Here is a 72,089-nt window from a genome sequence, read left to right as displayed (position 1 = left end):
CCGAAAGGATTGGGTCTGGAGATAAATGATGATATCCCCATACCACGGATCTAAAGTGCTGATTAGAAACAAGGATTCGTCCGCAATGGGCTCCTCCGCCACAGTTTCCGTGTCAGCACGCGGGAAGTCACACATTAACTCCGCAAAAACTAAAGATTTCTTAGACTTAGATTTCTCAAATTCCAAGTCGAACTCTTGCAGGATAACGATCCATTTAGAGTACTTGCCCCCTAGCAATTGCTTGGTTAAAATGTAGATCATAGGGTTGCAATCTGAAATTACCGTAGTTTTACGTAGTAGAATGTAGTGACGAAAACGTTGGACAGCTTGAACGGCTACCAATGCCAATTTCTCCACATGTGAGTATTTTAGCTCAGTTGGATTTAAAGTTCGACTAAGGTAATATATCACATGTTCAGTTCCTGATTCATCTTCCTGAACTAAGACCATTCCAATGGTGGAATGAGAGGCGGCAAGATACAAGAAGTAATCCTAGTTGTAGTTGGGAGGATGCAACAACGGTGCATGGGTCAACGCGTGTTTGAGTGCATCAAAAGATTTCTAAGCTATCTCATCCCAATAGAATTGAGTGTTTTGCTTCAACAACCGGGTAAAACCCTTTGTAACCTCGGCGTAGTTAGGAATGAATCGTCTTAAAAAGTTTGCTTTCCCCTGCAAACTTTGGAGTTGGCGAAGACTCGAAGGAGGAGGCAATTTGATGATAGCTTCGACCTTTGAGGGATCAACGCGAATGCCGGCTTTCGAAACTACAAACCCCAGCAATCGACCCGTTTCTATATAGAAGACACATTTGTGTGGGTTCAACCGAATACGATAATGCCTACACCTCATAAAGATTGCTCGTAAATGGATGAGGTGATCAGCTCGATGTAATGAATGAGCAGGCAAGTCATCGAGATAGGGTTGCACAATGTGCTTGATGTCATGAAACGCATAAGACATCGCCCTTTGAAAAGTTGCTCCGGCATTCTTAAGCCCAAAAGGTAATTTGCAATAAGCAAATGTCCCCCATGGACAAATGAAAGCCGTTTTTGGTTGATCGGCAGGTAGAATGTTGATTTGATTGTATCCGGAAAAACCGTCCATAAAGGAGAATATTTCGCTGCCGGCACAATCATCAATGATTTGATCGATATAGGGAGTTGGGTAATTGTCCTTTGGACAGGCTCGATTAATGTCCCTATAGTCGATGCATATTCTTATTGTTCCATGCTTTTTGTTAACCGGAACAATATTCGATACCCAATCCATTAACAGGATCGGATAAATGAAACCTGCTTTCAATAATTTTTCAACTTCTGCTTTAATTGTAGCAGCTTTTCGTGGGTGAATCTGACGCAAACGTTGCCGGACGGGTTTAGCGTCCGGGTAAGTGATTTCATGAACAACAATCGCGGGATCAATTCCTAGCATTTCCTCATAGGACCAGGCAAACACGTCGCGGAATTCTTGAAATAGGGCCTTATATAATTGAATTTCGTCATCTGTACACGAGGCACCTATATGAATGTTCTCAACAATTCCGAGCTTAACCAAAATGTCAATAGGAATAGTTCAAGAGATGTTTCCCAAATTTAACTCTGAATCAGGATGTTTCATTGGATTCTGAGGTTCCTTGACATATTCAGTTGTAAAAATTGATGAGAAATCATTTTCAAAACGATCATCCTCAGGTAAAAACAAAGATCTGTGATGGAGATCTTCCCATGGTAAATCATCTACACATAGGATTTCACGAATTTGCTCATCAGAGTGAACAAGTTCAGAAAACGTAGTTAAATCCGAGGTTGATGTGAAAAGTGATTCCTCACGGACCACATTCATTAAGTCATTTTCGGTTGAACATGGGTCGGCAAAAGACTGCACGGCTTCATAGGCAATTTCATATGGACTCAAAGGCATGGCATTACCAAACGAGTCTATCTCAGATTCAGAAGGGACGATCCAAGGATCATCATAAATAATGGTGTCTGATGTAATCATATGAATGGTTGCAAATGAAGATGATGCGTTGATTGGAGGAAAAGGAAAAGTTACGAGTAAACCGGCATCTTTAACTAATCCTACTCCAACATCCTTATATGGGATAGTCATTTTACCAACATGCTGAATACTCTACGAAGAGGCTGGGTCGGATGAAAAGTAAGCCAGATGGTCTATTGTTACGATCTTTCCATTGTGTGGAAACTTTATTACTCGAAAGACCGATGAAACGACCGCTGTCATAGCGTAAGACCAACTTCGACCCAAGAGAAGGTTGTAATCTAGAGGGGCATCAACCACCTCCACATCTAGACTAACGGTTTTTCCTTCAACCCCTATAGGCAAATCCTGTAGAATGCCAAAAGGATGAAACCCACGGCCATCAAAGGCCTTTAGAATTGTCGGGGATTGATTTAGCGAAGGAGAACCAAGCGATCTCCAACACTGTATCGACATAATACACGTTGAGGCTCCCTCATCAATTACAGTCCGATGAATAGGCCTGTTTTTTACTATCACTGGAATCTGGAAAGCCATTTGATGAGGCAAACACGGTGTACTATTTTCTAGATCGAAAATTATTAGGTTCGGGTCCTGAACATCAACAGCTCCTATAGCCGACAAAAGTAATTTACGTTGTGCTGGGCATGATTGCAGCACTTCCAAAGCCGACATTGCTGAGGGTGAAACAGCTAAATCCTCAACAATGTTATAATTCTGAGCCGCTCTCACATGTGGATTGAAAGCTGACTTTCAAAGTATACCCTTGGCGAGCGGTTTGATTACCAAGTCTGGATTAGGTTTCTCGATCTGTAGTGGATCGGAACCGGGAGCTGAGGTTGATGGATTAGAATGAGAAGATTCTGCTTCTTTACAATCAACAGGACTCTTACTACCATAATCTTGCGATCAAGTTGCAATCCTAACATGGGACATCATCAGTATGGGTTCTTCATTAGCACTCGAGGATGAACCTATCATCTTACTGTCTTGAGCCGGAAAAGGATCCTTCAAAACAGCAGAAGTTTGGGAACCCTTGACAATTTTCGCAACCTCTGCACGATGAGGGCAGTCTCTTGTAAAATGTTCATCGTCACAAATGAGACAAGGATAACGAGGTTTGCGCTTTTCATCATTGGATTCTGCCTTTTCAGGTTTCTCCTTTGAACTTTTGTCTGTTTTATTATTCTTCTTTCCTTTCTTCTTCCCACCGGATTTTGATTTGGCTGTAGATGACTGTACAACGTGAATATCGGCGGAAATCTCTGCAGAAGAATCTCCTATTGGGGAATCAGGCAAGGTTATAATGGGAGAAGAATTCTTGGAAGACTTCTTCTTACTTTTAGTGTTAACCATGCCAATCATACCATCGGCGGCATGAGATCCCGAAGGAGCTGCAGTGATTTGATTTTGCTTGGGAAGATCAGGAAATTTTTCGTGTAACGTACCCGACTGAGTATAGACCAAGTCAAGGTACTGTTCTTGAGCAATGACTTGCTCCTCAGTAACAACTCCGGCTTTAGCAACATCTTCAGTGATCTTTGGCAACAAAGATTTTACAAACCACTCAGCCAAGATTTGATCCGGAATAAATACCTTCACTAAACGACGTTGACGTCTCCACTCATGAATATGATCTAAAATGTAAGTGGATGTTGATTGTTTTAGCGAAGTTAACAATTCCGTGCCATTTTCATATCGGACTGGCAACTGAAAATGAGTTAAAAACGAGGTAGCTAACTGACTAAAATTATAAAAAGTGCCTCGCGGTAACTCAATGTACCACTTGGCCGCGAGACCAATTAGAGTGCGCTGGAAAAGTCTAAGACGGATTGAATCATCTGTAATGGAGTTAGACGCACACCAAAGGTGGTAACTCATCACATGGTTCGACGGGTCCTCTCCTAATTTACCTTCGAACTTGGGAATGTCACTGGGCAACTTATTCGGCATTGGCGGCCAAAACGGAAGATAATTAATGGGATCGTTCGTTAGGCGCGACAAGTCAAGTAAGTCCAAAGTTGCGATAAACGGTAACTGCCGATTAGGGTCCCTAAAACTTTGGGTCATGAGACTAGCCCCAGGAGGAGGATATCCAGGATAACTAGGAATGGGAATGGCGTTCGGGATATTGTATCCTCCCGGAAAACCAGGATTAACCAGACCGTACTGGGGTTGTTGAGGTTGTTGATAAGTGTACCCAGGGTACGGTTGATACTGATAAACTGGTTGCTGCACAGCAGGATCGAATTGGTACTGTCCCTGGTACAGTTGATAGGTGAATTGTGGTTGACTTGTGACAACCGTACTTAAACCAGGTTGTCCTACAGGCATCTGAACCGAAGTTTGAATCGTAGATCCAGACGGTGGTAAAGATGTCTGAGGAGTAGATACAGGAACAATAGAAACCGGAGCTGTCGATACTCCAGAAGTAGGTGGGGTAGATTGAACAGATGTTGTGGCAGTTGTAGCAGTTGTTTGAGGCGGAGTACGAGGTGTACTAGGCCCAGGCTGAGAAACTACCGAAGGTACAGAAGTTTGAATGTTAGACTGGACTGGTTGCTGGGGTGTACCAGAAACTAAGGGTTGTCCAGTTTGAGATGACAACTGTACACTTGGCTGCAAAACTTGTTGTGTTTGCGATGGATCCCACACTATATTCACTCCGGGATACTGACCCATAACTGGTTGAGAATACTGAGGACCATAACTGGGTTGAGGGTAGGATTGATAATTGAAAGGTACATTTCCTGTTCCTTGAACAAACGTTTGACCTTGGGGTGGTTGGAAACCTTGGTTCGAGTATTGACCTTGGGGTTGATACCCTTGAGGCACATACTGATACTGGGGTTGACCTTGAGGTATAAATTGATACTGGGGTTGACCTTGGGGTACATATTGAGTCTGGGGTTGACCTTGAGGAACGTACTGTCCCATAGGTATGTACTGTCCTTGAGGTTGCCCCCCAGGCGTTAATTGAGGCTGCCCCCCAGGCGTTAATTGAGGCTGCCCCCCAGGCGGTAACTGGCCACCTTGAGGTTGAGGATTGGGAATAGAACCTGACATCATAAGAATGTCTTCTACGCTCAACGGCTTAGTACCATTGTTTCCAGTTAATAACCCTTGCTCAATGGGTTGAGGAGATGCTCCCAAAAAAGTACCAGAAAGTGACTGATACCCAGAGGGAACAGAAGGACCGCCGTACAAAAAAGATTCGGGCGATTGAGTAAACATGGATGACTGTCCTACCATATTGATGGGAGTATAAAAACCTCTAAGTGTTGGGTGATAAGGAGCACGAGGTGGTGAAAAACTTAACCCTGAGTTTTCTAGAAAATTAGTCAAAGAAAGATACCAAGAACTACTCCTAGGTGGACTGTAAAAAATTGATTCACGCTCCCTTAGTTCAATAACAGGTTGATTTTCAGGGATAGGGATGCCTACTTCTTCTTCCGGAGCAAGTTCTTCAATAGCAATAAGTCCAGAAGGAAGATCTTGGGTGATTACTCTTTCTACCCTAGGTGAACCAGGACCACTAAAAGTTGGAGAAACAAACCCCGATGTCGGAGTAGCAGCAAATTCACTTTCAGGCTCGGATATTTCGAGTTCTTCACCTATATCACTAGTAGATGAAAAGCTACCAGCAATTTCAGAAACAGACACTGACTGCGGATTATAATCTGCTACTAACGGTTGAAAATTAGGATGTACTATCAAAGAAGATTCTCCTTCCTCAGGTGACCCAACTCTACTGTCTCTAGGAGTTACGAGGACTTTTAAGCCTTCAAGTTGGCTCGGTATTTCCTCAAGAGGTTGACCCCGAAGTCTACGGGACTTCCTCAGTAACTCATCCACGTTTACAAACTCAGGAGACTGGCCCCGAAGTCTACGGGACTGTCTTGGTAATTCAGCCACAGTTGAAAACTTTTAACTACTTCACAAGCAAACAAAGTAAAATCTCAATGACAAGCACCTAAAGTCTCTAAAGAACCAAACAAATTTGAATCACACGCCTAAAGAATCTAAGAGATCAAACACACACAAACAGTAACTTTCCGGACTGAAAACACTAGTTGGTGATGAAATCCAATGTCGCAGAGTTCAATACAGAAATGGCGGTTGGAACAGTTACCCCGGCAACCTACTTAATGAATAGACTGGCACAAGTTCCTCCACTTAACCGTCTCGAGTGAAGAGAACCCCCCAGAGAATCCAAGTGAGTCTAGCCGACGTCTGCTCCAGGTACAGTGGGATCTTCCCACCATTGTCACCTCAGGAAGAGTCCTAAAGAATATGGCCACTAAGGTTACCAACTGAGACAAATACACCTAGGGGAACAGTCTACGATCTGATACGCACGCAAGGGCAGAGTAGCAAGCTCAATCCCCTTGAAGGCTCCTTGACATAATCCAAGGTTTACCAACAACTGACCCTAGGCTCCTCGACAATGGTTAATCCGAGGTTTACCGTTTTTAATACGTGAATATCTGGCGTCATTCCCAATGAGGAAGGATTGATTCCCACACTGGTTTGGACACGATCTCGTGCTTCTCCTTTAAGAGGAGCTTTCCCAGAGCATAAATGCAACAATTGGATTTCTTCCCTACCACAAGATACAGCTACTTGTTTGTTTTTACTATCTTGGAGAGTTAATTACTCTCCTACTCCAAGACACTAGCCTAAGCTAAGTTGGTGTGTCAGAGCCCTAGAAATAAAAATGTTACTAGGTGAATTTTACTTTAAGCGTTAATTTTAGTGGTTTTTGTTTAATTCCAAAGGTGCAGAGATGAAACTCGTGGTATGAAGACTCAACTCAAAATCACTAAAAATGCACCTAAGATGATCTAAACAATATTTTTCTCTTCGATGAACTTCTAAACTAAGAAAGAGTTTGAGAATGCAAATACTTTGTAAACATAAATCTTTCTCAATTAAACAAATTAAAAGAAGAGCTTTTCCTTTCCAAAGCACTCAAAACGAGACAACTAGTTATTTCACAAAAATTTTCCTTTTTCGTTTCAAAGCACTCAATCACTACAAAAAGCAAACTTTTTTCAAAAGAGATTTTTTATATTTTTTATAAAACACTTAAAACTAATGAAAATGACTAACTTTGAGATCTACAAATTATAAAAACCTATTTGAAGTCAAAGCCTACTAAAAGTCTTTTTTAAGGATGTTTTACTTAGCTAGATGTAAGCTAAGGACCAATTTATGTAGAATCACAAATAAGTCAAGAACAACCAATTTTGTTTTCTTTTTGAAAAAGAAAATCCAAACTCTCAAACACAAGCTTTTCGAAGTTTTGTAAAGAGAAAACTCAAAGCGGATTCCTCAAACAAGGGGAGATTTCATAAATGATCAGACACATAAGAAAGCTAGTAGACACTAAGGTGATCTGAAGTCCCTACAGCTTCTAAGCTCAGAGCCACTACACAACCAAAATGAAAAACAAAACCAACAAGCAAAACTCCTAGGAATTTCACCTAAAACCCTAACACTAACGAAATCAATCCAAGGAAAGCTTTTGACAAGTTATATGCAGGTTTGGGTAGTGGATAACAATTTCTAAAGACAAACTAAGCTGACTAACAAAGGAAATCTTAGGGTTTTCAAAATTTTGACAGGGTCCGCAGGCCCACAGTTGGAACAGGTGTGGTCCCGCTCTATGCTAAAAGCCAAGCTACGGGTAAGTACGCACTGTGTCAAACGGCTAGGGTGCGGTCCTCTCCCAAAGCTATGAAAAACGAAAAATAACCCTGGATCTACAAACTCTACCCACTTTTACACACAACAAGCCAAAAACAAAAACAAAAATAGAGTTTCTCAGGTCAAAGTAAAAACAAGGAAATCAAGTCCCCAGTGGAGTCGCCATTTTGTCACGCGGAATAAGTCGATCTTGCGGACAAGATAGACCTTCCTAGAATCTAAAGAAGACCTAATGACAAGAAAACCAACCAGACACTATCTTTCTCTAAATATGCTTTGATAAACAATAGCAAACAAGTGTTTTTAGGGCCTACCTTAGGTCCAACACAAGCTTGTGGATGCCCTCGCTTCTTTGATCCAAATGAGCTCCTTTCGCGAATCTGCAAACACAAACAAGGCAAACAAATTAAATAGCACCTGAAAAGCCAATTGCATAAAACATATTTAACATGAAAGTCAAGGAGTCCATGAAACAAATAACATAAGATACTTGTTGAGAAAAATGAGTTTGATTGTATTAATTCAAAAGAAGAAGAACTTTACAACCTTTGCCTTGACGCTGTACAAGCTCCTCCCAGGGTCCAGCAAGAAGTCTCCTCTACTTTGACAAGTTTCACTCACTCCCCAATGAAGCCAAAAAGATGTGTGATCTCTCCTCTTAAGCTCAACTAGGAAGTCTTGATTTCACCAGCATTTACCCTCAAAAATGTTCAGCTTCTAACCTCTCCAGCAACCAGCCCAATGCCTGTATTTATAGTGCAATGGAGGGAGGTTACTAGGTCCTCCTTCAAAGGGATAAAGCCCTCCTTCAAAGGGATAGCTCCTCTCATCAAGGGATTAGCTCCTTCTCTTTTGGGATGCATGAACCACCTCAGAGCGAACAATCCACGTCAATATTCCTTCTAGAAACCTCTAGACTTAAACCAAAGTGAGTTTTTAAAGATAAAACTTGCACCTTTTGACTTTCACAGGGGTCCGCACCTACACCGTTAGGGACAGAGTGGGCAGGTCCCCAGTTTTTGTACACAGAAGGTGCGGGACCGCAGGTGACCATGAGAGAAAGTGCGGAACCAGAGTTACATTGATTTTTAATGTCTTTCTCTCATTTCCAAAGCTTGATTTGAAGAACCGAGGTCTGAGACTTGCTTAGGAGGACAGTACAAGTAATGATAGACCCATACTAACTGCAAATAGTCATGGTGACGATATTTTTGTGTAACAGCTATGATGGACAGTAAAGAGAAAAGTACAGAGGAATGATCTTGAGAGGTTATTGAGCTACCAAAAGGGCATATAGAATGCTTGTAATTCAAATGTTTAATTCATAAACTAAACCGGAGATTGACTGAAGCAGCATTCATCTACTATGCAATTGCAAAGCAAGAGCAGTTCAAAGGCTACCTGGTTGACTTCAGGCTCCGTCTATAGTTTATAAAACAAACAACAACAACAAACAAACATCTATATCTCCCCAGTGGAGTCGCCAATTTGTTTTTGGGAAAACTAGTGTCTTTTTGATCGACTAGCCCTCTAGGTTTGGCAGCTATCCTAGAAACAACAGTTTAAAGCAATTCGTGATTTCTTCTATGCATAATAGATAAGAGAAGGATAAAGGAACCAACCTAGATCTTCCACTTAACTCCTTGCTTGATCTTTATCCCCCTTGTCAAAACTTGCAACTCCTCTCCATACTTATCCCGCTTGGAGAGTACATGTAGCAACACAGTAACAAAGAACCGTCAAAGCATATTGATCTATTATATCATAATCATTACGGAATCAGAAATATAATGAACATACAATGGCATTCACAAATAATAGCATTCACAAATTGCACAGTTATATGGAAGAAAAATCGAAGATTTTTATTAAGTAGAAGGGAGAATTACAACCCAGTTGTCTAATCCAGCATCATCCTCCCAGCATCAAAGCCCTCTTCACCTCATGAAATAGCAAGAGGTTATAAGCATGTTGAATTCTTTGCCTGGTTATAAGCATGTTGAATCTAGTGTAAGTGTTCATCCCAAAGCTTAGGATGTTTGCTGCAATATCCACGAAGAAAATGTACTACCGTTATGTTCACCACTTCTATCTGACCATCAATTTGTGGATGGAATGTTGTGCTCTTTTTCAACTTGGTGTCCATGAGTCCCCATAAGCTTGACCAAAATTTCCCAACAAATCAAGAATCTCAATCAGAAATAATGGATTTGAGCAACCCAAAATGCATCCATACATTTTGAAAGAACATTTGTGCAGTCTATTCAGTTGTAACCTACTTCTTACAAGGCATAAAAATACACATCTTGCTGAAATTTTACACCACAACATAAATGTAATCTTGATTCTTTTTAGACATAGGCAGTCCTCCTACAAAGTCCACAAAAACACTTTCCCAAGGAAGGGAAGGAACTGGAAGTGGAGTATACAATCCTAAATTTCTATTGCTACGCTTACTTGTAGCACATAAAGAACATCCTCTTACATATCATGACACACTTTCATTCAAACAAGGCCAATAACAATACCTTTGTAATTATGCTACCATATTGCCTACACCAAAATGGCCAGCAATAAGAGAAGCATGTGCTTCCCTTATGATGTTGACTCTTTCACCCCGTGGAAGGCATAGATTGCCAAGATGATACAAAATTTTATCATGAACATGGTAATCTAATTTATCTACTTGGTTTCCTTGACACAAAGTTACATATACATCTTTAAAATCATCATCTAAAGCATACTGTTCAACATAGCTCTCATGCATGATAGAATTATGCTTAAGAATAATTGAAGCACTAACAATTGGTCTAGAAATCATGTTAGAAAATTTGTTATAGATACCTTTCTTATACCTTATCACCAAGTGGAAGTGCTGCAAGAAACCCATCCATTTGAAATGCCTCGCTTGTTGTAGCTTGGTTTGTGATTGCAAGTATTGCAATGGTTGATGATCAGTGTGAATGATATTTTCCTTTCCCATCAAGTAGTGTTTCCATTTTTTCACACTTTACACCAATGCATACAATTCCTTGTCATATGTAGGATAGTTAACTTCTACACAATTAAATTTTTTAGAATGGTAACATATGGGCTTACCATGTTGCATTAAGACCGCTCCCATGGCATAGTCACTTGCATCTATTTTTGTCTCAAATGTTGTCTTAAATCAGGAAGTGCAAGAATCGGAGTTGTATTGATTCTCTCCTTCAATGCATTGAAGGCTTTTTGTTGCTTGCCTCCCCACTGAAAAACCTTCTTCACACTTGTGAATGCATGTAATGGAGCTTCAATTGAAGAGAAGTTAGAAATGAACTTTCTCCAATATTGGGTTGCTCCCAAAAATCTACTAACTTCTGTTACATTATTGGATTTAGACCAATCTACAATGACTTTGACCATTGAGGGATCTATGTTCAATTCACCCCCTCCAACAAAATGTCCCAAATACACTAATGAGGTCTTTCCAAATTCACATTTAAACATCTTTAAAAACAAATTTTCTCTCTTCAAGAGATCTAATACTTCCCTAACATGTCTGACATGTTCTTCGCGGGTTTTACTAAAAATCAATATGTCATCTAAGTAGACAATCACAAAATCATCAATAAAATTCCTTAAGACATCATTCATAACTTTAATGAATGTTGCAAGAGAATTACAAAGCCCAAATGGCATAACCAACCATTCAAACAAACCTTGCTTTGTTTTGAATGTTGTCTTCCATATATCTCCTTCAATAATCCTAATATGATGATAGCCGCTTCTCAAGTCCAACTTAGTGAAATACACAACATCTTTCAACTGATCAAGTAAATCATAAATTCGATGAAGAGTGTAATGATTCTTTACCATGATCTTGTTCAAGGCTCTGAAATCCACACACATGCGCCATGTACCATATTTCTTTGGTACTAAAATAATTGATGACCTGCATGGTGATGTGCTTGGTCTGATGACCCATTTATCAAGCAACTCTTGGATTTGTCTCTTGATTTCTGCATTCTCCATGACTAACATCCTATACATGCCAATGTTTGGAAGAGGACAATCTTGTTGCAATTGGATCTCATGTTGGATTCCTATTTTAGGAGGCAATCCTTTGGGTTCCTGAAACATCTCATCATAGGTGTTAACAACCTCAAACAAATCATATTTTAATCTTGCATCACATCCTTGGAAGGCTTCATTTTCAACATTCTCTTTTGGTTTGATCATCAATAGTAAAAAATTATTTCTAGCATTAACAAGCCTCTTCATTTGTCCAGCATTCACAAGTGATAAATTCAACTTATTTCTATGTGCTCTAACAGTGTACTCAGTCCCATATTTAAATAAATGATATTTGTTCTCATGGTGATGAAATATGGCTCTCCCATCATATAGATATGGGATTCCCAAAACAATACCACAAATGTTAAGTGGAATAACATCAATCTCTACCTCATCTATAAAGTTTGCAGTGATGGGAAATCTTACTTTACATATTTTTGTCACATGCATTTTTTCATTGTCACATATCCAACCTAAAGGATAATGTTTAGGATGAGTGGTTTCCAAATTCAATTTCTTAACAATTTCTTTTGAAATAAGGTTTTCTTGTGATCCACTACCAAACAATGTATCTATATCAATATGTTTTGAAATGACTCTAATGTGGAAAATCTCTATTCTTTCTTTTGCATGTTGACTTTCATTGAGGTTACTTGAAGAACTAGTACTTGCAATAGAGACCTTACCTTTAAATCCCATGGTTGTGATCTTTGTTTCATCCCCGGAATCAGATCCTAAATCATGTTGTGTAGTTGAAGCATTCTTTTGTTTCCCTTTGTTGTTAAACTTGTTGGGTCTCATTTCAGGATGAAATTTCAGACAGTGGTCTTCATCATGGCCTTCTTTTGAGCAGTGCTTACATGTGAGTTTTTACCCCTCTTTCTTTATTGAAGCGTTCTTCTTCATTTTCCTTTGAATTTTCCCTTTCCTTTGTCTTCATTCTTGAATGGATTTTTTCTTCCCCCTTGAGGAACATTCTTCCCTCTTGCTTCTAAATGAGTTACATGTACACAAACTTCATCTAGTTTTGTAGGGTTAAACATGAGAATTGTGTGTCTCAAATCTAATGTATTTGAGTATTGTGTCTTGAACGGATAAATCTATACCCAAAATCAAAGCTATTTTCCTAAATTCTTGAGTACATATTTGCACATTTTGACCCTTAGCTTGCCTAAAGTTTTTCCAATCCATTATAATGTTTTTCATGTATGCTAATGGATAAAATTGTCTTCGTATTGCAACAACAAAATAATTCCAAGACGATAAAATCTTATCACTTTTCTTCATGTCCTCTTGAGTTTTGGCCTCCCACCAAATAAGTGCTGCATTTTCCAACCTAAGAGAAGCAAGTCTAATATTGGTCTCATCATCCTTGAGTCTTTGTATCGTGCAATACACTTCAATTTGAAGAACCCAATTACCCAATTTCTCGACATTTACCTCTCCATTGTACATAGGCAATTCAAAATTTATGTTAAGCTTTAACAAAGAATTTTTACCATGCCCCTTTGGAGAATTTGGAGGTGTTTGTGAAAGGGTATAAGAAGTCGAAGAATATGAGGATGAAGATGAGGATGACGGAGGTGAAGGTGGTGGTTTGTCACCATTCCTTCCATTCCCTTGTGGAGGTTTGTCTCCTTTCCCTCCATCTCCCTGTGGAGCTTCTAAGCTCTCTCCTTGCAAACTTGAATTACTCTCCTGATAAAGAACTTTTACCATTTCATACATTTCAAAGAAAGCGTTTCTAAAAGTTATTTCATCTTCAGACATCCCTTCAGGACCCTCTTCATGTGTTGTAGTGTTCTCCTTGAAACAATGTGAGGCCTTGGCTCCACAAGTTATCCTTATCCTCTATTAATCTTCAATCTTATAAGCATCAGAAAACACTTGAAAACAAAATCAAACCTTCAAAATAACCTTGAGATTTGATACCAAACTAATCTATAATGCAACTTGAAGGTGATGGGAAAATTGGAAGTAAAAGTTTATGTATTTTGGGTAATGGATCACTTTACAAAAAAAATAAAATAATGATTTTAAAACTTAGTTAATAGAAATAACAGAGAAAATATACCATATCAAAAAGACATAACAACAAAAATGATAAAGGAGTTCACCCTCTCTTGGGATACATCTCCTGGTCTAGCTTCCAATGTTGGGCCTCTTTCATTAAGTGTCCAAATTTGAATTTACATGTATTTATTTTTCTTAGAATGTAAATATTATGTCTCCAATGGCTTAAGAACAATCAAAAACCCCTATCTAGGCTCTTGTTAGGCTCAATTTGGCCAAAACTAAAGAATTTATGCTCTCTCCAAGTTTTCCCTGCTAAATGATCTACAAACTGCACTAAAATGCTAACCATCCTACAGATTCCACCTTTCCAGGGTGCACTGAGTGATAATTTCACTCGTCATCAACAAGATTCATGTCAAATTTGGTGCATAATACTACTTACTTTACTTTCCCAATAAGGCCTGTGGCGGAAAACCAGGGCCACATGGGGCCATGCGCCCAGGGGCTGGGGTTAACTGCTTGCCCCCGTTGGCATAGCCTCTTGGCTCTTTGGAAATGGTCCCATGAGTACTGTAAAACTGGGTTCATTCCCCTAAACTTCATGCCTGATTTACGAGCCCTCCACTGTGGTGGCATGTGGTTACATGCACTCTGTGGTGACCAGGTTGGTCCCAAAACTCTACCCTACTATGACTGTTGTCGTTGTTGCCATATGGTCTGGTGGCTAGTAACTGTGAGTGCTGGAATCATGGGTCACCGCTGAGCCCTAGGCCTCAACTCCCCTAATTTCCATCTCGTGGGCATGGGGTGACCGAGGGCCAGGGCTTATTCCCAGCCCCATCCCACAACAACAATTCACATACATTTTAAATATAACTTTTCCATTATACCTGTTACATACTACCATGTTTCCTACCGGTAAGGCGTTGCATTGGAACTCCATAGGTCAGGCGTTCAATTTCAGTAGGCTGTTATTTAGACATAACCAAATTTTATTGAACACCCAAGTGCCACATGGCAACCCATGACTAGGCCATGTGACATCCCACCATTAGTCCAACTCAAAAACTCAACCACCAATCAAAATTGCCCAAATTCAAACCAATCACAATAGGACACTTTTCAACCTGCCATTGGACCAAATTGTACAGTTAGCCTACCTAGTCACCTTGCCCAGTCATCGTATAGACTGCCTAGTCAATAGTCCTGAATCCAACCTGCAATTGTTTTACATGTTTAAGAAAATGATCAGAACGTGATATCAGGAGCATATGATATCGGTTTTGATCGATTCAAGTTGCGCTAGATTGGGGTCTTCAATATCTTCGCTCTGGTATAGGTTTTGAGAACTTTTGAACACTTTGAATTTTTAGCACTTTACTAATCCCTTAGATCAAGGAAGCAGGAACCTAAATGGATTTTTCTCAGTAATTTCTAGTGTCCAAGAGATAAGAAGAGGAGGTTGAATTCATCTTTAGAGGATACCACTACAACTATTGCAAGTAGACATATTTCCTAGTATGAATGGTCGAAGGATCCATAGTTGAGTTTCCAATTGTTGGATTAATGTCCTGGAGGTAGAGCAAGTGGGTCTCAGAGGTAAAGGGGGGTAGGATGACTTTCAAGAATGTAATTCCCAGGGTTGTACAATTTTTTTGGATGTATCCCTTCTCATTTCCAGTGAGGCGATGCAAATAGCGAGGAAGTGTGAGTTGCCATGAGAGAGGGCCAGATCGAATTACAAAAGTGTTACACAGCATTTTTTCATTGTCCCTATACTCCTCATTCCTTTATACTGGAGGACCTCTATAATGAACCCTACATGCTTTCCCTTCATGAAGAAACTCCCATTGTGCCCCTCTTAATGAGCAGAACAATTCACTTTTGCACCATTTCCCCAAAATCTTTTGTTTTCCCCAATTTACAAGACTGGCGCTAATGACCCTTGTCCTCCTCATGCCACTATGCAGGCATTAACATTGTGTCTAGTGCCTACTGGAGCGATTGAGCTTTGTTTCAGTCGTGTCGATCCTCTTTTGGAAGGTTTTTTAAATAAGGAGCTGAAGCTTCCAACTCTAGAAGATTTGTAACAAAAGTCTGGTAAATGGTTGAGTTGGATGGAGTCGAGGATGTCAGTTTGGGCTCCTTTCCCCTATAAGGATGGAACTAAATCAAGAGATAAGACCTTCTCCCATTAGAAGAGGAACCATCTCCCATCCATTCATGCTGTATAAACCTTCATTTTTCCCAAGCACATGCCAGTGTTAATGTTAGTGTTGAAGTGTTAATGTTGGTGTGCTAGTGCTAATTAAGTTTGGAGTGAACAGCGAGCTATCCATAGTTGTAGCTCTCTAGTTGTGTGTGAGGGAGAAGTGTGAATTTGGTTTAGTGTGAAGCCTAAAGGGAAGATCCTTAAAAATATCATTGTTAAGGCCATCATGGAATGCTAACACAAGTGTGTGGGAACCTGGTTTTGTTGGAGGAGAACAGCAATGTCAAGACAATGGTTGTAATCTCTTCTTGATTCAATATATATGCAACTATTGATTGATTTCCTACATAATGTGTCATATCACTTGTTTATGGCTTAATGTTTCTTGAATTGTTAAGTAGGTTGAATTACAATTTCTCTATTATCATGGTTGTTGTTTGATGTTGTTTACTTATTGCAGGCATTTGAAGAAGGAAACGGGAAATAGCTGGAGTGAGCAAGCAAGGCCATCACCAAATGGGATAAGTGTACTAAGAGGTAGGCCTTCTTAATTGGTTCTAACCTAAGGAAATTTTCCATAAAATGTATCGATTGTGGCTAGACCCATTATCGGGCTAGAGGAATTGTTTTTGTCCGCACTCATAATTTTACTTCACCACAAATTGGTGACCATACTGGGGAACCAATCCTTCTGTTTGTTTGCTTGGAATTCCATGGTTTTGTGTGAAATTTTCTAGTTTCTCCATTTCCCTTTAGTTTTGTTTGTTTTCCTTTGCTTATTGCTCTGGGTTTGAAATTCATAATAGCAAGTTTGGTCTCAACTTTTGATTTTTTTTTCTTAGCATCCTCGCTCAGCGCACTTAATTCACTGACAGTCATGCCGATCAACACTATATGCTGAGAAACAGTCACATCTACCCCCTTCTGGCACTTCTTGTCAGTTAGGCAGTCGCGCTGATGCTTGTAAGTGAAGATTAGGGTTTGCCCCAAATCTTGGCCAGTGTGTTTTGCTCTCATGATTTCGACCCTGTAAGATTTTTAGACCGTCTTCTCCCTGACTAGAAAGTTGATTTTCATTTGGTTTGTTTGCTTGTTGATTTGTCATCTTTTCACTTGATTTATTGGGTCATTGGATGGTTAGTGGCACTATGGCATCTATATTGTCATCCATTTGGCTGATTGTGAACTCAGTGAGTCAAGTTGTTGGTGCATTTACTCCTTACATTTTGTTTATGGTCCTTCTACGGCTTTGACCTCCATTACACAAGTTCGAAAAGTTTTCTTTTGTATGTCTAAACATTTCTTTTCCGGCATAGATCACATTGCTTGTCTTGTTTTTGGTAAAGTCATTGTGCCATTAGTTTGAAAGAGATTCTCTTTTTGTGTTTTTCATTTGCTTGAGAATTGATTGTCTCGGAAACTTTTTCGTTGAAGTGTTTTATGAGAAATTCATTTTGTCATTTCATGAAAAGTACAAAATCCTAGTGTGTTGCATCAATATGCTACGGTAGTTAGCATCATTGAAGGCTAGGATTGCATTGGAATTTGAAAAGAAAAAGAATTATCTTTGCTTTTGAAGGGACTGTTAGGGTGTACTTGTTAGGAAATTAGGAATTGGAATGTATTTTTCATTAGTTTATTTTCTCGAAAAATTGAAGTAGTGAAAAATAATTTTTGTTTCAATTGCTTGGTTGTTTGCATTTGATTGTGTTTTCTACTCTCTCTAGTGTAGACAATTCATCTAATTGAAAGGGTCTTGTCTCATTTAGTTGCATTTAGGGTTTTTCGCATCACATCGCTAAGCCCTGAAAACTGAGAAATAACTCAAGATAAACTTTAAAATGAACTCAATTAACCTAAGGTGCATTTGAAACCTAACGATCACATCTAAAAGGTCTAGGCTAGAGACGTGTTCCGACGTCTTTAAACCTATAAGTTGTCATTAACTTCAACACTAGACAACATTAGTACGGATTTATGCTCCCTGTACCATCAAGTATATAACAGGAGACCCCTCTAGGCTGCAATCCTTTATCCATAGCAAGTCGAGTTAGTTGCCTTGCAAACGTGATACACCAAACACAGCATTCGGGGAGATGCATGCCCATACTTCTTGGTTCGCCAAGAGGCATTCTGCAGTTCACGGTTGCATGGTAATCCTTTTTACCTAGATAATCCTAAGTAATCATTTGAACTTTTTGACTCATTAAACCTAAAAGATCATCCGAGCGCTTGTCCTTTCGAGCTCGTTTCCAATCGAAAGTGATAGAGTCATCTTTGCTTCTTTCTCGACTCTTAAAACATGAAAGAGCACCAGTTTATTTATGTGTCTTAAAAAATTGATTGCCCATGATCTTATAACATCCTGTTAGTCTTTTCTAGACCAAATCATGAGTTTTCCCTAAAGAACATTTTAAAGCCTTGAAGTTTATCTCTCTTTTCCTGTTAACTAAGACAAGGTCATCGTGGCTGAACCATCTGGTTCACCTAGTTCCTCTTCCTCTCCTCCGTCTGAAAGATTGTCTGAGGAGCCTTTTCCTGAATTACCAGAGTCACTTGAGGACCAAGGTGTTGAACTTAGAATTGTTCTGAGCATTCAACCTTTGTCATCTCGCCTTCCTCCTACTTTAGATACTAGGTCACCTGTTGATACTGGCCTAGAATCTCCAAACAATCTCATCCAAACTCCTGAGAGTTCGTCAACTACTGAAAGTCATCTTGGACCGGTTATATTTCCTTTGAATCCTTTGTTCGACTCTGTTGGGATATCACCACAATGTCCATACAATCTTTATGATCAGCTAGGTGTTCCTTTGGAATTATCCCCTCCTACCTCTTTAGTCGTTCGTCGTCGTTTGTTCCCAGCTATGGAACCCGAATGCGATGCTCCAGTTACCTCTCCAGATGTGTCAGAAGTTCTACTCCACACATTGTCGAGGAGGAAGAACATCCATTTCCTCTTGAAGGTTTCCCCTATACAAGGAGCATTCCCATTAGTGTGTATCGGGAATTTCTGCTTAATTATGTGTCTTTGGCATAATTGATCTCAGGTACACCTAGTGCCTCATCACTTTACCATAACCCTTTTTGGGCATCTGAAGCTATGCCTACTACAGGTCCATTCATTGTGAACCCGACCTCCCAACAGGCCGTTACTTCAGTCCCGGTGCAACCCACCATTCTAAACCTTCTTGTATTGTCTGTCTCAGTCACCCGTCTAGTTTAGCCGATGGTCTCGAAGGATGTTGTTGCCAATTCTTCGATCCCTCCAGTAATTGGCCAAATTGTGCCACCGCCTGGGGGGGTAGAATCTGAGTGTCAGGCACCACCAATGTGAGTAGCTTACAGACTCACATGGTTGGCATGAACCAGCCTTCTTTTGGTGCTATTCAAAACCCTGTTGGTCCTGCTAGACCAATTAATGTCTAGTACCAATAGGTTCAAAATCCCGTTGGTCCGCCTGGGTCAAGAAATTTCTAGTATCAGCAGCCTTATGAGGCTCAGGTTCAATACCAAACTCCTTATGTTCCATATGGTTCTCAAGGGATGGTCAATCTGCCTTACGCCCTTCAGTCTGGGTAGTATGTTCAGCTTGGCTCATCCACTTTTCAGGGTGACTATGGCTAGATTTGGTTCGGAAATTTTCTGGGAATTGTTCAAGTGCCCTTACAATAGCAAGGCCAGCCTCTACAGCAACAAGGGAAACCTTTTTTGCAGCAAGGGTTGTCCACGCAACAGCAAGGGCAGATGATACCGCAGCAAGGCCAACTGCAACAACCACAGGGGAAATCCTCACAACCGTTGCAGCGAACCATGCAGCAGGAGATGCAGTATGGCTCCACAAACCTCCCAGCCTATGTCTTCATAGGGCCAACCTTGGTAGCCGTAGGGGCAGCCTTTGCAGCCGCAAGGTCAACCCTTGCAACAGTCGAGCCAACCTGGGCAGCAGCAACCCTTATATACATATCAACAGGGTCAAGTCCTACAGCAGCAGGCTCAAAATCATAATGTTCTAGGTCAACAGGTACATAATCCTTTTGCCCAAGGGTAGTAGGTACAGAATCCCTATGTCCAAGGGCAACAAGTGTACAATCCTTGTGTCCAAGGACAGCAGGTCCAAAATCCTCTTGTTCAAGGACAACAGTTTCAATATCCATATGTTCAGGGAGAATAGGTACAATATCTGTATGTTCAAGGACAACAGGTACAATATCCATATGTCCAAGTTCAATAGGCTCAACAGCCTCTTAACCCGTATGTTGCTTATCAGCAACCTATGACCAGATAGTTTCAAGGTGTTCAAGGTCAAAATCCTCCCTATGGCCAAGGTAACCTACAATGGGGGCAGAATCAAATGCCATATGGCCAAAATCCCCCACTATGGGGCCAAAATCCTTACCAGCAGGGATGGGCTCCTCTAGTTGGACCCGCTTATCGACCTCCAATGCCTTTTAATACTCAATTTCCATTCTTGGCCACACTAGAGTTTCCATATGTGTCTCGCCTTACGAATGATCCAATTCTTCATTTGCCATACTGGCCTCTGGTTCCGTCCAAGATCCCGAGCGATTGTCCTAAGTTCAATGGGAAAGCAAAAGAAGATCCTCAAGCCCATGTGATGACATATCACCTCTGGTGCTCTTTGAATTCTTACATTTATGATTTTATTCGTCTCCATATTTTCCAACGAACCCTCACAGGTGCTACAGCCAAGTGGTACATCGAGCTTCCTCAAAGTACTTACCATGACTTCAACTCTTTAGCCATGGCTTTCCTCACGCATTTCCAGTTTCTGGTTCACTATGAAATTGGCACCTATTTTCTCACATTGCTTAAGCAAGATACTATGACACACATCTCCAATCACATCCATGAATGGAGATGTAGATGTCGCCTGATCAAATTCGAGATTGTTGATCAGTTGCTTACCAAATGGTTTACTAAGTCATTCGTCACTCCAATTGCTGACAATATAGCTATGGGCAGATGCGTTACCGAAGAGCAAGCCATTGCTTGTGCCCAGTACTTAGATCTTGTTTATTCTCAGTTTGGCACTTTGTATGAGTTATTACCCGATGCTTCACAGCCATCATCCGATCCCACAGCATCAAAGTCACAGGCTACACCTCCTGTTGATGGAGTCATTGGTTCAGTGTCCCAGACCCTTGCTAAATCTTCTTCCAAACAGAAGTTGGTCTCAAACACTGCTTCCAATAGTTCCTCCCAGAATCCACCTGGCCCTAGTAAAACCTCAGAGGTCCACGTTGTCCAGTCTACCACAATGAAAAAATCCTCGAAAGGTAAGAAGAAAGGCAAAGGCAAGGGTAAAGTTGATGCCCCAAAACAGGGTCCTCCTAAGTCGTCTGCTGGTGATTCTTCACAATAGAAGCCTAAGTATCTATGCCTCATTTGTGAGGAGGATCACTATACCAAGGATTTTCCCCGACAATCTGAAGTTAGTCATTTGCTCAAAGGGACCCCAGTTGTCCTGAAAGAGCCATTTCCATCTCAGCAGACTCAAATGGTAGACCAACCTCAATCATCTGCTTCCTCAGGATCTCAAGTGTTCATGATGAGTATGCCTATTAATGTGGCTACTAGATCAAAATATTACCAAACTCCTACTCCGACAGCCGGGAAAGAGAAAGAGGCCACCCCTTCTTCTTTTGCCCCAAGTTCTAGCCCTCTTCCTATTGAGCGCCCTAACCCAAATTCCACTATTCGGCCACCCTCTCAAGGTGTGCTAAGGAAAGCCTCGTACAATCCCAACGCTCAAGCCGGTCAGCACTATAATATTGTTGAGGATTTGGCTCAGGCACCATTAGCCATGTCGGCTTTCTAGGTGCTCCAAAGCTGTCTGTCTCAGCAAAAATATTTGTTGTCAGTTATTGGGGGTATTGATCCTACTGGTTCAAATTTGATATGTTTTGATCTAGAGAATCATGTTCCATGCCTGCCTCATCATATTTCCTTTCTCATTCAGGTAATCATCAATGAGAAAACCATTCACAGGACTATCATCGATGAAGGTGCTTCTACCTACATCATGTCAATCGCCTACTGGAAGGAAATTGGTTCTCCTACTTTGAACCAATCCCTGAACACTTTGGAAGCTTTTGATGTGCGCGATTCGTGACCCTTCAGTGTCTTACCTAACCTTGCCATTACTTTGTAGGGAAAGACAATACAATTCGAGGTAAAGATTTTTGATGCTAATCTCAATTATAATCTTCTACTCAGACGGAGCCGAACCAATGCCATGCATGTTGTAGCCTCCTCCCTATTCCGCGTGATTCATTTTCCCCATCAAGGGAAGATCATCACTATCGACTAGATGTCCTTCTTTGCGTCTTCCTCATCAGATGGCAATGTTCTATATGTCAAGCACAGTGGTGCTCCTTATGAGAGTGTGGGGGCAAATCTTTTTAAAGATTCTACCTTGATGGGAATTTTTCCACTCCCACCTCCTCATGTCGCCTCTGTTAACATGATCTTAGTCAAATATGATCCTTGGGTCATACCTTCACCAAATCTTGTTGATACCTGGGGCGAGGTTATGCCACTTAGTCTGGCCAAAATCAATTACATGGAGATTGTTTCGACCTCAAGTTTCGTATCCTCTGATTCTTCTATTTTGAGGACTTCTCTCGATACGTATTCTCATTCCCCATGACTTGGTGCTTCGGAATCTCCTGATTCCTTAGCCGAGACTTTTCTTATTGACGAGAGTATAATGGAAGTAATGTCTCTTGAGGAACCACCCAAGAACGATACTCATCATCGTTCCTCATTCCTGCCTCCCCCGGCGGTCATGTCTACCAGTCTCGAAGAGTTCTCTTCTTAGTTTCCTTCCCTCTCACTTCCAACACTGATCCTAACTCATGAAGTATGGTCGAAAGGAAATTTGGGTAGTATTACCCAAATGATGCCAATTGATATTTCTATCAAGCCTGGTATCATTGAACATGTCCATATCACGGTAACTTTTTCTCTGAATGAGATCAAGACCTATACTCGTTTGTTTCAAAAATTCCATGATGTGTTCGCGTGGTCATACAAAGAAATGCCTGGCATTGATCCTAGCATCATTGTGCATGAAATCCCAACTTATCCTCACACGAAGCCCATTCGCCGATGGCTCCGCCCAATGCATCCTAGGAAAGTCGCCGCTATCAAGGGTGAAGTTTAAAAGCTTCTCAAAGTTGGATTCATCTATTCGATCCCTCTTATAGATTGGGTGTCTAATATTGTCCCGATGATAAAGTAACAAGGCGCGATCCTTGTTTGCGTTGATTACCGTGATCTCAATCATGCCTGTCCTAAGGATAACTACCCTACTCCCTTCATTGATCAGATCATTGATGAATGTGCTCGGAGTGAATTTTGTTCCTTTATGGATGGTTTTTTTGGTTACAACCAAATTAACATTGCATTGTTCAATCAAGAAAAGACAACTTTTATCTGTCTATGGGGTACTTTCACGTACAAAAAACTGCCTTTCGACCTCAAAAATGCTGGGGCTACATTTCAGCGGGCGATGTCCTATGCGTTTCATGATATTCACAACATCATTCAGCCTTACTTGGATGACCTTCCCACTCATTCTCGTAAGCGCCAAGATCACCCTGACCATCTTCGGCAGATTTTTCTTTGCTGTAGACACTACAACATTCGGTTAAACCCACATAAATGTGTTTTATGTGTAGAATCTGGATGACTCCTCGGCTTTATCATTTCCAAAGATGGTATTCACCTTGATCCGCTTAAAGTTGAGGCCATTGTAAATTTACCCCCTCCATCTTCATTGCACCAACTCCAGAACCTGCAAGGAAAGGCAAATTTCCTTCGTCATTTCATACCTAATTATGTTGGGCTAGCTTTAGGATTTACCCGGTTGCTTAAGCAAGGCATGCCCATTTTCTAGGATGAGATTGCCCAAAAGTCTTTTGATGACCTCAAGGTTGTCCTCATAAGTGTTCCTTTGTTTCATCCCCCACATTATCATCATGATTACTTCCTTTACCTAGTTGCAGTGCCTAGAACCATTGTTATGGTATTGGTCGAAGATGACGATGATGGCAATGAACATGTTAGCTACTACCTTAGTCGTAATCTCTTTGATACAGATGTGTTATGCCCATGTTGAGAAGCTGGCTTTGGTTGTTGTATAGGATATTCAGCACTTTCAGCAACTACATTCTCTTACACACTACTATTGTGATTTCTGAATGCAACCCCATGACCTACATCCTGACTCATCAATTACTGGGGTGGGGGGGGGGGGGGGGATATTCTAAATGGATCATCATCCTGCAAGAATTTGATTTGGTGTTTACCACTGCCAAATCTAAGAAGTCACTAGTTTTCATCGAGTTGATTTATTCCCTTCCTTCTACGTCTCTCCCCACTGGTGCAGATTAACATCTCCCAGATGAGACTCTTTTCCTAATCAACACCCTTGACCCATGGTACGGTGATATCACTGAGTATCTCCATACGTCCACGTTCCAGTCCAAGTTGACTAAGGATGATCGTCAAAGGATTCAGCATCACTCCCAACCCTACCGTATTATTGGCGATACTTTATACCATTTTTGATAAATTCTTTCAGATTAATCACATCATGAGTTTTTGGTCAAAGTTTCGAACCATCTAATGTGGTTCATCATCATGAGAACCTTTTTCCTGATGATGAACCACATTATATGGTTTGAGACATCGACCAAAAACTCATGATGTGATTAATCCAAAAGAATTTATCAAAATCAGTATGGATCACAAAAGTCTAAAATCAAGCACTTTATACCGTGTCAGTATCGATTCCATTCTTTGTCGATGCCTTACTCTCGAGGAGGTTGAAAGAGTTCTCAATGACTTCCATTCTGGGGCATGTGGCATTCATATGTCTATCTATGTTACCACTCAAAAAATCCTTCACGCTGGTTATTCCTGGCCGTGCATTTTCAAGGACTACATCCTCGTTGTTCGCAAGTGCCATGAATGCCAAATTTACCAACGCAAGATGCACGCCCCACCCGCTCACCTACACCCCGTCATTACCATTGGTCCTTTTTCCAAATGGGGCATTTACTATATGACATGTAACCCTCGTTCAGTCCGGGACCATGGTTATATTATTGTTGTTGTGGATTATTTCACCAAAAGGGCTAAAGCGATGCCTACATACTCTACAGACGGTAAAACGGCGGCTCAATTTCTTTTCAATCACGTTATTTCCAGGTTCGGCGTACCTCAAGCCATTGTCACAGACCATGGCTCCCATTTTCAAGATTACATGATGGTTGAGCTGACCTCTACATTGGGTTTGCGCCACGATGGCTCAACCCTGTATTACCCTCAGGCCAATGGTCAAGTTGAAGTTGTAAACAAAGTTTTGGTTACAATGCTTCAGCATACTATTGGGATGCACAAGTCAAATTGGCATCTCATGCTCTTCTCAGCTTTGTGGGCTTACCGAACCTCGACCAAGGACACAACTAGTTTCACACCATTCCAGCTTGTCTACAGTCTGGAAGCAACGTTACCAATTGAATGCGAGCTTAAGATAGCTGTCGAACTTCTCCCCGAAACATCACCTCAGGAAGAGTGCCTCTTATATTTAGAACAGCTAGATGAGACTTGTCGTCTCGTTGCTTTGGTCATCAAAACACAAAACAAGCAAGTCAAGTCCCATTTCGATCTGTCAGTCTCCCCCCGCGTGTTATTTGAGGGTGATTTGATTTTATTATATGATCAAGCTAATGATAAGTTGGGGGCAGGCAAGTTTGAACCCATGTGGCCTAGCCCCTACATTGTAAAATGTGTTTTGCAAAAAGGGGCCTATGAGCTTATTGATTATGAAGGAAATCCTATGGACAAGCCCCGAAATGGGCTTTATCTCAAAAATTACTATTCTTAGGTCATCTTGCATGGTTACTTGTGTACATTAGTGTCTCATTCATTTTTGTGCAGTGTGTTTGGTGTGTTAGTTTTCAAATAGCTTTCCTGTTTACTATGTTTTTCTTGATTTGCAGATGTCTGTGACTCCTCACATTGGTTTCGCTAATGGTGCTTGTTGTAGTACCTGGAATCTATCCTCTGCGACATGGGCTATTTATGACCCTCACGGTGAGTTGATTGATCTTCAAGGTATTTGTTTAGGTTGCACAACTAATAACATTGTTGAATACAGTGCAGTCATCGAATTGTTGTCAGAAGCCATTGCTCTTGACATTCGCGAATTGGTTATCAACCTGGATTCACAGCTTGTTGTCCTTCAACTCAATGGGAAATATTCTATCAAAAAACCTTAGATATTAAGAATGTATCTACGTATTCATCTACTGGAAAGGCATTTTGTGGTTATATTTGTATTTTTTTGCATTGTTTAAGTTCAGATTAGTGGTATTAGAGCATCTGCTCTTTCTCTTTTTTTCTTTGCATGTCCTCAACGAGGTCAAGGTATAAGGAGTTAGGCATCGAATTGGTTGAACCTTTGCAAGACAAACCTCACAAACCCTTACGACCTCCCATGGTGGAAGAAATGAAAGATGAGGGGGTAGGAGATCCTCTTAAAATATTGCTCGAAGAATCCCTCGAGCGACAGAGGAACGCGATGATGGACAACTTTGCCTAGATCCTTCGGTGGCTACCCACAGGCAAGGCATCTCCTTCCAGCATCCACTCTGGAAGTGCCACATTGTTTAAGGTACAAGTTAACTTTGATATCCCCATAATTGGATGTAAGATAGATGTGGATGTCTTAAATAAATGATTAAATATGTTAGAAGGATATTTTTCATTTCATGATTTTTCCAACTAGGAAAAGATTACTTTTTCACTCCTCAAAGTCACCCCCCACATCAAGGATTGGTGGGAAACCTACTGTGAGAAGAGGGAAAAGAGTGCACCCTCACCATTTTCAGCCACACCCACTTGGACTTCTTTCCGAGACACCATCAAGGAGCAGTAATACCCTATCGGGAGCTACAAGGAGAAATACATAAAGTGGACCACACTGCGGCAAGGAAGGGACCAAGACATGTTGGAGTTCACTAATATTTTTCATACCCTTCGCATGAGGTTGGGTATCAAGGATTCTAAGAAAAATTTGGTACTCAAGTACCACGACTATCTACACAAGTACATTCAGGACGAGATGGAGTTCCTAGACATCTCCTCACTCTGCATGACCTATCAATACGCTATCAAGATCGAGCAAAACTTTAAATAGAAGAAGTGAGACTTTGGATATTTGAACCCGAAGCAAGGGAAAGGCGCCCCCAAACTACAAAGAAAAAGAAAAAGTTAAGGCAGGGAAACCCAGGACAACTTGTTGAAGCCGCAAGCAAAGAACAACACCACGAAGACAAAGAAGGATGTGGGAAAATGGTGTGAGTGCCATAAGAGCCCCACTCACAACAAAATTGAGTGTCGTGCCAAGCAGTCACTAGTGGTCGAGCTAAAGGCTTCTGAATCAAATGCATGTTCTGACTCTGAGTCAGAATCCGACAAGCGGAATGACAAAAGGTGTTGGAAATAATACTGAGAGGGGGGGTGAATCAGTATTATCAGATTAATCAAACTTTTCAAATGCCCAAAACATATACGCTACTTCAGTTAAGTGAACCAGCGTGTACACGCTACTGTGACGAAGTAAAACAGCGTATAAGCAGAAAACTCACAATTTAGTTGGCTTATTCTTCAATTAAGTGCATCAGGACATTATTCATCATATTAACAGTAAACATGTGCAGTATAACAGAACAGATAAAAAGCCACACACATGAACACCAAGATATAAGGTGGAAACCCAATGTGGGTGAAAACCACCTGCTGCAAGTTGTCTCTATCTTTCTTAATATGAAACTTCAGTTTACAATCTTTTGTACTGGTGCAGCCTTATACCAGTACGCAGGCTACAACCTGCAGAAGGCTTCAACCTTCTCTCGTTCTCCAAACTTCCTTGGAAGGGAGCTCCAACCCCCTTTTGCTTTTGTACTAGCCAAGATACTAGTACGTAGGTGCTGACCTACAATCTTCCTTCTTCCAGGTATCACTTTTCATACATTTTCAGACTTGGATATTCTTGAAGCACAACATTACAATCTGAAGACCACAATTCATTCAATTTTCACAACAGATCATTGAAGCATAAAACAACCAACTTTGAATCACTGAACCACTGAACCCTGTCAATCACCAGTTACCAGAACACAGAGCAGACTACAGAACTCTGTAATAACAGTCAGATCCCACTGTAAACCCAAATCAAGCTTCAAAAGATATACGCTACTTTAATGAGCAGAAACCGCGTATACACGCGCTTTTACCGAAGCCAACCTGCGTACAGATCTAAAAATAAACTTTCTCAACTTGCAGCTGTACCAGATATTAGTTAGACTCAGAACGTAACATTGCGACAATATGCAGATCTAGAAATACGCATAATCAACCATAACATGATAGTGCATTTCAAACCATTTGATCCCGATCTCTCCTTAGATCTAGTTCTCCATCAACCGATGAGATCTCTCCTTAGCTCAGATCAACCAACTTAGAACCTGCATATCAGATCTCTTTCTCTCTTAGATATTCATGCCTTGTCGAAAGATGATCTTTGCCTAATGATCTTCTTCTCCTTATATAGCCTTAGGCCTTTCTCAATACCAAGAGCCAAAACCATAGTAACACAATACCATCAACTTTAAAACTAGGGATCGACACGCCCGTCGAGACATAATGGTCCGAAATCATAGGCACAACTTCCAAGGTCTAACCACCATGAACCAAAGGAACCTTTCCACATACACGCGCTTTTTCTGAATCTAACTTGCGTGTACACGCGACTTGGGCTTAACGAAAGAGCGTGTATGAGCTTTCTTGCCATGCTGTACTGAGATCTGTCTTCTGATTGAGTTGCCATCACCTGTACTAACCTTTGAGCACCTGTACCATCCACTGAGTGAGTTGCCATCAAGGACAACACTTGAACCATAATGCCAACAATCTCCCCCTTTGGACTTGATGGCAACCACCACACCAAGTCACTCTCCCCCTTTGACATCAAGGGCAAAGGGAGGACCAAGATATTCTCTTCCTTGGTAATCCTTCTGCTGTCCATACTGCTGTCCATACTCCCCCTGAGTACATGCTGAAATCTCCAAGTGTGCTCCCCCTTTGTGAATGCCAAAGAGTACCAATCTATCCATCCTGCTCACCAAGTGCTGTTCATGCTCCCCTTGACTGTAGGCAAGATCTGCAAAAGATGTTCTTCAAGAAGAACATGACTCTATACATCATAAAAGACCTTCCTATCACCAAAGACTCATACATACATCCATTTCTCAACTAAGTGAGGATATACAAAAAAAATGACTCATCCACCCAACCAAGTGGGGATACATCAATATTGACTCATCCACCTAACCATGATAATACATGAACATTTCATCATTCATCCCAGACATAGTGGGGAAACCAACAAAGGCCGTTACATGACCTTGACACCATAAAAGAGACAAGAGAGATACATGACATAGAGACAACAGATCTAGACCAAGACTTAGGAAAGACATCAGCAGCATCTGATAAACATCTTGTTAGATCAGCAACTAGAATTTCTTTCTGAGCTCCTTCTCCTGAAACCAACAACCAAAAACATCTGAATGCCAACAATGCTTTATGAGACTTTTGAGCTGCTCCCCCTGAACCTGTGCCTGTTGCACTCCCTGAAACTGTGCCTGAATAATTCTGACATTCCTATTGCTGTTCAGAACTTCAGAGTTTTCCCTTGTTGTTCAGAACTTCATATACGCGTTTTCTCCTGTATAAAACAGCGTATGTACGCGGATATTCTTTCTGCAACAAGCGTCCAGCATACACGCGACTTTCCCACCATGAATCCGCGTGTATACGCTAATATTACTTCCGTAACCTGCGTATACCAATTTTTCTGTAGAACAAACAAATTTCAACAACAGGATGAAGCATTAACTACTCCCAGCTTTTGTCTGAGATATTCAAAAGTTTCCCTGGGCAGTGGTTTTGTGAGAATATCAGCAACTTGCTCCTTAGAAGGAACATACTCCAACTTGACCTTCTGTTCAAGCACTTGTTCCCGAAGAAAATGGTACTTGATTGGTATGTGCTTGGTCTTTGAGTGCATGACTGGATTCTTTGAAATGCTGATTGCACTTGTATTATCACATAAGATAGAGACAGGTGGAGTGCAAGTGATTTGAAAGTCCTGCAAGGTCTGCATCATCCAAAGAAGTTGTGTGCAACAAGATGCTGCAGCTACATATTCTGCTTCAGCTGTAGATAAGGCAATCGAACTTTGTTTCTTGCTGAACCAAGATACTAATCTGGAACCCATGAAGAAAGCACCTCCACTTGTGCTTTTCCTATCATCCACACTTCCAGCCCAATCTGCATCTGTGTAAGCATGAAGAGTGAGATCAGTATTTCTAGGATACCATAAGCCATAGTTTTGGGTCCCTTGAAGATATTTGAAGATTCTTTTGACTGCCTGAAGATGAGTTTCCTTTGGGTTGGCTTGAAATCTTCCAACCATTCCTACTGCATGTGTAATATCTGGTCGAGTACCTGTCAAATAAAGCAAACTCCCAATCATGGATCTATAAGTGGGTTGGTGGACTGCTGCTGATTCATCATTTGCACTGAGGCTGCATCCTGTAACCATGGGTGTACATACTGGTTTTGACTCTTCCATGCCATACTTCTTCAAGATCTGCTTGAGGTATTTGGTTTGAGACAAGAAGATACCTCCTTCATTTTGTTGGATTTGCAATCCAAGAAAATATGTCAATTCTCCAAGAAGTGACATTTCGAATTCTTTCTGCATAACCAAGGCAAAGTTTTGACTCATAGTCTCTTCATTGCTGCCAAAAATAATATCATCTACATAAACAACAAGAATTAGCAATTTGTTATTTTCAACTTTTATATAGAGATTGCTATCTGCTGATCCTTTTGAAAAGCCTTGTTGGTGAAGATATTTGTCCAACCGATAGTACCAAGCCCTTGGAGCTTGTTTGAGCCCATAGAGAGCCTTTTTCAATCTGCATACAAGGTTTGGATCATTCCCAAGAATGAACCCATCTGGCTGCTCAATATATACTTCTTCTTCTAAGTCTCCATTCAGGAAGGCTGATTTCACGTCCATTTGAAATACCTTGAAGTTTTGAAAGCTTGAGAGAGCAAGGAACATTCGGATGGCCTCTAGTCTTGCCACAGGAGCAAAGGTCTCTTCAAAATCTATTCCTTCTTGCTGTGCATACCCTTTACAAACAAGTCTGGCCTTGTTTCTAATTACTTCTCCATTTTCATTTAACTTATTCTTGAAGACCCATTTTGTTCCTATTACATTCTTATCTTTAGGTCTAGGAACCAATTCCCAAGTGTTGTTCCTTTCGATTTGCTCAAGTTCTTCATCCATTGCTTTGACCCAACATTCATCTTTGCATGCTTCTTTCACATTTTGTGGTTCAATGGAGGAGAGTAGAGCCAAGTAGCTTGAAGCTTCTGCAAGTGTCCTTCTTGTTTGTACTCCTGCTTCTTTCTGCCCCACAATCTGAGTTTCTGGATGATTCTTTTGGACATATCTGGATGGAGTCTTTTCTTCTATTCTTGTCTGCTCCTCTGGTTCTTCTTGAGATTCTTCTTCTTCTTGAGGTTCTTCTTCTTCATCATTTCGCCTTTGAGAGTAACCTTCATCTTCTTCATGATGAACTTGCCTAGGAATATATCCCTTCTCATCAACCACTATATCAATACTGTCAACAATTCTGCCAAGTCTTTTATTGTAGCACTTGTATGCTTTGCTATGTGGAGAATAACCAAGAAGAATGCCCTCATCTGCTCTAGGTTCAAGTTTGCCAAGTTGCTCATCAGTGTTCTTAATATAACATTTGCTCCCAAAGATTTTGAAATGCTTCACGGAAGGAGTTTTACCACTCCAAAGCTCATGAGGTGTTTGAGTGCTGTTTACTCGGACATTTGTTTTGTTAAGAATGATAACAGCAGCATGTGCGGCTTCTCCCCAGAAGGTTGCAGGAGTACCTGATTCATCGAGCATAGCACGAGCCATTTGTTGGATAGTTCTGTTCATTCTTTCCACAACCCCATTTTGCTGAGGAGTTCTAGCTGTAGAGAATTCTCTTCTTATCCCATGTTCATCGCAGAAATCAAAAAATTCATTTGATGTGAACTCCCCACCTCTGTCAGATCTGAGGCACTTGATTTTGTGTCCTGATTCATTTTCGGCCAATGCTTTGAAGGATTTGAATTTTTCGAATGCTTCATCTTTGTGCTTCATAAGCCCTAACCAAACAAACCTTGAGAAATCATCAATGAATAATATCAGATATTCTTCTCCTCGAGGTGACCTTTTTCTAAATGGACCACATACATCTGTATGGACTAGCTCAAGAGGCAAGCTAGCTGACCCTTCCTTCTCTGGAAAGTTAGTTCTGGTCTGCTTTCCAAACTGACAAGATTTGCATATGGTGTTGTCTGGAATTTTGATATCTGGAAGATCGCGAACTGCCTGATATTTGCATGCTTTCCTTATTTGTGAGAAGCTTAGATGTCCCAACCTTCGATGCCATAACCAGTGCTCTTCATCCTTGCTAAGATAGCATTGTTGTTGTTCTTCTTCAAATATGTACAGATTATTTGGAGTTCTTTTGCCTTTGAGAACTGTTTTACCTGTATCAAGATCACGAACAAGACATCCATTCGATCTGAAAATAACCTCTGTTTTTTTATCACACATCTGGCTGACACTTAGAAGATTATGTTTCAATCCATCAACATACAAAACATTTCCAGCCTTGACCTTTTCTTTTAAAGGAGCAATACCTTTTCCTTTTATAGTAGCAGGAGTATCATTTCCAAAAGAGACTTTCTTTCCCTTTTCTAAAGTAGAATAAGATTCAAGTTTTTCTTTATCACCTGTCATATGTTTCGAACATCCACTGTCAATGTACCATAGATTTTCCTGTCCTTCTGCATAAAATGCTATCCCACATCTTTCTGTTTGAGGTTCCTTTATTCTCCATGTTTTGGTGCTTGTGGCTTGTTCCTTTTTCTCCTGAAACCTGCTCCTGCATTCAGAGTCTTTATGACCAAAATTATTGCAAATAGAACATTCAACTTCATTTTCAAGCACCGAAAAGTTGTTATAGGTCCTTTTTGTAATCCCTGTCATACTTCTTTGTTTTTGAGCTTCCCTAGTCATGATTGTTTTATATGCAACACATTGAGCTGCTCTGTGACCAAAGTTGTGGCAAGAAAAGCATTGTCCATTGAAGAAGCTTCTGCGGTTATTGAATCTACCAGCCAACTGATTGTAATTTCTATTTTCATCTATTCTTGAGCCAAACTGAGAAGATTTTACCTGTGGTTGGTTGTAGCTTTTGTTCATCCTTAAGGAGGATTGTCCCTGATAGTTTCTGTTTGTAACTCGTCCTTGCTTTACCTGATTATCTTCATTGTTCTTCCGCTCATTTCCTCTTGCTGCATCAAGATAACTTTTTGAGGTGGATGCTTGAGAGGTTTCTCCATTATAGCCCAAACCTGTTTGTTTAGAGGAGACCGCTGCACACTAATAATCTCATCCAAGTTTCAGATCCTTTGACAAATTTAAGATTAATAGTTTTTGTTTTCTCAATTTCTTTTCTGAGACCAACAATTTCACCTTCTAGTTTTTCAAGATGTTTTTCCTTTTCATCAATTTGAAATTGCAAAGTATCAATAATCACATTCCTTTCTTCTATGCTTCTCTTGAGTCTAGTGATTTCATTATAGAGATTATCCACATCTATAGCATCCTCATAATCATCATCTTCAAATGCCATTAACAGCTTATATTTATTACCTTGTTCATCTTCATCACTGTTTGATAAGCCATCACTATCTTCATGGGTGTAGTAGCTTTTCCTATTTGCACTTTGTTTCTTGTTCCATCTAGCAGGTTCTTTTCCTTTATCCTTATAAGGACATTTTGCAGCATAATGACCTACTTTCCCACAAGCAAAACATTTGAAAGGTAGCTTACCTCTGAACCTTCCAGAACCCCTTTGAAGATTTCTGACAAAGTTTGATTCTTCTTCCTCTTCTTCTGGAACATGGCTTGCTTCATAGTAATCTTCTTTTCCTGATGCCTTAAAAGCAGCTTCCCTTCTGTCAGATGGACCTCCCTTTCTCATTTCATAAGCGGTTAGAATTCCATGTAGCTGAGACATAGTGAGAACACGGAGATTTTCTTTTTCTTCTATTGCAGATACTTTAGATTCAAACTTGGGGGATAAAGATCTTAGAACCTTTTGAACTACTATAGTTTCTCTTATTTCTTCACCCAAGTTTTTCATACAATTAACAATCTCATCTACCCGGAGAAAATAATTAGCCACACTTTCATCATTATACATCCTGAGAGTCTCATATTGAATCCTGAGTGTTTGAAGTTTAGCTTCCTTTACCTGTTCATCTCCTTCATAGCTAGTGATCATTTTGTCCCATATTTCTTTTGCTGATTTGAAGTGCATGACCTTCATGAATTCTGTTTGAGATATACTTCCTAATAGGGTAGCGACTGCTTTTGCATTTGTTTCATATGCCTTTTTTTCATCTGGATCTGTAGGAGTAGCTGAAGGAAAAGCATAGCCTTTTTCTACAATGTCCCAAACTTCTGTACCAAGAGATTGAAGATATGCAGTAACTCTTACCTTCCAATAATTGAAATTTGTTCCATCAAAAACCGGTGGCCTGATTGATGCTTCTTTCTCGTAGTTGCTCATGATGAATGATCTTCCTTCAAGCGATCAAGCTTCTCTGAAGGACCTGCTCTGATACCAATTGTTGGAAATAATACTGAGAGGGGGGGTGAATCAGTATTATCAGATTAATCAAACTTTTCAAATGCCCAAAACATATACGCTACTTCAGTTAAGTGAACCAGCGTGTACACGCTACTGTGACGAAGTAAAACAGCGTATAAGCAGAAAACTCACAATTTAGTTGGCTTATTCTTCAATTAAGTGCATCAGGACATTATTCATCATATTAACAGTAAACATGTGCAGTATAACAGAACAGATAAAAAGCCACACACATGAACACCAAGATATAAGGTGGAAACCCAATGTGGGTGAAAACCACCTGCTGCAAGTTGTCTCTATCTTTCTTAATATGAAACTTCAGTTTACAATCTTTTGTACTGGTGCAGCCTTATACCAGTACGCAGGCTACAACCTGCAGAAGGCTTCAACCTTCTCTCGTTCTCCAAACTTCCTTGGAAGGGAGCTCCAACCCCCTTTTGCTTTTGTACTAGCCAAGATACTAGTACGTAGGTGCTGACCTACAATCTTCCTTCTTCCAGGTATCACTTTTCATACATTTTCAGACTTGGATATTCCTGAAGCACAACATTACAATCTGAAGACCACAATTCATTCAATTTTCACAACAGATCATTGAAGCATAAAACAACCAACTTTGAATCACTGAACCACTGAACCCTGTCAATCACCAGTTACCAGAACACAGAGCAGACTACAGAACTCTGTAATAACAGTCAGATCCCACTGTAAACCCAAATCAAGCTTCAAAAGATATACGCTACTTTAATGAGCAGAAACCGCGTATACACGCGCTTTTACCGAAGCCAACCTGCGTACAGATCTAAAAATAAACTTTCTCAACTTGCAGCTGTACCAGATATTAGTTAGACTCAGAACGTAACATTGCGACAATATGCAGATCTAGAAATACGCATAATCAACCATAACATGATAGTGCATTTCAAACCATTTGATCCCGATCTCTCCTTAGATCTAGTTCTCCATCAACCGATGAGATCTCTCCTTAGCTCAGATCAACCAACTCAGAACCTGCATATCAGATCTCTTTCTCTCTTAGATATTCATGCCTTGTCGAAAGATGATCTTTGCCTAATGATCTTCTTCTCCTTATATAGCCTTAGGCCTTTCTCAATACCAAGAGCCAAAACCATAGTAACACAATACCATCAACTTTAAAACTAGGGATCGACACGCCCGTCGAGACATAATGGTCCGAAATCATAGGCACAACTTCCAAGGTCTAACCACCATGAACCAAAGGAACCTTTCCACATACACGCGCTTTTTCTGAATCTAACTTGCGTGTACACGCGACTTGGGCTTAACGAAAGAGCGTGTATGAGCTTTCTTGCCATGCTGTACTGAGATCTGTCTTCTGATTGAGTTGCCATCACCTGTACTAACCTTTGAGCACCTGTACCATCCACTGAGTGAGTTGCCATCAAGGACAACACTTGAACCATAATGCCAACAATCTCCCCCTTTGGACTTGATGGCAACCACCACACCAAGTCACTCTCCCCCTTTGACATCAAGGGCAAAGGGAGGACCAAGATATTCTCTTCCTTGGTAATCCTTCTGCTGTCCATACTGCTGTCCATACTCCCCCTGAGTACATGCTGAAATCTCCAAGTGTGCTCCCCCTTTGTGAATGCCAAAGAGTACCAATCTATCCATCCTGCTCACCAAGTGCTGTTCATGCTCCCCTTGACTGTAGGCAAGATCTGCAAAAGATGTTCTTCAAGAAGAACATGACTCTATACATCATAAAAGACCTTCCTATCACCAAAGACTCATACATACATCCATTTCTCAACTAAGTGAGGATATACAAAAAAATGACTCATCCACCCAACCAAGTGGGGATACATCAATATTGACTCATCCACCTAACCATGATAATACATGAACATTTCATCATTCATCCCAGGCATAGTGGGGAAACCAACAAAGGCCGTTACATGACCTTGACACCATAAAAGAGACAAGAGAGATACATGACATAGAGACAACAGATCTAGACCAAGACTTAGGAAAGACATCAGCAGCATCTGATAAACATCTTGTTAGATCAGCAACTAGAATTTCTTTCTGAGCTCCTTCTCCTGAAACCAACAACCAAAACATCTGAATGCCAACAATGCTTTATGAGACTTTTGAGCTGCTCCCCCTGAACCTGTGCCTGTTGCACTCCCTGAAACTGTGCCTGAATAATTCTGACATTCCTATTGCTGTTCAGAACTTCAGAGTCTTCCCTTGCTGTTCAGAACTTCATATACGCGTTTTATCCTGTATAAAACAGCGTATGTACGCGGATATTCTTTCTGCAACAAGCGTCCAGCATACACGCGACTTTCCCACCATGAATCCGCGTGTATACGCACATATCCCTTCCGTAACCTGCGTATACCAACTTTTCTGTAGAACAAACAAATTTCAACAACAGGATGAAGCATTAACTACTCCCAGCTTTTGTCTGAGATATTCAAAAGTTTCCCTGGGCAGTGGTTTTGTGAGAATATCAGCAACTTGCTCCTTAGAAGGAACATACTCCAACTTGACCTTCTGCTCAAGCACTTGTTCCCGAAGAAAATGGTACTTGATTGGTATGTGCTTGGTCTTTGAGTGCATGACTGGATTCTTTGAAATGCTGATTGCACTTGTATTATCACATAAGATAGAGACAGGTGGAGTGCAAGTGATTTGAAAGTCCTGCAAGGTCTGCATCATCCAAAGAAGTTGTGTGCAACAAGATGCTGCAGCCACATATTCTGCTTCAGCTGTAGATAAGGCAATCGAACTTTGTTTCTTGCTGAACCAAGATACTAATCTGGAACCCATGAAGAAAGCACCTCCACTTGTGCTTTTCCTATCATCCACACTTCCAGCCCAATCTGCATCTGTGTAAGCATGAAGAGTGAGATCTGTATTTCTAGGATACCATAAGCCATAGTTTTGGGTCCCTTGAAGATATTTGAAGATTCTTTTGACTGCCTGAAGATGAGTTTCCTTTGGGTTGGCTTGAAATCTTCCAACCATTCCTACTGCATGTGTAATATCTGGTCGAGTACCTGTCAAATAAAGCAAACTCCCAATCATGGATCTATAAGTGGGTTGGTGGACTGCTGCTGATTCATCATTTGCACTGAGGCTGCATCCTGTAACCATGGGTGTACATACTGGTTTTGACTCTTCCATGCCATACTTCTTCAAGATCTGCTTGAGGTATTTGGTTTGAGACAAGAAGATACCTCCTTCATTTTGTTGGATTTGCAATCCAAGAAAATATGTCAATTCTCCAAGAAGTGACATTTCGAATTCTTTCTGCATAACCAAGGCAAAGTTTTGACTCATAGTCTCTTCATTGCTGCCAAAAATAATATCATCTACATAAACAACAAGAATTAGCAATTTGTTATTTTCAACTTTTATATAGAGATTGCTATCTGCTGATCCTTTTGAAAAGCCTTGTTGGTGAAGATATTTGTCCAACCGATAGTACCAAGCCCTTGGAGCTTGTTTGAGCCCATAGAGAGCCTTTTTCAATCTGCATACAAGGTTTGGATCATTCCCAAGAATGAACCCATCTGGCTGCTCAATATATACTTCTTCTTCTAAGTCTCCATTCAGGAAGGCTGATTTCACGTCCATTTGAAATACCTTGAAGTTTTGAAAGCTTGAGAGAGCAAGGAACATTCGGATGGCCTCTAGTCTTGCCACAGGAGCAAAGGTCTCTTCAAAATCTATTCCTTCTTGCTGTGCATACCCTTTACAAACAAGTCTGGCCTTGTTTCTAATTACTTCTCCATTTTCATTTAACTTATTCTTGAAGACCCATTTTGTTCCTATTACATTCTTATCTTTTGGTCTAGGAACTAATTCCCAAGTGTTGTTCCTTTCGATTTGCTCAAGTTCTTCATCCATTGCTTTGACCCAACATTCATCTTTGCATGCTTCTTTCACATTTTGTGGTTCAATGGAGGAGAGTAGAGCCAAGTAGCTTGAAGCTTCTGCAAGTGTCCTTCTTGTTTGTACTCCTGCTTCTTTCTGCCCCACAATCTGAGTTTCTGGATGATTCTTTTGGACATATCTGGATGGAGTCTTCTCTTCTATTCTTGTCTGCTCCTCTGGTTCTTCTTGAGATTCTTCTTCTTCTTGAGGTTCTTCTTCTTCATCATTTCGCCTTTGAGAGTAACCTTCATCTTCTTCATGATGAACTTGCCTAGGAATATATCCCTTCTCATCAACCACTATATCAATACTGTCAACAATTCTGCCAAGTCTTTTATTGTAGCACTTGTATGCTTTGCTATGTGGAGAATAACCAAGAAGAATGCCCTCATCTGCTCTAGGTTCAAGTTTGCCAAGTTGCTCATCAGTGTTCTTAATATAACATTTGCTCCCAAAGATTTTGAAATGCTTCACGGAAGGAGTTTTACCACTCCAAAGCTCATGAGGTGTTTGAGTGCTGTTTACTCGGACATTTGTTTTGTTAAGAATGATAACAGCAGCATGTGCGGCTTCTCCCCAGAAGGTTGCAGGAGTACCTGATTCATCGAGCATAGCACGAGCCATTTGTTGGATAGTTCTGTTCATTCTTTCCACAACCCCATTTTGCTGAGGAGTTCTAGCTGTAGAGAATTCTCTTCTTATCCCATGTTCATCGCAGAAATCAAAAAATTCATTTGATGTGAACTCCCCACCTCTGTCAGATCTGAGGCACTTGATTTTGTGTCCTGATTCATTTTCGGCCAATGCTTTGAAGGATTTGAATTTTTCGAATGCTTCATCTTTGTGCTTCATAAGCCCTAACCAAACAAACCTTGAGAAATCATCAATGAATAATATCAGATATTCTTCTCCTCGAGGTGACCTTTTCCTAAATGGACCACATACATCTGTATGGACTAGCTCAAGAGGCAAGCTAGCTGATCCTTCCTTCTCTGGAAAGTTAGTTCTGGTCTGCTTTCCAAACTGACAAGATTTGCATATGGTGTTGTCTGGAATTTTGATATCTGGAAGATCGCGAACTGCCTGATATTTGCATGCTTTCCTTATTTGTGAGAAGCTTAGATGTCCCAACCTTCGATGCCATAACCAGTGCTCTTCATCCTTGCTAAGATAGCATTGTTGTTGTTCTTCTTCAAATATGTACAGATTATTTGGAGTTCTTTTGCCTTTGAGAACTGTTTTACCTGTATCAAGATCACGAACAAGACATCCATTCGATCTGAAAATAACCTCTGTTTTTTGATCACACATCTGGCTGACACTTAGAAGATTATGTTTCAATCCATCAACATACAAAACATTTCCAGCCTTGACCTTTTCTTTTAAAGGAGCAATACCTTTTCCTTTTATAGTAGCAGGAGTATCATTTCCAAAAGAGACTTTCTTTCCCTTTTCTAAAGTAGAATAAGATTCAAGTTTTTCTTTATCACCTGTCATATGTTTCGAACATCCACTGTCAATGTACCATAGATTTTCCTGTCCTTCTGCATAAAATGCTATCCCACATCTTTCTGTTTGAGGTTCCTTTATTCTCCATGTTTTGGTGCTTGTGGCTTGTTCCTTTTTCTCCTGAAACCTGCTCCTGCATTCAGAGTCTTTATGACCAAAATTATTGCAAATAGAACATTCAACTTCATTTTCAAGCACCGAAAAGTTGTTATAGGTCCTTTTTGTAATCCCTGTCATACTTCTTTGTTTTTGAGCTTCCCTAGTCATGATTGTTTTATATGCAACACATTGAGCTGCTCTGTGACCAAAGTTGTGGCAAGAAAAGCATTGTCCATTGAAGAAGCTTCTGCGGTTATTGAATCTACCAGCCAACTGATTGTAATTTCTATTTTCATCTATTCTTGAGCCAAACTGAGAAGATTTTACCTGTGGTTGGTTGTAGCTTTTGTTCATCCTTAAGGAGGATTGTCCCTGATAGTTTCTGTTTGTAACTCGTCCCTGCTTTACCTGATTATCTTCATTGTTCTTCCGCTCATTTCCTCTTGCTGCATCAAGATAACTTTTTGAGGTGGATGCTTGAGAGGTTTCTCCATTATAGCCCAAACCTGTTTTGTTTAGAGGAGACCGCTGCACACTAATAATCTCATCCAAGTTTCAGATCCTTTGACAAATTTAAGATTAATAGTTTTTGTTTTCTCAATTTCTTTTCTGAGACCAACAATTTCACCTTCTAGTTTTTCAAGATGTTTTTCCTTTTCATCAATTTGAAATTGCAAAGTATCAATAATCACATTCCTTTCTTCTATGCTTCTCTTGAGTCTAGTGATTTCATTATAGAGATTATCCACATCTATAGCATCCTCATAATCATCATCTTCAAATGCCATTAACAGCTTATATTTATTACCTTGTTCATCTTCATCACTGTTTGATAAGCCATCACTATCTTCATGGGTGTAGTAGCTTTTCCTATTTGCACTTTGTTTCTTGTTCCATCTAGCAGGTTCTTTTCCTTTATCCTTATAAGGACATTTTGCAGCATAATGACCTACTTTCCCACAAGCAAAACATTTGAAAGGTAGCTTACCTCTGAACCTTCCAGAACCCCTTTGAAGATTTCTGACAAAATTTGATTCTTCTTCCTCTTCTTCTGGAACATGGCTTGCTTCATAGTAATCTTCTTTTCCTGATGCCTTAAAAGCAGCTTCCCTTCTGTCAGATGGACCTCCCTTTCTCATTTCATAAGCGGTTAGAATTCCATGTAGCTGAGACATAGTGAGAACACGGAGATTTTCTTTTTCTTCTATTGCAGATACTTTAGATTCAAACTTGGGGGATAAAGATCTTAGAACCTTTTGAACTACTATAGTTTCTCTTATTTCTTCACCCAAGTTTTTCATACAATTAACAATCTCATCTACCCGGAGAAAATAATTAGCCACACTTTCATCATTATACATCCTGAGAGTCTCATATTGAATCCTGAGTGTTTGAAGTTTAGCTTCCTTTACCTGTTCATCTCCTTCATAGCTAGTGATCATTTTGTCCCATATTTCTTTTGCTGATTTGAAGTGCATGACCTTCATGAATTCTGTTTGAGATATACTTCCTAATAGGGTAGCGACTGCTTTTGCATTTGTTTCATATGCCTTTTTTTCATCTGGATCTGTAGGAGTAGCTGAAGGAAAAGCATAGCCTTTTTCTACAATGTCCCAAACTTCTGTACCAAGAGATTGAAGATATGCAGTAACTCTTACCTTCCAATAATTGAAATTTGTTCCATCAAAAACCGGTGGCCTGATTGATGCTTCTTTCTCGTAGTTGCTCATGATGAATGATCTTCCTTCAAGCGATCAAGCTTCTCTGAAGGACCTGCTCTGATACCAATTGTTGGAAATAATACTGAGAGGGGGGGTGAATCAGTATTATCAGATTAATCAAACTTTTCAAATGCCCAAAACATATACGCTACTTCAGTTAAGTGAACCAGCGTGTACACGCTACTGTGACGAAGTAAAACAGCGTATAAGCAGAAAACTCACAATTTAGTTGGCTTATTCTTCAATTAAGTGCATCAGGACATTATTCATCATATTAACAGTAAACATGTGCAGTATAACAGAACAGATAAAAAGCCACACACATGAACACCAAGATATAAGGTGGAAACCCAATGTGGGTGAAAACCACCTGCTGCAAGTTGTCTCTATCTTTCTTAATATGAAACTTCAGTTTACAATCTTTTGTACTGGTGCAGCCTTATACCAGTACGCAGGCTACAACCTGCAGAAGGCTTCAACCTTCTCTCGTTCTCCAAACTTCCTTGGAAGGGAGCTCCAACCCCCTTTTGCTTTTGTACTAGCCAAGATACTAGTACGTAGGTGCTGACCTACAATCTTCCTTCTTCCAGGTATCACTTTTCATACATTTTCAGACTTGGATATTCCTGAAGCACAACATTACAATCTGAAGACCACAATTCATTCAATTTTCACAACAGATCATTGAAGCATAAAACAACCAACTTTGAATCACTGAACCACTGAACCCTGTCAATCACCAGTTACCAGAACACAGAGCAGACTACAGAACTCTGTAATAACAGTCAGATCCCACTGTAAACCCAAATCAAGCTTCAAAAGATATACGCTACTTTAATGAGCAGAAACCGCGTATACACGCGCTTTTACCGAAGCCAACCTGCGTACAGATCTAAAAATAAACTTTCTCAACTTGCAGCTGTACCAGATATTAGTTAGACTCAGAACGTAACATTGCGACAATATGCAGATCTAGAAATACGCATAATCAACCATAACATGATAGTGCATTTCAAACCATTTGATCCCGATCTCTCCTTAGATCTAGTTCTCCATCAACCGATGAGATCTCTCCTTAGCTCAGATCAACCAACTCAGAACCTGCATATCAGATCTCTTTCTCTCTTAGATATTCATGCCTTGTCGAAAGATGATCTTTGCCTAATGATCTTCTTCTCCTTATATAGCCTTAGGCCTTTCTCAATACCAAGAGCCAAAACCATAGTAACACAATACCATCAACTTTAAAACTAGGGATCGACACGCCCGTCGAGACATAATGGTCCGAAATCATAGGCACAACTTCCAAGGTCTAACCACCATGAACCAAAGGAACCTTTCCACATACACGCGCTTTTTCTGAATCTAACTTGCGTGTACACGCGACTTGGGCTTAACGAAAGAGCGTGTATGAGCTTTCTTGCCATGCTGTACTGAGATCTGTCTTCTGATTAAGTTGCCATCACCTGTACTAACCTTTGAGCACCTGTACCATCCACTGAGTGAGTTGCCATCAAGGACAACACTTGAACCATAATGCCAACAATCTCCCCCTTTGGACTTGATGGCAACCACCACACCAAGTCACTCTCCCCCTTTGACATCAAGGGCAAAGGGAGGACCAAGATATTCTCTTCCTTGGTAATCCTTCTGCTGTCCATACTGCTGTCCATACTCCCCCTGAGTACATGCTGAAATCTCCAAGTGTGCTCCCCCTTTGTGAATGCCAAAGAGTACCAATCTATCCATCCTGCTCACCAAGTGCTGTTCATGCTCCCCTTGACTGTAGGCAAGATCTGCAAAAGATGTTCTTCAAGAAGAACATGACTCTATACATCATAAAAGACCTTCCTATCACCAAAGACTCATACATACATCCATTTCTCAACTAAGTGAGGATATACAAAAAAAATGACTCATCCACCCAACCAAGTGGGGATACATCAATATTGACTCATCCACCTAACCATGATAATACATGAACATTTCATCATTCATCCCAGGCATAGTGGGGAAACCAACAAAGGCCGTTACATGACCTTGACACCATAAAAGAGACAAGAGAGATACATGACATAGAGACAACAGATCTAGACCAAGACTTAGGAAAGACATCAGCAGCATCTGATAAACATCTTGTTAGATCAGCAACTAGAATTTCTTTCTGAGCTCCTTCTCCTGAAACCAACAACCAAAAACATCTGAATGCCAACAATGCTTTATGAGACTTTTGAGCTGCTCCCCCTGAACCTGTGCCTGTTGCACTCCCTGAAACTGTGCCTGAATAATTCTGACATTCCTATTGCTGTTCAGAACTTCAGAGTTTTCCCTTGCTGTTCAGAACTTCATATACGCGTTTTCTCCTGTATAAAACAGCGTATGTACGCGGATATTCTTTCTGCAACAAGCGTCCAGCATACACGCGACTTTCCCACCATGAATCCGCGTGTATACGCTAATATTACTTCCGTAACCTGCGTATACCAACTTTTCTGTAGAACAAACAAATTTCAACAACAGGATGAAGCATCAACTACTCCCAGCTTTTGTCTGAGATATTCAAAAGTTTCCCTGGGCAGTGGTTTTGTGAGAATATCAGCAACTTGCTCCTTAGAAGGAACATACTCCAACTTGACCTTCTGTTCAAGCACTTGTTCCCGAAGAAAATGGTACTTGATTGGTATGTGCTTGGTCTTTGAGTGCATGACTGGATTCTTTGAAATGCTGATTGCACTTGTATTATCACATAAGATAGAGACAGGTGGAGTGCAAGTGATTTGAAAGTCCTGCAAGGTCTGCATCATCCAAAGAAGTTGTGTACAACAAGATGCTGCAGCTACATATTCTGCTTCAGCTGTAGATAAGGCAATCGAACTTTGTTTCTTGCTGAACCAAGATACTAATCTGGAACCCATGAAGAAAGCACCTCCACTTGTGCTTTTCCTATCATCCACACTTCCAGCCCAATCTGCATCTGTGTAAGCATGAAGAGTGAGATCAGTATTTCTAGGATACCATAAGCCATAGTTTTGGGTCCCTTGAAGATATTTGAAGATTCTTTTGACTGCCTGAAGATGAGTTTCCTTTGGGTTGGCTTGAAATCTTCCAACCATTCCTACTGCATGTGTAATATCTGGTCGAGTACCTGTCAAATAAAGCAAACTCCCAATCATGGATCTATAAGTGGGTTGGTGGACTGCTGCTGATTCATCATTTGCACTGAGGCTGCATCCTGTAACCATGGGTGTACATACTGGTTTTGACTCTTCCATGCCATACTTCTTCAAGATCTGCTTGAGGTATTTGGTTTGAGACAAGAAGATACCTCCTTCATTTTGTTGGATTTGCAATCCAAGAAAATATGTCAATTCTCCAAGAAGTGACATTTCGAATTCTTTCTGCATAACCAAGGCAAAGTTTTGACTCATAGTCTCTTCATTGCTGCCAAAAATAATATCATCTACATAAACAACAAGAATTAGCAATTTGTTATTTTCAACTTTTATATAGAGATTGCTATCTGCTGATCCTTTTGAAAAGCCTTGTTGGTGAAGATATTTGTCCAACCGATAGTACCAAGCCCTTGGAGCTTGTTTGAGCCCATAGAGAGCCTTTTTCAATCTGCATACAAGGTTTGGATCATTCCCAAGAATGAACCCATCTGGCTGCTCAATATATACTTCTTCTTCTAAGTCTCCATTCAGGAAGGCTGATTTCACGTCCATTTGAAATACCTTGAAGTTTTGAAAGCTTGAGAGAGCAAGGAACATTCGGATGGCCTCTAGTCTTGCCACAGGAGCAAAGGTCTCTTCAAAATCTATTCCTTCTTGCTGTGCATACCCTTTACAAACAAGTCTGGCCTTGTTTCTAATTACTTCTCCATTTTCATTTAACTTATTCTTGAAGACCCATTTTGTTCCTATTACATTCTTATCTTTAGGTCTAGGAACCAATTCCCAAGTGTTGTTCCTTTCGATTTGCTCAAGTTCTTCATCCATTGCTTTGACCCAACATTCATCTTTGCATGCTTCTTTCACATTTTGTGGTTCAATGGAGGAGAGTAGAGCCAAGTAGCTTGAAGCTTCTGCAAGTGTCCTTCTTGTTTGTACTCCTGCTTCTTTCTGCCCCACAATCTGAGTTTCTGGATGATTCTTTTGGACATATCTGGATGGAGTCTTTTCTTCTATTCTTGTCTGCTCCTCTGGTTCTTCTTGAGATTCTTCTTCTTCTTGAGGTTCTTCTTCTTCATCATTTCGCCTTTGAGAGTAACCTTCATCTTCTTCATGATGAACTTGCCTAGGAATATATCCCTTCTCATCAACCACTATATCAATACTGTCAACAATTCTGCCAAGTCTTTTATTGTAGCACTTGTATGCTTTGCTATGTGGAGAATAACCAAGAAGAATGCCCTCATCTGCTCTAGGTTCAAGTTTGCCAAGTTGCTCATCAGTGTTCTTAATATAACATTTGCTCCCAAAGATTTTGAAATGCTTTACGGAAGGAGTTTTACCACTCCAAAGCTCATGAGGTGTTTGAGTGCTGTTTACTCGGACATTTGTTTTGTTAAGAATGATAACAGCAGCATGTGCGGCTTCTCCCCAGAAGGTTGCAGGAGTACCTGATTCATCGAGCATAGCACGAGCCATTTGTTGGATAGTTCTGTTCATTCTTTCCACAACCCCATTTTGCTGAGGAGTTCTAGCTGTAGAGAATTCTCTTCTTATCCCATGTTCATCGCAGAAATCAAAAAATTCATTTGATGTGAACTCCCCACCTCTGTCAGATCTGAGGCACTTGATTTTGTGTCCTGATTCATTTTCGGCCAATGCTTTGAAGGATTTGAATTTTTCGAATGCTTCATCTTTGTGCTTCATAAGCCCTAACCAAACAAACCTTGAGAAATCATCAATGAATAATATCAGATATTCTTCTCCTCGAGGTGACCTTTTTCTAAATGGACCACATACATCTGTATGGACTAGCTCAAGAGGCAAGCTAGCTGACCCTTCCTTCTCTGGAAAGTTAGTTCTGGTCTGCTTTCCAAACTGACAAGATTTGCATATGGTGTTGTCTGGAATTTTGATATCTGGAAGATCGCGAACTGCCTGATATTTGCATGCTTTCCTTATTTGTGAGAAGCTTAGATGTCCCAACCTTCGATGCCATAACCAGTGCTCTTCATCCTTGCTAAGATAGCATTGTTGTTGTTCTTCTTCAAATATGTACAGATTATTTGGAGTTCTTTTGCCTTTGAGAACTGTTTTACCTGTATCAAGATCACGAACAAGACATCCATTCGATCTGAAAATAACCTCTGTTTTTTTATCACACATCTGGCTGACACTTAGAAGATTATGTTTCAATCCATCAACATACAAAACATTTCCAGCCTTGACCTTTTCTTTTAAAGGAGCAATACCTTTTCCTTTTATAGTAGCAGGAGTATCATTTCCAAAAGAGACTTTCTTTCCCTTTTCTAAAGTAGAATAAGATTCAAGTTTTTCTTTATCACCTGTCATATGTTTCGAACATCCACTGTCAATGTACCATAGATTTTCCTGTCCTTCTGCATAAAATGCTATCCCACATCTTTCTGTTTGAGGTTCCTTTATTCTCCATGTTTTGGTGCTTGTGGCTTGTTCCTTTTTCTCCTGAAACCTGCTCCTGCATTCAGAGTCTTTATGACCAAAATTATTGCAAATAGAACATTCAACTTCATTTTCAAGCACCGAAAAGTTGTTATAGGTCCTTTTTGTAATCCCTGTCATACTTCTTTGTTTTTGAGCTTCCCTAGTCATGATTGTTTTATATGCAACACATTGAGCTGCTCTGTGACCAAAGTTGTGGCAAGAAAAGCATTGTCCATTGAAGAAGCTTCTGCGGTTATTGAATCTACCAGCCAACTGATTGTAATTTCTATTTTCATCTATTCTTGAGCCAAACTGAGAAGATTTTACCTGTGGTTGGTTGTAGCTTTTGTTCATCCTCAAGGAGGATTGTCCCTGATAGTTTCTGTTTGTAACTCGTCCTTGCTTTACCTGATTATCTTCATTGTTCTTCCGCTCATTTCCTCTTGCTGCATCAAGATAACTTTTTGAGGTGGATGCTTGAGAGGTTTCTCCATTATAGCCCAAACCTGTTTTGTTTAGAGGAGACCGCTGCACACTAATAATCTCATCCAAGATTTCAGATCCTTTGACAAATTTAAGATTAATAGTTTTTGTTTTCTCAATTTCTTTTCTGAGACCAACAATTTCACCTTCTAGTTTTTCAAGATGTTTTTCCTTTTCATCAATTTGAAATTGCAAAGTATCAATAATCACATTCCTTTCTTCTATGCTTCTCTTGAGTCTAGTGATTTCATTATAGAGATTATCCACATCTATAGCATCCTCATAATCATCATCTTCAAATGCCATTAACAGCTTATATTTATTACCTTGTTCATCTTCATCACTGTTTGATAAGCCATCACTATCTTCATGGGTGTAGTAGCTTTTCCTATTTGCACTTTGTTTCTTGTTCCATCTAGCAGGTTCTTTTCCTTTATCCTTATAAGGACATTTTGCAGCATAATGACCTACTTTCCCACAAGCAAAACATTTGAAAGGTAGCTTACCTCTGAACCTTCCAGAACCCCTTTGAAGATTTCTGACAAAGTTTGATTCTTCTTCCTCTTCTTCTGGAACATGGCTTGCTTCATAGTAATCTTCTTTTCCTGATGCCTTAAAAGCAGCTTCCCTTCTGTCAGATGGACCTCCCTTTCTCATTTCATAAGCGGTTAGAATTCCATGTAGCTGAGACATAGTGAGAACACGGAGATTTTCTTTTTCTTCTATTGCAGATACTTTAGATTCAAACTTGGGGGATAAAGATCTTAGAACCTTTTGAACTACTATAGTTTCTCTTATTTCTTCACCCAAGTTTTTCATACAATTAACAATCTCATCTACCCGGAGAAAATAATTAGCCACACTTTCATCATTATACATCCTGAGAGTCTCATATTGAATCCTGAGTGTTTGAAGTTTAGCTTCCTTTACCTGTTCATCTCCTTCATAGCTAGTGATCATTTTGTCCCATATTTCTTTTGCTGATTTGAAGTGCATGACCTTCATGAATTCTGTTTGAGATATACTTCCTAATAGGGTAGCGACTGCTTTTGCATTTGTTTCATATGCCTTTTTTTCATCTGGATCTGTAGGAGTAGCTGAAGGAAAAGCATAGCCTTTTTCTACAATGTCCCAAACTTCTGTACCAAGAGATTGAAGATATGCAGTAACTCTTACCTTCCAATAATTGAAATTTGTTCCATCAAAAACCGGTGGCCTGATTGATGCTTCTTTCTCGTAGTTGCTCATGATGAATGATCTTCCTTCAAGCGATCAAGCTTCTCTGAAGGACCTGCTCTGATACCAATTGTTGGAAATAATACTGAGAGGGGGGGTGAATCAGTATTATCAGATTAATCAAACTTTTCAAATGCCCAAAACATATACGCTACTTCAGTTAAGTGAACCAGCGTGTACACGCTACTGTGACGAAGTAAAACAGCGTATAAGCAGAAAACTCACAATTTAGTTGGCTTATTCTTCAATTAAGTGCATCAGGACATTATTCATCATATTAACAGTAAACATGTGCAGTATAACAGAACAGATAAAAAGCCACACACATGAACACCAAGATATAAGGTGGAAACCCAATGTGGGTGAAAACCACCTGCTGCAAGTTGTCTCTATCTTTCTTAATATGAAACTTCAGTTTACAATCTTTTGTACTGGTGCAGCCTTATACCAGTACGCAGGCTACAACCTGCAGAAGGCTTCAACCTTCTCTCGTTCTCCAAACTTCCTTGGAAGGGAGCTCCAACCCCCTTTTGCTTTTGTACTAGCCAAGATACTAGTACGTAGGTGCTGACCTACAATCTTCCTTCTTCCAGGTATCACTTTTCATACATTTTCAGACTTGGATATTCTTGAAGCACAACATTACAATCTGAAGACCACAATTCATTCAATTTTCACAACAGATCATTGAAGCATAAAACAACCAACTTTGAATCACTGAACCACTGAACCCTGTCAATCACCAGTTACCAGAACACAGAGCAGACTACAGAACTCTGTAATAACAGTCAGATCCCACTGTAAACCCAAATCAAGCTTCAAAAGATATACGCTACTTTAATGAGCAGAAACCGCGTATACACGCGCTTTTACCGAAGCCAACCTGCGTACAGATCTAAAAATAAACTTTCTCAACTTGCAGCTGTACCAGATATTAGTTAGACTCAGAACGTAACATTGCGACAATATGCAGATCTAGAAATACGCATAATCAACCATAACATGATAGTGCATTTCAAACCATTTGATCCCGATCTCTCCTTAGATCTAGTTCTCCATCAACCGATGAGATCTCTCCTTAGCTCAGATCAACCAACTTAGAACCTGCATATCAGATCTCTTTCTCTCTTAGATATTCATGCCTTATCGAAAGATGATCTTTGCCTAATGATCTTCTTCTCCTTATATAGCCTTAGGCCTTTCTCAATACCAAGAGCCAAAACCATAGTAACACAATACCATCAACTTTAAAACTAGGGATCGACACGCCCGTCGAGACATAATGGTCTGAAATCATAGGCACAACTTCCAAGGTCTAACCACCATGAACCAAAGGAACCTTTCCACATACACGCGCTTTTTCTGAATCTAACTTGCGTGTACACGCGACTTGGGCTTAACGAAAGAGCGTGTATGAGCTTTCTTGCCATGCTGTACTGAGATCTGTCTTCTGATTGAGTTGCCATCACCTGTACTAACCTTTGAGCACCTGTACCATCCACTGAGTGAGTTGCCATCAAGGACAACACTTGAACCATAATGCCAACAAAAGGAAGCATATTATTGATGTGGAGCCCAGTTCCATCGTTGCTACCACTAAGATCTAGAAGAATGAGCCCGAAGATCTAGAGGAGAGGGAGCACCTCTTCCACTCATATATGTGGGTGAAGGGTTATCTGTTGCAGTGCATTTTTTACAACGGGAGCCAAAAGAAACTCATTTCAGCAGAGGTCATGAAGCGGCTTGTCCTATCGACCACAACACACCCATAGTCATACACCATCGTGTGGCTTCACCAAGGATGAGATCTTTGTGTTAGCCAGAAGCATTGCCTTCCCTACAACATCAAGCCCTTCATATATGAGGTACTATGTGATGTTTCACCCCTTGAATTTTGTGATGTATTATTAGGAAAACCATACTTTTGGAAGCCACATGTTGTGTATGAGTCTAGGCCTCACATTATTATTATTACTTTGGGAAAAAAGTTGTACAGGATACCATAGGTAGCATCACCTACCACCATCTCTTTGATCACTGTGAAGCAATGCAGTAAGATCATTTCCTAGACCAGGAAATTTGTTTACCTTATTATTTTCCCTCAGGGAAAGAATAATATTGTGGCCATGGCCTCCAGATAGGGCTCCTCCGCACAGTAGCATTAGATGGACAAGTTCGTGGAGGAGTACATGGACATTTTCACCTCACCCACAGGGGTACCTCTAAACTGTTAGGTCAAGAACTCCATCAATCTGACCCTAGGCACGCCACTACTCAATGGACCAATCTATCGATGCTCTATTCTAGAGAATGATGAAATCAAGAGGAAAATTCAAGAGTTGTTGTAGAAAGTGCACATAAGGCCAAGTTCACCACCCTGTGGGAGTCTGATCATGTTGGTATAGAAGAAGGATGGGACTTGGAGACTCTTTATTGACTATTAGTTGTTGAATAAGATCATTGTCTAGAATAGGTATCCAATCCCATGGATTGATGAACTTCTGGACTAGATCAAGGGGGACAAATATTTTAGCAAAAATTAACTTGAAGTCTATTTATCATCAGGTACCAATCGAACCCTCCGATGTGTGGTAGACTTCCTTCAAATCCAAGGAGGTCCTTTTCGAATGGTTGGTCATGCCTTTCAGGTTGACGAATGCCCTCACAACCTTCATGAGGTTTATGGGTGACATTTTGCGACCCTTCACCAACTCATTCATGGTGGTGTATTTGGATGACATCCTGATCTTTAGTCGGAGTTGGGAAGAGCACCTCCACCATATTCGACATGTCCTCCAAGCCCTGTGACAACACAAGTTGTGTGCCAATTTGGAGAAATTCACTTTTGGTATGAACCAAGTTCAATATCTAAGGTACTTCATTGATAAGTAGGGTGTCCATGTGGACCCAGCCAAGATACAAGTCATTCGAGATTGGCCAGCCCCAACCATTCTAAAAAAGTTCTATAGCTTTCTGGGTCTTACTAATTTCTACTGCAGGTTCATGTTGGGGTCCTCTCATATCACTTGGCATTTAAGTCAAGCCACCAAGGACGGAGTGAAAGCAAAGTTATTTTGGTATGAATCCCAACAGAAGGTGTTTTCCGAGTTGAAGCATCACCTCTGCTCTACATCGGTGCTCACATTACCAAACTTGCAACAACCATTTGAGATTAAGATAGATGCCTCTGACAATGCTATTGGCGCAGTTCTTACTCGGAAGGGGCATTCAGTGGCATATCACAATGAGACACTTTCAAAAATAGTCTGAAATTATCCCACCTATGACAAAGAGATGTATTCCATTGTGCAGACCTACTGACAATGGAAGCATTTCATTCTGAGGAAGGAAACGATACTCCACACAGACCACAAACCCCTCTAGTTCATACATACACAAATGAAGTTGCAGAACAGTCGCCATCAGAAATGGTCCACATACCTGCAAAAATTACATTTGAACATTAAGTACAAGAATGGAAGCACCAATAATGTTGCAAATAGCCTTAGCTGATCATCGGTCATGGCGTTGATCATTGTGCTCGACTCCTGTGGGCATGAGAATTCGGGGTGGCCACATATGTATAAGAGTGATCTAGAATTTGGTAACACATACCAGCCACTCCTGGAAGGAAAGAAAGTTCCAAATTTTCATCTCCATGATGCATTATTATGCCACCTAGGACACATCTGTGTTCCTTCAAGTGAGTGTACCAAGATGATTTTGGAGGCACACTACAGTCGAGTCGTTGGACATTTCAGAGTAGGGAAAATAGTGGTAGTGTTGCAGAAGTACTTTATTGGCCAAACCTTCGACAGGATGTTGGGAAGTACATCAGATCCTGCACTGCCTACGTCATTGTCAAACCAACCATCAAAAATCAAGGCCTGTATAATCCTTTGCCTACTCCTAGCCAACCTTGGGAATCCATCTCCATGGATTACATATCAAACCTTCCTTCTACTAAGCATGGAAATGACTACGTTTTTGTGGTTGTCGATAGATTCTCTAAGATGACCATTCTAGCAGCCTGCAAGAAGAGTATCACAAAAGAAGCCAATGCTAAGATCTTCTTTGAATGAGTATGGAAATACTTTGGGATCCAACAGTCCATTATCTCATATCAGGATAGCAGGTTCCTAAGTACATTTTGGTGAAGTCTCTAGTCGATGTTGAATACCAAGCTCACTAAGTCCATGACTTTCGACCCACAAACTAATGCCCAAACAGAGGTTGTCAATAGGATGATCGTGCACATTTTGTGCATGTACAACTCAAATGATCCACACACATGGGATGAAAGCCTCCCCTATGTCTCACACAACTACAACAGAGCTCTCCATAGCTCAACTTCCCACAACCCCTTTCAGGTAGGGTTGGGATTCCAACCATTATGTCCCATTGATGTGGCCATACCATTTGTAGCTACTCAGGTAGATTCATCTCATGTCCAGTCTGAAGCTAACAAGGCTAATAACTTCTTTGAGTGCATTCAGCACATCCGTGAATAGGTCCATGACATATTAGACAGAGCCAATACTAAGTACAAGCTGCGTCATGATCAACATTGGGTGCCACACAAGTTCCAGGTGGACTACAAATTTTGGTTACTCTTGCAGAAGGAGTGCCTCGCTAGGCCCCATCGCAAGCTTCACTCCACTCTGATATGGGCCTTACACCATCACTAAGGTTGTATGGGATAATGCTTTTGAGCTCAGCATTCCACCATTCCTTAGCCTACACCTAGTGTTCAATGTGGACCGCCTTCGACCATACTTTCCACCATTACTAGACACATCAGACATTATGGAACAACTTAACCAATAGATTTAAACCCAGACTACATGGAATAGGCCACAACTGATCAGATCATGGACACACAAATCAAGAATACTTGCCAACAGAAGATCCAATTGTATCGAGTTTTCAAAGCTGGCTAACTTCTGCACTAAGGCAAGTGACTCACAAGGGACCAAGTTCAGTAAACGTTTCCCCATCTTATGGAGGAACTCAACACAATGGGGACCATTGCTTCCTAAGGGTGGAGGACTAATCCAGGTTGATATTGGTGGCCACCTGCCTATTCCATTTAGACCCCCACCACTGCGTCTTTCAGTTTTTCAGTTTCCTTAATTGTAGTACAGCTTACTATTTTTGGCAGTTTTTTGGGTCCTAAATTTCCGGAGCTGTTTTGAGGCCCTAAACAATGTTTTTTTTGGAAAACAAGCAAACATGAGTCTTTGACTCATGTTTGCAGTCGAAATTTGTAGTTCTTGGATAGATATTTCTAATAAGGTATTGTTCTTTTCAAATGAAGATCGTATGCCAAAGTTATGACCCCTGGAAGTTGATGTACCAATTTACCCAAACATGGCCCATAGTTTTGATGCTTCATCTCCTAGGGTTAGGTTTTGGATGTTTATGGCTTTCCATTGTTTCTTGACAATAAATAGGCCTTCGAGCCTCATTGTAACACAATTCAAAGGCATGTAGCCACCACATATCTTCTTAGAGATAAGCTACCATTGCCTGAGCTATTTTATTTCCATTTTGTATGTAACCATATTTTAGTTCTTTGATATTAATGAAATGAAGTGTTATTTCTACTGCAACTCTATATTTATGGTTATATATGTATTTTGTTGCGTTCTTGTTTAGGTTCAGATCATTGCAAACATGGAAATTCCACATGGTATCAAAGCAGTAAAGATTGGATCAGAGGCTTTAGAACAAAGGCAATGAGGGTTGTGCAATTCAGAAGGAGATCTAAAGCACGAAACTAAATTTGTGCAAGCCTAGGCAGGCATTGCGAATTACAAAGAGGCAAGAATTTGATTTCCAATCTAGTTTGGAGGAAAAGCTTGATTTGTCTTAGAGTAGTAGAAGTAAGTAATTAGGTTGTCGGAAAGGGTTTCTAATGAGCAGATAAGAAATTCACAAAGAATATCTAACACAAAGATTTACAACGTAAGAGCTTTGTCGTAGCACATTGGTGCAAGGAAAGGAATACAAATCACATGAAGAATTATACCTAGGATTTCTCTAGTGTATTTGAGTACTCATATTTTTCAAATATGGTCGTAGAAAGATACAGAGAGTAGGATGCTATGGATTTTTCTTCCATATTGGAAGACGAATTCACTTATATTTCTTGCCTCTCTAGCTCGACTTCACAAGGTGTCTAGTATATATATAGTGGAATGTTAACATGCATGACAAGAGTTAGAGACTACTTATATAGCTATAGGGAGGAGAAAATGAACTTCTAGATTTAGATGGGAATCAAAACTAAATGTAATCTAGTTGGGAGAGGTAACATCGAGATTCAGAGGGAGTCAGGAACAAGCACTAATGTTATAGATGTATTGCATGTGCTAGGCTTAGGCATGAACATAATTTTAGTTTCTGAACTACATGATAAGGGATATGATGTATACTTCATAGGGAAAAAGGTGTTCATTAAACACAAAAACTAGAAGAAGGTGAAGTAGATTGGGGTCCAAAGCAATAAGTTATATAAGTTGTAGCTCAATTCTCTAAAGGCACTGGTTATCAGCACCATTAGCAATGGGCGAGACTTGAATTAATTGTGGCATAGGAGAATGAGACATTTACACCATGGAGAAATGAGGATGCTAAAGGAGATAGTGATAGGTGTTCCGTAATTAAGCACAGAACACTATGATGTGTGTAGGGGGTGTGAAATTGGGAAATATGCTAGGGAAGCATTCCCAAGAAGTGATATTAGATCAGATGGGGCGTTATTGCCTTTACATTCAGGCATTTGTGTCCATAGATATCTTAGAGGGTACAAGTACTTTGTTAAATTCATAGATGACTACTCCGAGAATACAGGGATCTACTTTTTGAAGACCAAGGATGAATTCTTCAGTCATTTCTAGGAGTTCAAAGCTCTAGTGGAAAACTTGACAAGGGAAAAGATAAAGGTACTTCACATGGATAATGGAGGAGGGTACACAAGTAGTGACTTCATGGCATTCTGTGCAAAGGAGGGCTTTAGGAGGGAGTTAACAACTCCATAAAATCCACAACATATGGAGTAGTGGAGCAGAAAAACAAGTCTATAGTTCAGGCAACAAAATCTATGTTGTATGACCAATATATGCCTAAGTTTCTATGGGCGAAGGCATGTAGCACAATGGTGTACATACACAACCGAGTTCCTCATAGGGTGTTGAGGAAGATAACACTAAAGGAGTTTTTCGTAGGGAAGAATTTGGAGGTCATTCACTTCATAATATTTGGTAGTGTAACATAATACCATGTTCTGGATGAGAAACACACTAAATTAGATTAGAGTACAAAGAAGGGGTACTTTGTTGGGTATAACGAAATCTCAAATGCATATAGGATCTACATTCCTAGTAGTATGAAGATTATCATGAGACGATATGTGAAGTTCATGGACGAGAGGGCCTTCAGAAGGTCTCACGAGATTCTTACAGGTGATTAGAGTGAGTCAACAGGATCTCCATTAGTCTAGCAACAAGGACAACTACAGGCATAGTTGAAGGGTCATCAATGCACTAGTATAGTAACCAGTATGAGCATTAGCTTAGATGCCTAGGTCCAAAATGTTCACAATAGACAAATAAGTAGAGGCAAGATGAGGAACTGGTTGAACCACCCACCACTATAGGTTGAACCAATAGAGAAGTTCGTTAGATGTTGAAGGATGTGCATGAGTTTATGGGAGCTCCTGGGATGAGAAAGAAGGAGCGCATACAACCAAACAAGTACCAAGAATTGGTGGCACAATTTGTTCAACCTTATAGCTATCAGGAGTCCGCACAACATCAGGTGTGGTAAGATGCCATGGTGGAGGATTATAGGTCCATCATGATAAACAATGTATGGGATGCAGTTCCTAGGCCTATGTATAGGTCAGTTGTAGGTTCTAGGTGGATCTATAGGATCAAGTATGTTTCATACAACAATGTAGAGAAGTACAAGGTTAGGTTCATGGAAAAGGGGTATGTGTAGAAGGAAGGTATAGAGTATGAGGATGCCTTCACTCTTGTGTCTAGATATGCTTCCATCCTGTCAAAGATATCTCTAGTAGTGCAAATGTGATGGAAGAGTCATCAAATGAGTGCCAAGACAACATTCTTGAATGGGGTGATAAAGGAGGAGGCATACATCGAAAAACCAGATGGCTTTGAGACACATGACAGGGGCACACACATGTGCAAGATGAAGAGAGTGCTATATGGGCCCAAACAAGATCCTAGGGCATGGTATGCTCGAATTGACAACTACTTGCAAAATACGGGATTCGTAAAGAGTGATGTGAATTTCAACCTTTATTATCTCATGGTAGAGGGTGAGCCACTCATCATGGTGTTGTATGTGGATTACCTCTTCTTGACAGGGTCATCAAGGCTCATAGAGGACTGCAAGAGGAACCTGGAAACATAATCTGAAATGAAGGATTTGTGGATGATGTATTAATTCCTAGGCCTAGAGGTATGGTAGAGGGATAGGGAGATCTTCCTTGGTCAAGGGAGATATACTACACAGATCTTGAAGATTTTCAGGTTATAGGATTATAGACCTATGTCCACACCTATGATTACTAACTTGAGGAATATAGATGCATTGGAGGATGAGGACATGGACCTGACATTGTATATACAACTCATCAGTTCACTCATGTATCTGGTCATCACAAGGCCAAACATTTGTTTTTTGGTCAACACTCTTAGTTACTTTATTGTGGGCCCTAAAAGAGTGCATTGAACAATGGTGAGACACATTTTGAGGCACTTATGAGGCACATTCAAGTATGGGTTGAGGTATACTCAAGGTGATGGTATCAAGCTATGTGGCTATACAGATGCATACTAGGAAGACAATTAAGTAGATCAAGAAAACACATCAAGTTGTTGCCTCGTCATTGGATTAGGGGTTGTATCTTGGTGACGTAGGAAGAAAACGTTTGTAGTGTTGAGCTCTACAAAAGTAGAGTACATGGAAGCTATCATGGCCACATGTGAAGTTATTTGGCTTTGAAAGCTACTAGGGAATTTATTCAGTTAGAAGTTGGAGGCAACCAATATCTATAGTGATAATTAGAGTTGCATTAGGATCTCTAAGAATTCATTGTTTCATGATAGGTCGAAGCATATCAACATACAATAACACTTCATCAGATATTGTGTGCAGTGTGGATTAGTTCAGATAAAACATGTTCCCACATACCAGGAGGTACCTGATATACTCACAAAATCCTTGGGGCAGGAGACGTTTGTCTACTTTAGAGAGCACATGGGTATACTGGAGAACACCTTCCTTGCTAAGAGGGAGTGTTAGTTTTTGTTTGGGGTAGTTGTAGATAGCTATTTTGGTCTCTATGATGTCTAAGAGGCTAAGGAACACAATAACTCTAAAACCCATATTTTTTCGCGAGAAATGACATGGAGATTCCTTAATTAAATTGATTAGCCAATAATTAAAATGTTCTAAGTCTAACTTATGAAAATTGGTTAATTAAAGTGAAGTAATTAAGGAATTTTGATTTTTCTCTAAATACTTCTATTCATGAGGTCAAGATGATCCAAGCCATCGGTTGAGATGTGATCATGGTCGTTGAGACTCCAACAAGAGATTATAAGAGTAGGTCTAAGGGCTTGGAGTTGGGCATCAAATTAGTTGTGAGTTAATCAGTTCAACTACCCAATTGTACGTATTCAGCAAGGGTATGGTTGAATGTAGGAAAGCAGTAGAGACAAAGGATTCAACAAATATTTGGGCTCAAGAGTCTGGAGGATTTTTTCTTAGTATTTTCCAGTGTTCGGAAGATAGGAATAGGAGGCTAAATTCATCTACAGAGGAGGTTGCTACAGCTAGCAATTTCCCAATGTGAGTTGTCAAAGGAGCCACGTTTCATTTGTAAGTTGTCAGAGCAATGTCCTAGAGGTAGAGAAAGTAGATTTCAAAGGTAGAGGAAGGAAGAATGACTTGTAGGATGGTAATTCTGGGGTTTCACGAATTTTTTGAAGCTATTCATATGCATTTCCAACTAGGCAATCTGAATAACTAGGAAGTGCAAGTTTCTAGGAGAGAGGGCCAAATCGAGTTGTAGAAGGAGACATGGTGCATCTAGTATATTTTTCCTGTAGAGATTGTCGAAGCTTTTCCAGAAAAGCAAGAATATAATTTATTCTTGAATTGTTGAATAATAATAATAAAACCTTCATCTGCTACACTGGTTTTCCCTTTGGGGTTTTCCCTTTGGGGTTTTCCCAGGGACTTTTGTCCAAAAATAACAAGGTTAAATTTTATTTTGTGTGTGCATATTTTCTCAGTTCTAGTTTTTATATTTCACAATGTTTTATTTGTGAAGATTGCAATTCTAAATTATTCACTATTTGTCGTAATATTAATTTACAAAAGACAAATAAACTGTATAATTTAGGAGAATAATATCAAGTAATTGCAATCGCTGAAATTTCACAACTACAACATGTTTCACACCCTCTCCCTTCTTCCTCAATGGACATTAGTGAACATAATTTCCTTGTTGTTTCTACAACAAACACCCTCCAAAACTTTTCCTACACTCGAATTTTGAAGCCTACTGCGGTGTTGGGATGAGGTCCCCTGGGTCAATTTTGGGGTTAGAAGCCCAAGTTTTGATGTAATTTTTGTAAAATATGTAAAGTCTCCAAGATTTGTGGATGTGGAGCGCATAGATGATTAGGAGTAAAAGGTGTTCTAGCCCCTTTTTTATGTAAAGTTGAGTTAGATTTGAGATCCACCCATGGTTCGCAGACCATGGGATTGTATAAATAGGTGTGCCTTAGAGAGTCTAATGCAGACGATCATGTTAGTAATGGGTCAATAGAAAATAGTGTAGAGAAGTGGGTCAGATAGAAAAGAAAGGCTTTGTAGCTGAGTATGCAGAGGCCTAGATAGATTCCGCAGCTGAGTGGGTGGACCCCTACAGCTGAGTGCGCAGGGTATTTTTGAGTCTGTAAATACTAACTGAAGATCAATAAAGAAGATTATCAAAGAAGTCTTGTGTTTATCTGTTTACTTTTGTTTATTTATGATTGTGATATATGTTTTGAATGAATAATGTATTTACAAAATATTAATCTAATGATGCGCGACTCTATGGAAGAAATCTTAATAAATGTATGCACTGCATGTTAAGTACTTTCGCGAAGATTGTGATACATTTTATGTTACTTAATTAGATCTGCGCGAGCACAGATCCAGGGATATTTTATGATGCACGTAAGTGGATGATACTACTATTAAGGGTCCGTAAATACCAATCATAGACCTTTGCACAGGTCTAGAGGTTGTTTAAAAGGAGTTGCATATCGATCCCAAATGGCTTATAGATCTGCGTGAAGGAAGATCTAGGGTGCTTTAAGACATCACACTAATCTCTGGATGTGGAAACTTGGTTCTAGCATCCCCAGATACTGCTTCGGGTGAGACTGAAGCCTACACTACATGGGTTCTTGCTGAAAGGGCCAATAGTGTAGGGTTTTGTTGGTTGGCGCAGCTAACTTTGAACCTGGGTTAGGACCGCCTAAGCCAACAAATGGTTCTATTGGCGGGACCAGGATCTGCTTGAAGGAGATGTGTGATGTTGCATCACTAGAATCCGACCAAGAAGGAAATTGAGAAGTGATTGGATAGAAATATTCACGAATTCATGGTGCAGGAGAACAGGAATCCATGCCTGTCAAAGGAGTAGTGGTTGGACAAACATTTGTATACAGAAATACATGAGATTTTCTTCTACACTTTCCTGATCGAATTATATGAGTGGATAGCAAAGTTGGCAGACGGCCAAGGGAGGTGGAAGCTTGACAGTCCAATAGTGTGGACTCCAAATTTGGTACGATGATTAGAAGCATATAAAGACAAAAATGTGTGGGTTGTCAACCATTGGCTTGATCGAATTATTGGAGGATTTGTTACAGAATTTGCAGTTGATACCTCACTCAGCTAAAGCGAAGCAGAGCGGCACTTCTTCAAAGGACCGCAAGGTAAGTATCTAAGATTTAGAATACCTGGATTAGGATGCTCGTGTGAGAAATGGGTTATGCCATTTCCTTGATGTTCGGAGCTATGCGAAGTGGAAAACTCTTTAGAGATTGAGAAAAATCAGGTCTTGAATATAGCCCATTGATTGTACCTCCTTCGAGTGACGACGAGGGAGCAGTACAGACCTCACGGCAGAGCGCTGTTGAGCTGATAAGAGAAGGTTTTTCGTGGACACACCATCAATCCACTCCACCTCCACCTCCACTCCACAACATACACCTTCGCCCACACCTCCACCACCATCACTACCATTCAACATGTCAAACACAATGAAGTTGCCAATTTTCAAAGGTATAGGGAGTGAAGATATTGATCAGTTTTGGTTTGTTGTGAATGTTGTGTGGACAGCACAACAGATTACTGATGCCAACATAAAGAATTTTCAGTTAGTTACTGCTCTAAAGGATCACACACTGACGCGGTATATTAAGTATTGTTTTGATAATCATGTGGCAATGCTAGCAAAGACTAAGGCTGCTTTAAATAAATAGTTTAGTAAGCCTAATTCTAACTCGCAGTTAGTAGTTGGATTTAAGGAGATCACATTGAGGGTTGATGAGATGCCTTGGGAGTTAGATCAAAGGTTGAAATGTGTGATCTGTGAAGCTAATATGCAGCTCACAGATGGTCAGCACCATGAGTGGTTTATAGCTTCGCTTCTGCCCCACCTGAGGATTTCTCTATCGCAGCAGAAGATAGGAACTTAGGCAGAAGCCCTGGAAATCACGAAAGTTTCATGTGATGCCTATGTGGGATGCAACCTTAGGGGTACAACAAATCCATTCTCAGGTAGCGAGCCTATGCTTAGAATTGCATAGCTTAAAGAAATATAAGGAGGCTAAACCAGAGGTGCATGCGGAAGTCTGGTGTCTGAAATGTAAGAGCTAGGGGCATGATAAAGACTAATGTCTCGTATTTGAGAACTATATCACAAGAGGGGGACTAATTCCCCTGAGACAAGAAGCTCCAGCAGGACCGAGCATGGGGGTTGCACTATTTGTCAGGTAGTTGGAAAACACACAACGAATAATTATCATTTGCTTCAAAATTTCGTTCAGACACCAGAACAGTTGTTTTGTGACTTCTGTAAATTTGTGGGTCATGATGAGCGCCATTGTCACAGCTATGAGTTGATGATGGAGAGAATGCCTACGTACTATATGCAAGCAGAAACATGGCCTCCAGATCAAGATACCAATGGAGCGCAGAGGGTATAAGGGGAGAGGATGAGGCTACAGAGGAGGAGGGCCTGGTAGAGGTTGCGGATAGGTTATCTGCTATGATTGTGGAATGCCAGGGCACTACGTGCAGGAGTGTCAGAATAAGACACACTCGTCATGTCAATATTGCAGCCAATTTGAGCACACTATTGAAGAATTCCCCGTGTTGATAGCCAAGATGTAGGAGAAGAAGGCACGGCCTCAAAAACCTACGCAGAACTTACAAATGATGAGAGCTGAGCCCCGTGAAGAAGATCAAAATGTGAATATAGTGTTGAGGAGCAGAATAACGACTGGCAATGATAAGGGAAAACAGCCTGAAGAGGACGGGTAGGTCCGCAAGGCCCCAGAAAAAGAAGTTGGTTTTGATTTGGCGTGCACTGAGGAAACTTTTATGGAAGCCAAGAAAAGCTTTGTTGAGGCCTCTACCTCAAGAAGCCAGAACAAAGTACCAGAAACCAGTGCACCTACAAAGGTTGATCCCTCTATGCTTACCACGTTCTTGGAAACCTGCATGAAGTTGTTGTGTGATAGCAAAGCCGTGAAAGGCCTACAGGAGTTAACAAACAAATGCGCTGGAAAAGAAAATGCTCCTGATGGACACTGTGTAGTAATAAAATTTGGCAAGCATAAGGCTAGAATAGGGTGCAAGATAGGGCTCACCGCGCAGATAGGAGATTATGAGATGGACCAGGTTATCTTGGATCTGGGGTCTAATGCGAACATTTTTCCAAGACAAACATGGGAAAGAATGGGGATACCTGCACTGCAATGGTCTCCGATCTAGCTTAGAATGGAAAACCAGTAGAAGATCATCCCTATGGGACAACTACATGGAGTAACATTGGATATAGAAGGTACGAGCACGCTAGCGGATTTTGAAGTTATAGAGATTGTTGATGACAGTAATCCATACCCTACACTCCTCGGAATTGATTGGCCCATTGACATGAATTGGGTCATCAACTTGAAGAAGAGGATAATGTCATTTGAAAATAAATCACTCTGAGTTGTAGTGTCGTTGGACCCTGCAGAAGGGGCATGCTACACTGAATCGATCTACGATTATGAGGAAAGTGAGGATGATCTAGATCAATTCTATAAAATAACAACGTGGGATCAAGATGTGATCAATCCAATAGAAAATGGATAGATTGCATGGTACCGGGAGAGTTCCTGCACCTATGATTCAAATGAAGAGTTGGAACATTAGCAGAATTGGCTACATGAAGTATCTACACTATGCTGCAACATGATGACTAAATCGTTGCACTATGTTTCATCAGAGGTAAGGAATTTACCTTATTATGATGGTTTAACTGACGTGGATAAGTTTTTGGATGCATTTGAGCGTGAAGTCCCTGAGAATCACCACTTCCAAGCATTAGATCTGGCACTGTGTGCTACACCCACACGATGGTGGGGTACACACAAGGATAACTTTGATGGATGGCGGGACTATAGAAGAATGATGAGGTTGCGGTTTGGTTGACCTAACCTTTAATTGACTAAGAAATATGATGGGAGGGATGATCCATGCAATCACCTAGCGAAGTGGACTAAAGCTTATGGAATAGAACCACAGTCAGAGTGGGTACACTTGTTTTTCCATACTTTAGACACAATCCCCATGAACTGGTATTTGGAGACAGAGCTTCGCCATGGCACCATAGAGTGGGATATATTGAGGGAAGGATTCTTAATGACCTTCAGTTTTGAAGATGGGTTCGAGAGAATTGATGAAGCCCTGCAGGAGGTTAAGGCAGTGATCTTCAGAATACCACAAGAACCTCTGGAATGGGTCCAACCAGATTGGAGCACCCAGCTATGCCATGCGTTAGAATGTTATAATGTGACTGCTGAGGAGGGGAATGAAGATCCAAGAAATATTAATATTCCAGAGGCCGAAGGGCATCGTGAAGTTGAGGGCCCGCAAATAGAGAACCAGGATATTGTCGCACCATTGAAACCAAGCAAGTGAACATTGGGACAGAAGTAGAACCAAACTTTGCAAAAATTGGGGATTATTGGGACAATGCTACTATGGATAAGGTTGTTGAGTTACACCGCGATTTTTTCCCTACTAAGTTTTCAGACTTGAAGGGCATAATAGAGACTTGGGAGTTATGAAAATCACTCTGAAGCTAGACATGAAGCCCATTAAGCAGAGGTTGCATCACTTGATCCTAAGTACAAGGAAAATGTTCTCTTGGAGTTGAATAAGATGTTGGAAGGAGGCATCATATAACCAGTGGAAGAATCTGATTAGGTGAGCCCAATGGTGATTCAAGAGAAGAAGAAGAAGGGCGAGATAAGGATTTTCGTGGATCTAAGGAAGCTTAATGATGCATGTGTCCATGATCCATTTCTGACACCATTTACAGATGAGGTATCAGACAATGTTAGAGGGCAGGAGGCCTACTTTTTCACTGATGGGTTTTTGGGGTACCATCAGATTAAGATCACACGAGAAGATACTGTAATGTCGTTTGGACTCAAGAATGTGCCTACGATATTTTCTCATGTAGTCATCGCAGTGTTCAAGGAGTTCATCCATAAGTTTGTGGAGGTGTACTTTGATGATTGGACGGTGTTCAGTTTAGTGAAGCGCCATGTAGCAAGTTTGCGCTTGATGTTGAATACGTGTCGCAGATACCAGATCACACTGAATCTGAAGAAGTGTTTATTTTGTGTCCCCTTTGGGATCTTACTGGGTCATATGGTGTGTAAGCAAGGGATGATGGTGGACCCTGCCAAGATTGTGGTGATAGTGAATTTGGATGCCCCAAGGAGTGTTAAGCAGCTGCGCGTGATGCTAGGCATACAGGATATTACAGGAAGTTCATCAAGGCTTATGCTCAAATTACCGCGCCCATGGAGAAACTGTTGAAGAAGGATGCTACATTCTATTGGGATGAAGAATGTCAGCACAGTTTGGATGTATTGAAAGAGAAGATGGTCATGCCAATCTTGGTCTTCCCTAATTGGAAGAAGGAATTCCATGTACATGTCGATGCCTCTTGCATTGCATTGGGTGCAGTGCTAACACAGGCTGGTGAGGGAGAAATGGACCACCCTATAGCCTTCGCGAGCAAGAAATTATCGAAGGCTGAGAAGAATTACTCAATGACAGAGCGTGAAGGGTTGGCTATGGTGTACACGCTTCAAAAGTTCAAGCACTATCTGTTGGGCAGACATTTCAAAATGTACACAGATCATTCTTCCTTGAAATACCTGGTCAATAATCCTGTGTTGAGGGGAAAGATCTACAGATGGCTACTGCTATTTCAGGAGTATGACTTTGAGGTGATTGTGAAGCTAGGGAGGTTAAATGTGGGCCCTGACCATCTGTCGCAGATTGAAACAGGAGAAGAGCCTACTAATTTGGAGGAAGGTTTTCTAGATGCGTAGCTCTTCATAGTGCATGTAGCAGATAATCATTTTGTAGATATTATCCACTTTTTTACTACGAGGATGGCACCAGAAGGATATACGAGTCAAAAAAAGAAGGAATCCGTAATGCGCACAACAAATTTTCAGTGATTGCGAGGCATCTATATAAGATGGTTTTAGACGAGATATTGTGACGATATGTGCCATATTTTGAGAGGAACAGCATTCTCGCTAAAGCTCATGGAGGGGCTGTGGGAGGACATTATGTAGGAAAGGCGACTGCGCAGAAGATTTTGTGCTCAGGTCTATGCTAGACCCACGTTGCATAAAGATTTTAAAACGTATTGTAGGGCATGTGATGCATGTCAAATAACTGGCAAACCATCGTGGAGGAACGAGTTACCATTGAATCCTCAAGTGTCATTGCAGCCATTTGAAAAATGGGTGATTGATTTTTTTGGGCCAATTCAGCCCCCAGGAAAGAAGACAAGTGTGCGGTACATCATCACCGCGATGGAGTATTTAACCAAATGGGAAGAGGTACAACCGGTTATGGATTGTATAGGGGCTACAACAGTGAAGTTTTTGTTTGAATATGTCTTAACTAGGTTTGGATACCTAATAGTGTTGATAAGTGATAGAGGTACACACTTTCTAAACGAGACAATCAATGTGTTGACTAAGGAGTTCCATGTCTATCATCAGAAAGTCCACCCTATCAGCCGTAGGCAAATGGAACTGTTGAGGCCTTCAACAAGATTTTGGAGAATGCACTGATGAAGATCTAAAACACGCAACGAAATGATTGGGATGTGTGTGTACCTGTAGTATTATGGGCATATAGGACTACTTGCAAGAAGATGACAAGGAAAACGTCGTTCAGGTTGGTCTATGGTGTGGAATCTGTAATGCCTATGGAATATATTGTGCCTAGTCTGCGCATAGCAGCTCTCACAGGTATGGCAGATCGTGAAGCCTTGGAAGATTGGCTCGCGCAGCTGATGGAGCTTGAAGAAGACCAATTCTTGGTTGGATTCCATCATCCAGTATAAAAGAAACATGAAAAAGCATGGCACGATCGACACATCAAGCTTTTCATGTTCAAGGTAAATAATCTGGTATTGTTATGTGATAGTAATTTCACTAAGTTTCCAGGGAAATTCAGATGCATTGGCTAGGGCCATACATTATCAAAGAAATTATGGATGGAGGTGCAGTTCAGCTCGCGGAGCTGAATGGAGAACCTTTTCTGGGAAGAGTGAATCGAAGCCGCTTGAAGTTGTATACAGGGGATCCTACCCAATGACTATATGGTGGTAGGACAGCGTTAGTGCTCCAGGAAGTTGCAAGGGAGCACGGGAATATAAACTACATTGCTAGGGTTAGAGGACTACGCAGCTGGTGGGCTATGTGAAAAATGGTGAAGTTGCAATATAGGAAGCTGCGCAATGGAGGGAGGCGTCACACAGCACAACAAGAAAGTGACTGTTGAAGTCACTATTCGTGATTTGACAGCCAGAAGATGGTTAAGGGGAGCGCGATGGCGGTATTTAAGGTCAAATTCTTTGAAGATATGCTGCTAAAACATCATTAATGATCGAAATTTGGGTAGAAAGGTCGGAATTTGAATTCAAAAACCCCTATAAATTACGTGTGCCAATCCAATAGAGAACACTTTGCACACTTGGAGCTTTTTCTAAAATTCATTATTTGTTGCTTATGAGCCGAGCGTTTTGGGAAGAGTTCTTCACCCACACAGACATTTCTCTTGAAGCCATGAGATATTTATGGAGAGGATGATTGCCACCAACCCCACAGAAGCTTTGAGTGCAGAGGCCACTGTATCCGACACCCCAGCCCTGAAATATCCAGTGTTGAAGCTATGCCTATGGTGCCCACAGCGCCAAGGTCGCCAAGACCGAAAAAATCCATGGCAAAGGAGAAGTAGCAGAAGCTGGTACAGATATGCGCTTCCCCTAGGAAGCATACCATGACACCTACACAGAAAAAATATAAGCAGCCGACAAAAGGCAAAGAGAAGGTTGTAGACCTGGAGGCAGAAGAAGGCCAGGGAACCAAAGATGTTGATGCCGAAGGAGCGAAGCCCATCACAAAGCTCCCTCAATATATCCCTCTAAGGAAGGGAAAGGCGAAGATTACAAAAGACCCAGAATCTAAGAAATTTATCATTTCCACACCCCTGCTACCTGAGCAGGTGCCTTTTGAAGGTCTGCAACTCGCGTGAGTCCCATTACTAAAGATGGAGGAGTTGGACTTAGCAGATCATGCTAAGTTCCCACACTTAGCGACAGATAACTTCATGAAATGAGTATATTATGAAGGCATGGGTGTGACAGCGCTAGAAATAGAGGAATGGGCCCATGGTGTTGAGCAATCTGGGCTGCTCAACTTGCTTTGGGTGCCACATTACCACCGCACCCCAATTAACACAACGTGCATATGCCAGCTACTCACACTAGTACATGATGGGTGTTTATGGCTAGGAGGGCCTATCCCCATCACTGATATGTTGATTCATAGGCTTACTCACTTGCCACATGAAGGGCTGAATCCGGCCAAGGAGTTTGGCAGAAAGACGGGTGAGAAGGAGTTGGAAGAGCGCATGAAAAATGATTATAAACTTGTAAAAAAGGCCCGATGGTATTCCATCCTATCAATAAATGACCCTAAATTTCAACTGGCCACACAAATATTGGCTGGTAAGGTGATGAGGAAGTGTCGTGCAGATGAAGTTTTAGTGCCCATCATATCTCTAGTAACGCAATGTGTGAAAGGCATACTATTCAATTGGTTCAAATACCTATGACAAGAGTTCCTCGCGAATTACTGCAAGGCCCAGGATGACACCAAGTCGTTCCATTACGCTTGGTCACTTCTCTCCATTATGTTAGTTGCATGGGAGCTACAGGAGGATAGCCAGTTTCCTCCGTTGGAAGAAGGATTGTTGGAGGTTGCACAGTTCACCTCCCTATGGGCTACAAAGGACCCCGCGTGCATCACGGAGATGAAGATTTTTTGGGTCCTGATGGAAGCAAGTCTCCATATGGCAGTTAACCAGTGCCCAAGGTTGTCCCCAACCTTGTACATGTAGTTGTCAGCATATGCAGTGTTCAAAGCTGACTTCCACCGGGTCTATATCCAAGCATGGAAGGATCCCACCCAGAAGTGGTATGACCTGCCCTATTTGGTAACGGACTCCGATGTGCAGGAGGTAGTGTCACGCTGGCCAGCCGAGTGGCACGCCCCTTTAAATTTAGTTGTTTGGATAAGCATAAGTGCAGAGAGTGTGGCCACAAATAAAAGGAAGGAGGCATCCAAGCAGGCTGCGCATAAGAAGAAAGAAGTTCCAAAAAAGGCTCGGGTAGAGGATGAACGTGCTGCCAAGGAGAAGGCAGAGAAGGAGAAGCACGAGACCCAAAAAGAGATAAGTCACCTTCGATAGTAACAGAAACAAGGCAAGGTGGTGGAAGTGAGGAAGGGAAATGCACGCCCTTCATGGTGAAAAGGCGATAATTGGAACAACAAGCTGGGTCGAGGAAAAATCATAAGGTGCATAAAACAAAGGTTGAGCCCTGGTGCTCACAGAAACCAATCTTGATGAGATCAGTGATAAATTCAGGGGCGTTGCCACAGAAGTATTGTAGTAGTTGGAACAGCAGTACATTCAGACCTTGGGAGGAGTGCAAAAGGATCTTCGAGAGTTGCAGCTCCAAGCAACTAAGCTCCAAGCAGATGTTGGAAAAGTGAGTGGCGCAGCGGGTAGTTCAGTGCAAGAACAAAGTACCGGCGCGGAGCTATTTCTGTGGCCGATGGTGGATGTGTAAGTCTTCCCATTCCCTGCAGGTTTAGTACGCACTGAGACTGAGGAACAGAACACCCTCCTTGATAGCATCCTGAATATGGGCCTGAACCTTGTCGCAATGCAACTGGAGACATTGCATGAATTATTACATGGAATTGCGGGAGAGCTTCACCTTTGAGAACAACGAGCACTTAGTGCTGTCAGCGAGATCAAGGTGAATAATCGGCAGTTGTTCACCAAGAAGACATAGATTTTGGAATAAAAGGAGGCGCTTCAGGCACACAGTTCACAATTGGAGTCAATGGTCACGAAGGCATGCAGAACTGTTCCTGAACTCCATATTCCTGAGGACACACAACCAGAGGTGAAGGTTATAAAATTGGCTGCTGGTGTGCGCAAGGAAAAAGCTGAGGTTAGTCGAGTTCAATTTGAACTCAACATGAAGATAACCGAGCTGCAATTGAAGATGCAGCCATCAACTCTGCCAGAGGTCTGGGAGCAGCGCAGAGCCGAGATCAAGAAAGACCTGGCTACTCTGGATGCCATAGTTGCAAACTGCACCGCAGTATTTGAGCGGTCCATGGAGTTGGTCACTAATCTTCCGAAGGATCCAAACCTGCACATACTGAATACTGAGATTAGGGAGCTATAGAAGCAGTACGATGAAGTCAGGGCAACAGTGCACTCCATCGCACCAACGTAGCGCCTAGCCAAGTTGCAGGAGGGTAAGCAGCTCCTCGCGCAGGTGGAAGCAACATAGAAAAAGGAGGCCTTGCTTAAGGCCACGCTGGGTACTTGGTTGGAAGAAGCTTATCAGATCTCGAAAAATATTAAGGATAAGCTCAATGGCTTGCAGCAAACGATGAGGATGGCCACAGAAGGACTAGCTACAGAGCAGCTCGTGGTAGAAGTCAAGCAGACAGCTATGTAGAGCATGGCCAAGGTTACAATAGTTTAGGTGGATATGGGGTATCTTCACAGCAGGATCATCATGCTAACCGAGTGACTCGAGGGTGAGTCATGATCTTTGTGTTGGGGTCCTATTGGGATGGGGTCCCCTGGGTCAATTTTCGGGTTAAAAACCCAAGTTTTGATGTAATTTCTATAAAATATGTAAAGTATCTGTGATTTGTGGATGCAGAGCACCGTAGATTATTAAGAGTAAAAGAGGTTTTAGCCCCTTGTTTATGTAAAGTTGAGTCAGATTTGAGATCCACCCATGGTCCATGGACCATGGGATTGTATAAATAAGCGTGTCTTAGAGAGTTTATGGCAGAAGATCATTTTAGTAATGGGTCAATAGAAGATAGCGCAGAGAAGTGGGTCAGATAGAAGAGAAAAGCTCTGTGGCTAAGTGTGCAAAAGTGTAGATAGAGTCCATAGCTGAGTGCGCGGACCGCTGCAGCTGAGTGCGCAGGGCAGTTTTGAGTCTGTAAATCCTAACTAAAGATCAATAAAGAAGATTATCGAATAAGTCCTGTGTTTATCTGTTTACTTCTATTTATTTATGATTACGATATATGTTGTGAATGAATAATGCATTTATTAAACAGTTATCTAATGATGCATGACTCTATGGAATAAATCTTAATAACTGTATGCACCACATGTTAATTACTTCTGTGAAGATTGTTATACATTTTTTCAGGTTACTTAATTAGATCATAGTCTCAAGGCTCAATCCTAACCCATGACTGCCAGAGTTGCACAATTTCATAGTCACTGAGCCTCTCCCTTAGCCAACCACCTAGTTTTGTCTAAGTTAGTGGATCATCATGCAACATCTTAAACTAGGGGTTTATAGGATTGATGTCATCTTGTCATGAGTGGATTGCAGATGTAGGAACTATATCATTCTATGGAAAGATGATGAAGAAGGATATGGAGAAGGAGGACATACTAGAAGACACATATGGAGTTGAAGAGATAAGATTATCATCACGTAAGAAGACAAAGGAACACTAGATTACAACAAAGGATCAAAGATCAGGACTGCATGAAGACTCCATCTAATTCACAACCCTTTAGAGGGTGGATATTGTTAGCCTCCTGT

The sequence above is a fragment of the Pinus tabuliformis genome, chromosome 3_2, assembly GCF_031772625.1.
Source record: "Pinus tabuliformis cultivar Carrire ecotype Pingquan chromosome 3_2, CPIR1, whole genome shotgun sequence".
NCBI classification, from domain to species: Eukaryota; Viridiplantae; Streptophyta; class Pinopsida; order Pinales; family Pinaceae; genus Pinus; species Pinus tabuliformis.
Note: the sequence above shows the minus strand (reverse complement) of the source record.